Source organism: Pituophis catenifer, unplaced genomic scaffold, assembly GCF_029215685.1.
Source record: "Pituophis catenifer annectens isolate HBS135680 unplaced genomic scaffold, rPitCat1.0.hap2 SCAF_2, whole genome shotgun sequence".
NCBI classification, from domain to species: Eukaryota; Metazoa; Chordata; class Lepidosauria; order Squamata; family Colubridae; genus Pituophis; species Pituophis catenifer.
In genome coordinates, this window is record NW_027256882.1 from 82,538,455 (window position 1) to 82,610,543 (window position 72,089).

At 39.9% G+C, this 72,089-nt stretch overlaps 1 protein-coding gene across 2 annotated transcripts; it reads right to left on the reverse strand.

Moving 5' to 3' along the window:
• Window positions 1–29,027: 29,027 nt before the first annotated feature.
• DUSP7 (dual specificity phosphatase 7) lies at window positions 29,028–39,799 on the reverse strand. 2 transcript variants are annotated; one of them, XM_070937053.1, is made up of 3 exons: window positions 38,985–39,799; window positions 34,139–34,567; window positions 29,028–31,618 (listed from the first exon to the last, which is right to left on the reverse strand). In XM_070937053.1, exons 1-3 carry the CDS (start codon window positions 39,199–39,201, stop codon window positions 31,311–31,313), a joined length of 954 nt encoding a protein of 317 aa, XP_070793154.1. In that variant the 5' UTR covers window positions 39,202–39,799; the 3' UTR covers window positions 29,028–31,310. The 2 variants fall into 2 exon arrangements, with proteins under 2 accessions (XP_070793154.1, XP_070793153.1); XM_070937052.1 differs by having other exon boundaries at window positions 38,787–39,799.
• Between the last annotated feature and the right edge of the window lie 32,290 nt (window positions 39,800–72,089).

A 72,089-nucleotide genomic window follows, 5' to 3' on the forward strand; every position in this document is an offset into this window, starting at 1 on the left:
TGTTAAGTGATTCTGGCTTTCCCATTGACTTTGCTTGTCAGAAGGTCACAAAAGGCGATCACATGATCTTGGGACACAGCAATGGTCATAAATATGAATCAGGTGCCAAACATCTGCATTTTGATCACATGATCATAGGGATGCTGAAAAGGTCATAACTGTGAAAAACAGAAATCAATTTTTCAGTGCCGTTGTAACTTTGAACGGTCACTAAATGAACTGTTGTAAGTCAAGGACTACCTGTATTAAGAATACAGTGACTGATTGAGAATACACCCCTCCTTTTAGTATTAAGTGGTTAAACAGGAAGTACGTTTTATAGCTCACCTCTGGAATGTCATGGATTTCTTGATTGGTAATGGAAGAGTCTTTAGGAAACGTTTCATTACTCTTACAAGTATACTCGGTGTGTATGAAATATAGAGAGAGCAAGAGTGAGTCAACAGATGACAGCAGCTGAGCAGGAAGACAAGGCTTCTAGGTCCCAAGGGTGTGTCCAGTCACCCGACTGGTTAGATCACATATTACCTAAAACCCTGGGAGGAAGTTAGTTCCCATGAAGACAAGGGTCTAAGGATAGTGGTGAATGCCAGGTAGGATGTGGGCAAGGATTACTCAGTCTCATGATGAGAAACCATCATAATTTGGTTTTCGCTATCCTCACTCATGCCTCAGCTTTCACTGCTGATGAAAGTTAGATAATAGCGCTCATCAGTTTTAATGAGCATGTGTCTCCACTGACCTGGGAACAAAACAGATCTCTCTCCCACAGAGAAAGTATTCAGGCTCTCACAGCCCTTTTACAACTCCTAAGCAGACCTGATCCTTTCCTGGTGTGAAATGGATAGATCAACATGAGACCTGCTAGCTCAGCTTATTGCAAGGGAGAAAGGAGATGATACTGTGTGCCTATCTAGCTATCTAGCTACCCACGTATCTATTACTTTCCTACTTATCTACCTATTTACCTTCTCTTTCTCTCCCCTTCTGAATTGCTAAGGAACATGTGGATAATTGCAGAAATTTGATAAGCTACCACTAAGAGTTGGGAGACATTGGAAATCCTGAGGAAAACCTGGAAACCTGCTCCTCTGCCAATTGCCAAGAATCTCCACCAAAAGTTTTGGAACATTGGAGGGGGGAGGGGGGGCAGGGGGTGAAAATGTGCAACTCAATTGATAGGAGTTAATCTATACAGTGACCACATGTAGAAGCTGTTGTAACTGATAGAGAGGAATAGCCAAAGTTGCTGATTATATGTTGCCTTAAATATTAAGTTGCTGACAAAAGGAAGAGTAATAATAGACAAAAAAAATTTTCAAGCTGTAGATTGTATCTATCTCTAAGTTTTCAATGTATCCATGGACATGCACACACATGTACATGCCTTGGACACTCCTGAAGGAAATAGCAAACATTCAGCTACCAAGTTTTCCTACACATAAGCCAACACATAAGATGCATAAATAGAGGGATAGAATCAAGATCAAGTGAAGTGAAGAGCCTTGGTAGTACAGGGGTTTAAGGCACCCTGTTATTAAGCTGGTTATTAAGACCAGCTGCTTGCAATTACTGCAGGGTTCGAATCTCGCCAAGGCTCAAGGTTGACTCAGCCTTCCATCCTTTCTAAGGTAGGTAAATTGAGGACCCAGATTGTGGGGGCAATAAGCTGACTTTGTATAAAATATACAAAAGGATGAAGGCTATTGCTGAGCACATTGTAAGCCGCCCTGAGTCTTCGGAGAAGGGCGGCATATAAATCAAATTTAAAAAAAAAGTGTTAATACCATTTTATAATGCCTTGGTAAGGCCACACTTTGAATACTGCATTCAGTTTTGGTCGTCACGATGTAAAAAAGATTGTTGAGACTCTAGAAAGAGTGCAGAGAAGAGCAACAGAGATAATTAGGAGACTGGAGGCTAAAACATATGAAGAACGGTTGCAGGAACTGGGTATGTCTAGTTTAATGAAAAGGAGGACTAGGGGTGACATGATAGCAGTGTTCCAATATCTCAAGGGCTAGAAGAGAAGAACAAAGAAGAGGGAGTCAAACTATTCCCCAAAGCACCTGAGGGTAGGACAAGAAGCAATGGGTGGAAACTAATCAAGGAGAGAAGCAACTTAGAACTAAGGAGAAATTTCCTGACCGCTAGAACAATTAATCAGTAGAACAACTTGCTTCCAGAAGTTGTGAATGCTCCAACACTGGAAGTTTTTAAGAAGAGGTTGGATAACCATTTGTCTGAAGTGGTGTAGGGTTTCCTGCCGGATTGGACTAGAAGACCTCCAAGGTCCCTTCCAACTCTGTTATTCTATTCTATTCTATATAAAGAGTTTGAAAATAGGATCCAATCTGGGTTGGTCACCGAGACCAGAGGTTTTGTCTTCCAAGCTTTTGGACTTGTGCTGGAGCTCATCTTCAGGGAATGTTTCTCTAGCAGAGTGTGTTGGAAAACAGATTTGTGAATTTTATTGTTGTATATATTGAATGTAGCAAGTAGTCTATAAGCACAGAAATGGGAAGATATTTCAGTCCCTACAGTAGAAGAACGGATGGAAAAAAGTTGTGGAGAATCAGTCGTGATAGCAGAAATGGCAAAATTGATTGCTTTAATTAGAGATAAGAACGTATCAAGCTTTGTTTCTACTTCTGGAGAAGCTACTTCTGGACTTTGTGCTTGAAAGTGAACATTTGGATTTTGCTAATAAGCTAATTTGTTATTATAGAAATGGCTAGTAGTATTTGTTAAATTAGTAAAGTAAAAAATTCAGACTGTAGTTTTATTTTGTACTTTGCTCCGCTGAAAAATGTTGGAAGTTGATACTTTTTTTCTTTCCCTTTGTACCTACTCCTCTTCTTTTCCCCTTTTCCTATTTCTCTAGTCTTTATCTTCAGTTGCATTTTATGATAACTTTAATTTTAAAAAATTAAAAAGTTTTCCTACATATATTATTTGTTCATTGAAAAAGATTCAGCGCTGTATTTTAAATTTTGTTATGAAAGCAGGGGAAAGCATTCATAACACATTAAGCTATTTCTCTGAAAACCCAGAACTATCATTGACACAGAAGCAAAAATGAAAAGCAAATGCCTCATTAATAGTTTGGGATGAGTTATTGATGGCATCAGCAATCTGTCCTTCAGCAGTTGCCAGACAATTGAGAAATTTAATCAAAGAAAATGTATCAATTGGGGAAAAAAGATGTTGGGCTATTGAGTGGAAATTTCAGACAGACCTTACCAGTTGTGTTGCCTTCTAAAAGTCAGTCTGCATTAAATCATTGTTTTAACTTTTTGGATCAGGATCAAAGTACACAAATTAATAAAGATGGGAGTGCAGATTTGAAAAAGAATGAGTTCCACTTTGTCTACTTTTTTCTGGCTGCATTTCAGTGCCCTGCTCTGTTCCTTCCTCATCAGAAGACACAGATTTTTATGATATGGCTCAAGAATTTTGATTTTTCCAGGGTGCTTGAAGCTACAAGGGAAGCCAAAACTTGCACAGGCAAGGGAATGCTTCATGAAAAAAAAAGCACCTCCTAATAATGGTTAAAAGATAAAGAAAAATCTACATTAAGCAGCACATTATAATAGTGACCACAGAATGTTTGTAAAAGAAATAAAATGGAAGAAAGTGGGAACAGTGGTATTTGCCTGGTTCATACATTAGGATTTTTGAACCGTGGTTTTAATTTTATTTTATTATTTTTTTTATTTGTATTTCGTCAAGCATGTATTTTATATGGTGGTTGTTAAGCCATCCATAGGCTCACATAATTATGGGCAACTTCATACATCATCCTAAACCAAAGCAATAAACATTATTATTATATTATTGTTTTATAACCCTGCTAATCTTAGCAATTTATGAAAAATCATATAAAATATTAAAATAACAACCTACAATATTAACAAAACACCAGCCATTAAAGCCCTGTTGGGTGCAGGGAAGGTATCTAAAGGTATCTTAAAGCCTTCCTGAAGTCTTACAAAATGGTCTGATCCCTCAGTTTTCCTTATTGGATTTTGAGACTTTGGGTAGCTTGCAATTAAAATAACATTTGTTCCCAGACTAAAACAGCATTCCCAGTATTCAGATTAAAGACACAACAGGGATCCACAGACAGCCTAAACCCAGATCAGAGAACAGAGCCAGATCTTAAGGGACTTCCTGATCTTGGAAAGGGGAAGCCAGAAGTACTTCTGAAGGCAACTAAGAAGTACTTCTGTAGGCAACTAAGACAATTTTACGGCCTGTAGCCTTCATCTGGATGGCTCAGGAATTCTGAGAGTTGAAGTCCACAAGTCATACAGTTGTCATAGTTGTACACCTCTGCTCTGGAGGGAGGTTTGTTCCAGAGGGACTTCAACAGAAAAGGCATGGTTCTTCAGTCTTACAAGATAACAGCATTTAATTGAGGAGACCTGCAGCTCACCTATTCTGCCTAAATTAACTGGACAGACAGGTAGATCTGGAGACAGATACTCCTGCAGCTAAATCAGACTCTATACCATGGAGGCCTTTGTAGGTAATGACCAGCACCCTGAATTGAACTCAGTAGGCAACTGGTAAACAATGCAACTCGCTTATACCAGGAATGACACATGGGCATAATGCGAAAGTACCTGTTGCTCTTCACATTGCTGCATTTTGAACCTATCATAGTTTCTGGATGGTAGATCCATGAAGAGCACATTGCAATAGTTTAATCATGGGTATCTAAGGCATCTAAAAGGGTTCCTGGATGAGGAAAGGGCACATCTTGGCCCACAGGATGAAAGTGTACAAAAGCCCTCCTAGGCAGAACTGCCATCAGCTCTTCTAGCAGTAGCTGAGAATTCAGAACCCAACTGGGGCACTGATGTCAAATGGAGAAGTGCAAGCCTATCCAGATTAAACATAAAACATCTCAGGAGGAATTCATTTCTTTCTGCAATGTGTGCATTCTAAACTAGGAACATCAGACATTACACTCTGAATGGCAGCTATTTTGATTCTAGAAAGGAAGGACCTGAGCAAGCTTCTAACACAAGGGTTCATGAATTTTTTACTCTCACATCTCCCTTTACTGTAATTTTAAAAATCCAAACACTAAAATGAACCCAAATAAACCACGAAAACAATATAATGAAATTTTGGGAAGGGTGGATTTATTTAACAATGCACTGTACAACTAAAAGGTTCTTCACACCTTCCCTGGACTCTGTCAGCACCTTCCCAAGGGAAGTACCGCTCACAGCTTGGGAAACCCTGCTCTAGCAGTTTTTTTAAAATGTTGCCATAAAAGGTGGCAATTGAACTGCATGCATGTTATTTTCCATCTTCTAAATATCAGTATATGCAAGCATAATATTTTAAGAGAAGCAATTTAGAACTAAGGAGAAATTTCCTGACAGTTAGAACAATTAATCAGTGGAACAACTTGCCTCCAGAAGTTGTGAATGCTCCAACAATGGAAATTTTTAAGAAGATGTTGGATAACCATTTGTCTGAAGTGGTGTAGGGTTTCCTGCCTAAGTAGGGGGTTGGACTAGAAGACCTCCAAGGTCCCTTCCAATTCTTCTATTCTATTCTATTCTATTCTATTCTATTCTATTCTATTCTAGCCAGTGGTGAAATCTGAACCGGTTTGCTGGCCGTGTATGCGCACTGCGCACCAAGCACATGCTGTGCATGCATCCGCAGTGTGCATCAGACGTGCAGAGTGTGTTTAAAAAGCTACTGGTCGAACCAGTAGTTTAAAAAAGCTACGATCCAGTGATCAGCTGATCCCCCACCCCCCGCTGTTCTACTTACCTTCCCAAGCTTCCTTTTGGTGCATGCTCCACCCGAACCGAGCGAACCAGTAGCATTTCACCTCTGATTCAGGCTTAAATTCTTGCTCTAATTTCTCATTCTTTGCAAAGGCTCACAACATTTAGTAGTCTAGTGAGTTTTCTGTGATTTTCAATTTTTATTTAATTAATTTAAGGGATACTTGGTGCTCTCTGAGCTTGGTTGGGTTTTTTTTGTAGATGTTTTATTACCAAACCAGATAACATCAACAGTGTAAGAACAGAGTGTGGTTTATTCTCATTTTATATGCTAGTGGCTTGCCCTGTCTGTGTTGGTGAGTGTGGTCTTGGTGCTTCCTTCATTGCACTGTTGTTTACTGTTAGCTTGTTTGTCTGAGTTAGTAGTTTCTTGATTGGAATATTGTTTACTTTTTAATTATTGGTCTAGTATTAATCTTGGTGTTAATCTCCACTCATCTGGGTGTTGATTGCTGATAAGGAGGTATTTTGATCTTTTTGTTTCCCTTTTGGTATTTGATTATTGCTTTTGAATGATATGTAGATGATGTTTATCTCTATGTGCCTGATGATGGCTGATTTGTCTGAGTGCCAGCTTCCAGGAATACTGTAGCATTTTTCGACTTGGTTTGGTCTAGGATTTTCCCAGTTTCCCAGTTGAAACTATGGTTGAGTCTGCTTGTGTGTTGGACACAGCCAAGCTCAGAGGCACCAAAAACCCCACAGTTCAACCCTGAACTATAAATAATGTCTTCTATATTTAATTAATTGTTGATACCTGCTCCTGATGGTATCAACAATTAATTAATTAATTATATTTAATTTCTCATGAATTGAGATTGAATTGAATAGCATTGGCTTCAGATTAACAGTTTTGGTTGCAAAGTTCTAAAAAAATCCAGTTCTTCTCATACTCAATAAAACAGTTTCAGAGATAGGAGAACATCCCAGTAAGTTTTACTGGAAGATATTTGATGAAGAACTGCCTGCTTGGCCTCTTACATCTCAGTTCATGTTTCTCCCCAGTTTTGGGGGGAACCCTCAAATGCAGGTTTACAGGCATGCATGTCTGTCACCAGGCAACATTTTTAGAATTTACTTGAAAAATAAGCTTTACTTACAAGGCTTTTCTGATACCATAAGTAGTTGAAGGCTATTTTGGTTTCATGTGCCTTTTTTTTTAATTCCCTTTCCCTGCGGACAACTCTGGGAGATGAAGTGGGAATACTTTATCAGAGGAAAGGTATGTTATTTGTGAGAGTTATTTTCATTTTGTTGATCTGGGCTGTGGCTTCTTTTGTGGGGTTTGCTAGTTTACTCAATAACTGTAAGTACTGTATTGATAATCCCCATTTTTTTAAAAAAAAATATTTTGCGTTTTATCAGGTTTGAAACATTTGGTCAGGAAGTGTTGCATTGTATATGTCAAAGCCTATCATATCATCTTGACCATTTAATTATATATGGTTCTTTCTGGGTTTTTTAGGCTAAAATTCATCCTTTTGTTTCTAAATCAGTTTTGTGTTTGGGTGTCTGTTTTGTGTTAATGATGTCACTAAAGATTATGCAGATTTCAAACCTGCTCCTTCTCCCTTCCCCACTCAATGTAAAGCCAAAAAGGAAGGGGCTTCAGGATGGGAGCTGAGCCTTTGGCAGTATAGAAACCACGTGGGTGTTTATTTTCCATCCTGCTCAGAACACATCCAGATGGGTCATAATTCTTTGCCACCCACGTCCTTCTACAGTTTTATCACAGATACAGCCTTAATCTGCAGAGAGCACGAAATTCTAATTGTTATAAAACAGAGACCAGTTATAAAACACAGAGCATAGAGTAGGTTATGAAATATCACTGGCTATTAAATATCACCTTCTAAATATAGAACTGTTCAATATAGAAGACCGCCAAATGTCAAGTGCCATTAGATGTCACAGAGGAGAAGATATTGGATATTTGCTAAGTAAACAGTCTAAAGAGCATGGTTCTCTTCTACTTCGCTATATCCTTTCCAGAGGAGACTTGGGCAATTCACTCAGTATGAAAAAGGAAGAGATACTCTCTCCTCACTTATTAGTTTAGTCATCAGAAAAGGGTTCATTGAATAACACCCATTCTTTCAATCTCTTTCTTTTTTCTTAATTACATCACTAACTTGGGGCAAAACTGCCTCCCCCCTATTCTTGCTTCCTTTCCTCACATATATCAAATAAAAGTATCACAGGGGTCTGTGAGAAAAAAAATCAAAACAACCACTTGTGTGTGTTTGTGACTGTGGTGATAATTATGGGAATCCGAATGGGCCAACATGCTAAGAATCAGACATTTTCATCCTTCTCCTTTCTCCATTAAATCATCTCTCTCTCTCTCTGCTAATGCTAACAAACACATGAATCTTCTGCTCCATGGTAAATGGGCTTGGGAGAACAGGTAAATGGTGATAGGAAAAACTGAGCTTCCCCCCCCCACCCCAGTGATTCTGAATTTGACATATAAAAGGATGGCTCTTTGAGACATTTGGATAATAATCTGAACTGAGCAGGTTTGAGGAAGAAGCATAATTTTCTGTCTCTAGGAAGGACACAAGAGAACACACTATTGGATTAGATAAGGGATAATAATGACAACATCTGGATGGAAAAATAAGCCTGGGTTAAATAAGATATTCCGTTGACTCAGCATCTATAGTAGAAGACTTCTTAGGATGCAGTTCATTATTTTGGATTCTCCCCTTTTATGTTGGAGGCACCATTTAAGGTGCTTCTGGATAGAAAATATTAGCTGGTGACATCACCATTTCCCAGGAGATGCCTGTGGGGGCTTCTTCCATGTCCCCATCAAGGAGCTGGAGTGAATGATGGGTGCTCATCCAGTGGTGAAATCCAAAATTTTACTACCAGTTCTGTGAGGGTGGCTTGGTGGGTGTGGTGTGGCTTGGTAAGCATGGCTTGGTGGGTGTGGCAGGGGAAGGATACTGTAAAATCCCATTCTTGCCCCATTTCTGGGGGAAGGATATTCCAAAATCTCCATTCCCACCCCACTCTGGGGCCAGCCAGAGGTGTTATTTGATGGTTCTCCGAAGTGCTCAAAATTTCCTCTACCAGTTCTCCAGAACCTGTCAGAACCTGCTGGATTTCACCCCTGAGCTCATCCTGCCATGCAGCAGCACTTGGATCTCAAATGCGGGCTTGCTAACCTCCAACCCAGTGTCCTAACCACATAAGACACCGTGCTTCAATTTCATATTCAAATCCTCAGATTATATCATATCAAGCCTGAACTGGATGGAAATTTTCTTTTCCCATGTGTTGCTACATGAACACTGCTCTTTGAAGCTTGGCTGCCATACAAAAAATGTGATCAATTCTCTTTTTACTTTGGGAGTTTAGCAACATGGACCTATTGTAATTTTCCTCATTTTTCAAACGCATTCCACTGTGTCAAACTCAGTCCAAGAAAAGGCAATGATTTTTCTTAGAAATATTCCAAATGTGACAAATTGTCACTTGTTTAACAATTTGACTCAGCTTTTTGGATGAAAAGAAGAACAGTTGCTTCATCTGCCTTTAATAACAGCTCCCACTCCACACCCTTTCAATGGCTGCATACTTCCATTAACAACCATAACAAAAAGTTCTTGGTACATAAATAATTGCAGAATTTTCATCCTGAACTGATTTATCAGTGCATGTTTAGGCACAGGCAAGCCCACACTGAAGTCAGCACAAGTTAGGAAAGACAAATGCCTCCTACGCAAACTAGAGATGGAGAGGAAGCAGCAAGAAGTTGGAGACAGATAAAGGAACCTGTTGGAACAGGACCACATAGTCTCAGTAGATGGAACTCAACCAGGAAGCCAGTGGTGATACACAGGGAATGAGTAAAGATTTATTGTTTGTTAAGATTAAAACTTTTCTTTGCCAAAGCAGAGAAGTGAACATTCATTAAAGATTTTTGAGATTTTTTTCAACTAAACACACCATTACTACCATTTGTACCTGTAGTAAGATCCTAATTGGGTTAAGATAATATCCAAAGAGCACATCATGGCTTAAATCCCCAGTTTAAATCTCGTTACTAGTCCAGAATGCTATTTTCTACCTGCAAAATGCCCATATTCCTAACAGTGAGCAACTCTGAGATAATATCTGTGAAATAGCCTGAAATTTCAGAAAGTACTAAACTTTAATTATCATATTCACATGAAGGAAGATGCATGGGAGTGGGTGATTGAATGGATAGATTGGCCTTTTGCATATTTTTATTGGAACAACTATTAAACTAAAAATGTTTCTTTCCTTGTAGAAAAAAAATGGCACTGTCCATGAAGTCCATTACACCATCAAGAATCATAGCTATACAATCCCAGAATTGGCATTTTCTGAATAAATGGCTATTTCATCTTGCTTAGGTAGGTTGAATCTGAACCTGTACCTCCCCACCCCTGACAGCCTCCATACACTGGTCCAGAGTACTCCTCTTGAGAAAGGGACAGACCATTGCCATTTTCAGTGGCATGTCCTGTTTCTGCAAAGAGGTATCAACTATGGTCACTGCCAAGGAACCATCTCACTCTCCCCTCCTTGGCCACTTTAATCAGATAGGGCTCAAATCCACAAATGGAAGAGCTAAGGTCACAAGAAAGTTTATCCATTTTCTAACCTTGTATCTTACCATGGTTCCTTGAACTAGCTATGCTCAAATAGCAATAGCACCTAGACTTATATACTGTTTCATAGTGCTTTACAGCCCTCTCTAAGCGGTTTCCAGAGTTGGCATCTTGCCCCCAACAATCTGGGTTCTCATTTTACCAACCTTGGAAGGATGGAAGGCTGAGTCAACCTTGAGCCAGTGAAGATCGAACTGCCAAACTGATGGCAGCCGGCAGTCAGCAGAAGTAGCCTGCAGTACTGCATTCTAACCACTGCACAACCGTGGCGCTTAAATAGTTTTACTTACAAGACAAACATTAAGGCTTTAAAAATGAGTATGACAGTGCTGACCTTAATACAATTTCAGTACTATTGAAATGACAACAACAATGTACAGGTAGTAACCATAATTGGGAGCAGCAACTCTGTCACTGAGCGCTGCACTTGAGATTACATAATCTCAATGGATTTAACAACATCACTTCCCATTCAGTTATTAAGCAAGTCACCGGTCGTTAAAGGAGACATCATGTGATTATGAGTTGCAATTTTACTTCCACATTCTCCATTAACTCTGCTTGTTGGAACCAGATTATGATGCATGCAGGTGACGATCATGTCACAAATGTAAGGATTGGTTGCAAAGCCTTTTTAAAACATTGTTGTAATTTTGAATGGTCACCAAATAAAGCAATGAGTAAGTGAGGACTGCCTGTACTTCTTTTATAGAGTTGCGGCTGAAAATTTGCAAGGCAAAATGAATCTTAATAAAATCCATGAATATTTTTTCCTTTTGATCAATAAACATATTTTATATTTTATTTTATAGACAAAGATTCTTCGTAGATCAGGGATGTCAAACTCAATTTAACTGAGGGCCACATCAGGGTTGTGTTTGACCTCGGGGCGGGGGGCAGGGTGAGTGTGGTCAGGGTGGGCATGGCCAGCATGACATCACTCATGTTGGGGGGCACTCTGGTGACCCAAACGCTCTGTCAGCAAAAATGGGCTCCCGAGCTCCATTTTTGGCTGCGACAGCCTCCTGCAAACCTCTGCCAGCAAAAATGGAGTTCAAGGGGGCCACATGCAGCCCTCATGAGCTCCGTTTTCACTGGCAGAGGCATCGAGGACCAGTCCTTCGCTATTTCCAGCGTGTCCCTGCAGACCCAATCTAAGCACTCCATGGGCTGGATCCAGCTTTCGGGCCTTGAATTTGACACCCCTGTCCTAGATGAACACTTTTTAAACTGAACAGGTGCTTAGCTTTATAAATCCCAATCCAACACCCCATAAAATGAATTTATAACAATATGAAGTAAAGATCCAAAACAAAGAGCAGTTTTTTATCACAGGATATTCTAATTTTTTTATCATACGATATTCTAATTCTTTGATCTAATCCTATGCATTTGAATTTACTGGAAAATTCCTTCAAGAAGGTTTTTGTGACCTGTAATACAGTACTTTTGAAGGACTTCAGGCCATCCATTCCAGGTGTCAGGCACCAAGCCAAATTTTTCAGGAAGCTAGTAGCCTCACCTAATCAGATTATCATTCCAAAAGTGAAAAACCTAGACAGGCAGGAACTAGTCCAACACTTCTATTAAGTGAAGCTGCTCTATAAAATATTTCCCCCAAACCTGTCCCATGGATGCATTGTGAATGCAGGCCAGGGAGAGATGTGTCAAACCAAAACAAAGACTGTGAAGTCTGACTGAATTGAACATTGGAATTTATGGTTTCCTTTTCGGATGTCATAAACCTAGTATGCATTAACCTATTATCTGGGGTAAGAGGTATTAGCAGACCAAGGAAAAGCTCATTTAAAGTACGCCTATTGCATATTTTACTAAAAACTTCATTCGAACATTAAATGGTGAATTTTTTACTTTGGATTTTTTTTTTAAAAAAATGTATTTTTCCAAGTAATTTGTTCCATGTGTAATTTTACCACCAAATATTCCATTACTATTCCACTAAAACTATTCCATTAAAAAAACTACCAATTTCGCATAGAGAATTGTGCAACCTAGAACTAAAGAGAAAATTTCTGCCAGTGAGAGCAATTAATCAGTGGAGTAGTTTGGTTTCAGAAGTTATAGGTGCTCCATCATTGGAAGTTTTTAAGAAGAGATTGGACAGCCATTTGTCCAGAACGGCAACCGCCTCTTCGATGGGGTGCCAAACTTGCGCTTTGCGCAAGCGTGTTGCGAATCTGCCCAGCTGAGGTGCGGCAATCTGCTCTGCCGCACCTCTCAGCTGGGCGAAAAAAGAAGAAATATAAGGTCGGAATAATGCGGGGGCAGGCAGGAGGGCCCAGCTCCCGAAGAAAGAGAACCGGTTCGGTGACGTAATAGCGTCACCGCTACCAGCTCGGCCGAACCGGGCCGAACCGGGAGCAACCCACCACTAGAAATAATGACATATTCCTGATAATGATAAAGCCCAGTGTGTGTGTGTGTGTGTGTGTGTGTGTGTGTGAGAGAGAGAGAGAGAGAGGGGGGGGGGGAGGGAGGGAGGGAGGGAGAGGGAGAGAGATTTCCTAATGAAGGTACACACTCATATTTGGTATCTTTGTGCTCTGCTCTGGAAGCCATTAAAATAACTGTGATATGACCAGTCATTCAGAAACGGGGCCACCCTTTAAACTGCGAAGGACCGGCCCGCAGTGCTTCTGCCAGCAAAAACAGCCTCCTGCAACCCTCTGCCAGTGAAAATGGAGCTCAGGAGCCTGTTTTCACTGGCAGAACACTCGGACCACCACAGGCGCCCCTGACAGAAGTGACATTGAGCTGGCCACGCTCACCCTGGCCACACCCACCCCGACCCCCTGAGGTCAAACACAACCCTGATGCAGCCATCAATGAAATGGAGTTTGACACGCCTGATCTAGATTCAGTTTCATTGGAGTCCTTGAACTTGAGACCGTCTCAGCAGCCTTGTGTGGAGAGAAAACCACAGGAAGTAAGAGCTTTTAGTTTTTGCTGGATTTTTCAAGCGCTTCAAATATCATTGCGCACAGAATCCTTCTTTATAGACTATTCTAGTTGGCTTTGGAAGTGGTTTCTGTTGCTACTTTGATAAGGTGACCAGACGTCCCGCTTTTGGCGGGACAGTCCCGCTTTTGAGCAATTTGTCCCGCGTCCCGCGGCGTTTCAAAAAAGTCCCGATTTTTCTTGAGCCCCAGCTGATGGCTAAAAGAAAAAAAAACTGTTTAAACTCTTGCCCGGGGCTTCAAAGGGCCGCCCTACAGGCAATCAGTGTAAAGCAGTTTTTTTTTTCCCCTAGCTAAGCTTCAGAAACGAAAACGAAAACGAAACCAGGGTCTTTGGTGCAGCGTGACAAAATGTGGCAGAGAGAGATTTATTTTTATTTTTCCTCCCCAAAAAAGGTAGGTGAAAAACTGCAAACAATGGGAAATTTAGGAGGAGAGTTCAAGATTTTAAAACACAAAGGAAAAAAAGCTGTATTTAACTAGGGAATTGTAATAATTGAGATACTATTAATTGTATATTGTGTTGAAAGCAGAAATGGTTAAGTTGTGGTTCGGAGGAATATATGGGAGAAATTATTTGGTTTATTATTATTGGTAAATATAATTAATTGATTTGTAAGAAATTGGATTGCATGGAAATAATTGGAATATTCATGTTCATATTGATTAATATACAAAAAAGATAGTTTTATAACTAATTGATTTATATTAAAATGTTGAATTTGTATTAAACAACTGTATTACATAATTACATAATTAAACAATGTGAGGATGGATATAAAAATAGATGACAATGGGAAGGGGTATAATATAGAATAGAAGGGAAAATTTGAATTTGATTAAGATTAGAGATGAGGATGAAGGGTAATATTGGTTTTTTTAAAAAATAGATGAGGAATAAATATGGCAAAAAGGAAATATAGAAATTGTAAATTTAATTGAAATGACTAAACGCTGTTTAAATTTGTGAACCAGCCAAATATTCTGTTCAAAGAAAATACATTGTATGTTTGTATGTGTGTTTCTAATTATTGCTATTTATTCATATTTGTTCTCTTTTATTCTTTAAAGTTTAACAATTCATTCTTTATCTTAATATCTTTATATTTGCTTGGGGTTGGCTTTCTTCCCTTTCATCTTTTTTATTGTACAGCAATCTTTCTCCTCAAACCTACCACCTCTCTCTTTTCTTTCCTTCTTACTTTCTCTTCCCCCCACCCTCTTTTTCTCCTCCCTACTTCCTCTTTCTTTCTCCTTCTCCTCCTCTCTTCCTCCCTCTCTTACCCTCACTCCTACTCTAATTTCCATTCCTTCATCCCTCTCTATTGCTGTAATCCTTTAATGCATATGGACTACTCAGAGGGCTGAAAAAGTTATTTTTGACTGGTCCTCACACTTTTGACCAGTCCTCGAACTTACGACTGTCCTCACATTTTACATTTTTGCCCTATCTTGTCACCTTGTTGAAGAGAAGCAGTTGTGAAATGAGTGACGTGGTTGTTAAGAATGCTGCACGGGCATAAATGTGAGGATGGTCATAAGTGTGAGGACCAGTCAAAAGTGCGAGGACCTGTCAGAAATGACTTTTTTCAGCCCTCTGGTTAGTCCTTTTGTGCATATGGACTACTCAGAGGGCTGAAAAAGTTATTTTTGACTGGTCCTCACACTTTTGACCAGTCCTCGAACTTACGACTATCCTCACATTTTACATTTTTGCCCTATCTTGTCACCATGTTGAAGAGAAGCAGTTGTGAAATGAGTCACATGGTTGTTAAGAATACTGCACGGGCATAAATGTGAGGATGGTCATAAGTGTGAGGACCAGTCAAAAGTGCGAGGACCTGTCAGAAATGACTTTTTTCAGCCCTCTGGTTAGTCCTTTTGTGCATATGGACTACTCAGAGGGCTGAAAAAGTTATTTTTGACTGGTCCTCACACTTTTGACCAGTCCTCGAACTTACGACTGTCCTCACATTTTACATTTTTGCCCTATCTTGTCACCTTGTTGAAGAGAAGCAGTTGTGAAATGAGTGACATGGTTGTTAAGAATGCTGCACGGGCATAAATGTGAGGATGGTCATAAGTGTGAGGACCAGTCAAAAGTGCGAGGACCTGTCAGAAATGACTTTTTTCAGCCCTCTGGTTAGTCCTTTTGTGCATATGGACTACTCAGAGGGCTAAAAAAGTTATTTTTGACTGGTCCTCACACTTTTGACCAGTCCTCGAACTTACGACTGTCCTCACATTTTACATTTTTGCCCTATCTTGTCACCTTGTTGAAGAGAAGCAGTTGTGAAATGAGTGACATGGTTGTTAAGAATGCTGCACGGGCATAAATGTGAGGATGGTCATAAGTGTGAGGACCAGTCAAAAGTGTGAGGACCTGTCAGAAATGACTTTTCAGCCCTCTGAGTAGTCCCTATACACATAGCCATGGCCACCCGGTCACATGACCAGGTAGCCACGCCCACCCAGTCACATGGCCTCCAAGCCACGCCCACACAATAAGCCACGCCCACAATGGTGTCCTTCTTACCAATGTTAAAATCTGTTCACCTTACCCTATAGACATAGCCATGGCCACCCGGTCACATGACCAGCTAGCCACGCCCACCCGGTCACATGACCAGCTAGCCACGCCCACAAAATAAGCCACGCCCACAATGTCCCTCTTTACCAATGTTAAAATCTGGTCACCTTATACTTTGATGGACATTTCTAGGAGGTTGTGCTGAGAGGTTACAGCTTAACTCTTTAGCAGTCAAGATTCCTCAGCCATTTATTCTTTCTCCTGTCCTTTGATGTCTATATAAAGCAGGAATGTGCAACGTTGGGTGGTGTGCCTGTGAATCGTGCCAAGGCAAACATGAAATTTCATTACATTTCATTAATGGCTATGCTTAATTAGCATTAAACGCATTAAATAGAGTTAACAGGATTACTATTCAGTCAAGCGTTTAATAATGTTCCTTTTATGTCCTATTAAAGGTTGCAACATTTGGAGGGCCTCTAGGGGCCACACTCAACACTTCTGGGCCTGCATTCATCCCCGGGGCCTTGTGTTTTGTATCTCCTCTATAAAATTACTAACAAACACAATCTGGAAATTAGGTAGGAGATGTCACTTAATCAGACACAGGTGAGGCTGTGACTATTCTGAATCTCTAATTTGCCCAAACATCTTCCAGCATCTACAATGTACTCTTGATTTTATCTCTAATTTACAGCCTGGGCCAAACCTCACTGAGATGTACTTGTCTCTCTCATCCTCGTGTTTGGGCCTTGCTGTGTGCCACCTGCACCATGATGCCCCAAACATGGCATCACCCTTTTTCTTCCCCTCTGCTGATTCCTGCTGCACAGTGGTGGGTTTCAATTTTTTTTTACTACTGGTTCTGTGGGCGTGGCTTGGTGGGCATGGCATGGCTTGGTGGGCGTGACTTGGTGGGCATGATAGGAAAAGGATATTGCAAAATCTCCATTCCCACCCCACTCTAGGGGAAGGTTACTGCAAAATCCCCATTTCCTCCCGATCAGCTGGGACTTGGGAGGCAGAGAATAGATGGGGGCAGGACCAGTCAGAATTTTTACTACCGGTTCTCCGAACTACTCAAAATTTCCGCTACCAGTTCTCCAGAACTGGTCAGAACCTGCTGAAACTCACCTCTGCTGCTGCAGAACAAATGATTATGTGCGGATGAAGGCTGGAAAAAGCACTAAGCAACCGAGCTGGTCCTAGAACTTCAAATGCTCACATTTTTAGGCTTGGTTGAACTTCTTTTTCCAGATTTTCATAATTGTAACAATGGGGGTGTATTTCATCAAAGAAGTAGTATCATTCAATTTTCTGTTCCAGATAAGCAAATTATGCTAGGAAAGGTTAATCTTCGAGTCTTTGATCTTGCAAGATCAAAGATGGACTCTTTTCTACCACAATTTTTCATTTTTAGGAAGGGACAGTTCTGTTTTAAAAGTTCTTTTAAAAGTTGGTCTGTCTCAGTTTTATATATAACACACAAATGTAGTATGGATTTTAATTGATTGGAAATAATTGATTGATTAGTTAAGCTCCTAAGTGAAAAAGTGTTCAGAGTTATTACTATCTAGTAATGTAACTTTAATCTCAGGCTACCTACAAATTCTTAAGCATGTTCTTTGCTTTCTTTAACAATACTGACATGCCAATTTGCTCCTTTCAATTATCCCTCCTACTATTTTAATTTTCATATGCTTTCTCTTATGACAACTCTTTATTTAGTTTACAAATGGGGGAAATGTAAAGGAAATGATTTCAAGACATAGTATTCAGGACACAGTTCATCAGCTATTTCATTTAGTAAGTCAATGCAAATGTATATTCATTTTGTGGGGGGTGGGGAATGGGCCAGGGGCCCACTACTAGCTGTTTTCTTTTTCTTTTCTTTTTTTTAAAGAAACTTTTTATTTTTAATACTAGCTTTATGAGAATTTAGTCACATGAAATACAGCTGCAGATTCTCCTGCATGTTATACCATTAGCAGATTTGATTCCATAATCTTTGCAGATTGGATTAACAAACCATCCTGCAGTTAACTCTTTCCAGGGTTATCAGTTAATTCTGGTGACGTGTGGAAATACAACTAACCTGGATCCTCAGACATGCAAATATAGTTTCCAGAGTTTGTTTTGGCCATAGGGAAGATCTTTCTTCTTCAGAAAATTTGGAAACACAAAGAACTTTTTTCTTAGTTCTCCCCAAACTATTCCTGCTCATTGTTTCTGGTTTTGATTTCTATTCCATAAAGATCATATAAATTGAGCTCCTTTCTAAAGAGAAATTGCTAAACCCAGAATCACAGATGACCTACCAAAAGTAATAAATTTTAGATCAGGTAGTATGTCAAATCAACCTCTAAAATATTACTAGCTTTAGCCCTGGCTGGTCTTTTTAACATTGGGACTCATTGAGTTGCCTGTCTTTCTTTCCAACCCTATTTTACAAAGGTGATCTATCACTAACTGCATACATTTGAACATTTTGCTTAGACTTTTGCAATGGATTTTTTTTTTTAAAAAAAAATCTCCTTTATGATATATTGTTCTCAATGGAAATAAGTAGTATCCTAGAAAACTGCCCAACTTTTCATTGAAACCACTCTTTAGCAATTATGGTCATAGCCTAATAGCCAGAGTACCCGGAAAATTGTTTGGTACAGTCAATGTTATCTCCACAAGAATGCTAACCCTTCAGGGGTGCAATAAATAACTGAGTAATAACAATGCAAAAGAGAGAAGGAGGAAGCAAAGCAGAACAGTGGCTGCCACTGTCTGATGAGATTTCCTGTGACAGGCCCCTTTCCCACACAGTCATTGCAAGCTATGCTGCTTGACAAGACTACCTCCATCTCAACCATAGTGGAGTTGTTAGCTACAGTTGTTGAGATTACAATCAAATGTTCAAAAAAAATGAAGGATCCATAGTCATCCTCACGTAGCCAGATATCCTCCTCATGAGTTGCTATCTACCAGGAGTTATCTTGACAATTATCAACAGTCCGATGGGAGAGAGACAAAGAGTAGCATGCAGTTGTGAAAAATGAATGACACTGATGAAAGAACAAACCAAGATATCATAAGCCTAAGTGGCACCACTGAGATGAATGTTGAGGAAGGAATCAGAGAAAAAAGAAATAATTTAGGCCACTGGATATAGACAGCCTCAATTAAAAAATCCACAATAGATAACCCTCCAGTCTCTGCTTTAATATGCTGAACCATTTTTAAGTTATGCCCTGGAAACCATAATTGAGGTGGAGTCTGATGAACACAGAGTAAAGTGAAACTGTTACATTCCACAATTTGGAAAGTAGTATTCTATTGAACCAGCATAAAATTAAATTTGCTCTCTTAAATTCAGCCATAGATTTATTTATTTATTTATTTATTTATTGGTTTGATTTATATGCCGCCCTTCTCCGGAGACTCAGGGCAGCTTACAATGAGTTAAGCAATAGCCACTGATCACTGATTACTTACAGTCAATTTGTAACCAGCAACTATAGCTCAATATCATTTTTCACCAAAATTATTGCCAGGTATTCCTCATTCTATGTATTTGTTTACTGTTTCCTAGATGTTTTATTTTGAGTGCCTGTGTTAAGTTTTATGCAGTTATTTTCAGTCAATATCTCTAACCAGAAGTTCTTTATTGTTTTAAGTCCCAAAAATCATTCTGCCAAAAAACTGGGTCCCACTATGACAGAAATAAATTTCACTTTCCCCAAGAAGGATTTTCCAAGAAGGAACTATGTTTACATGCGTTCTGTTATTATTACATATTTGTAAGTTTTAATTAAATTTTCAGTGACTTACTCAGTATTTCTCCTCGACTCTTGAATATTATCTGCATCCCACCTGTGACACCGCCTGATTTTCGTCTCCCCCCCCCCCTTTTAGCTAGCAGTGTTAGTTACTCCACTTTGTGTTACACAAAAGTTTGAGAAGCGTTCTCTCTCCCTTCTCATACCAATCATTAATAAAAATGTTTAAGGCTATAAGTTTCTGGATTCACTCCTGTGTCACTCTGCTTCTAGTTTTATGAGGAAGCATTGGTTAATATATCCTGAATGTACTTTTCAAGCCAGCTAAGTATACATTTAATTGTCATGCCATGCCACAGGGCATGACAATTAAATACAGGTATAGTAGTTAGTTAATCAGAATATCAGGAGATATATTCAATGCTTTGCTGAAATCAAGATATATTATGCTTAAAGTACACCTACAATCTATTAAATAACTAAACAACGAGAGAGGGAAGGACAGAAGGCAAGACTTAATCAAAGTGCTTATAAGCTGATTGATTTATGATCTCCTTTAGAATCTTCCCAGGTGTCAATGCCGGATTGGCAGGTTTGGCTGGCCTTGCCCAATTAATGAAATAGGAATCATGACCAGACGAGCTAATTCCACTACATTGTAAGGCTACACTGACAGAATCTTGCAAGTTTTAAAGTACAATTCTACTCCCACCCCATAGCACTAGCACTTAGACTTACATACCACTCCATAGTGCTTTACAGCACTCTCTGGGTGGTTTACAATGTCAGCATATTGTCCCCAACAATTGGCTCCTCATTTTACCAACCTTGGAAGGATGGAAGGCCAAGTCAACCTTGAGCCCCATCAGAATCGAACTCTAAGCTGTGAACAAAATTTGCCTGCAATACTGCATTTTAACCCCTCCGTCACCAGGGCTCCCCATGTCCTTTACAGCCCAAGAAACCAGGGAAAGTCACTTCTGAACCTCTTGCCCCATTCAGTATTCAGCTGCAGGCTATGCTGTCTGTTATCTGACCATTTGCTCGGCAGTGTCTCTTCACCTAGTCTCCCAAGGCCTTTCCCACATGCCATTACAGGTTTTCAATTTCCTAGAGCCTTTCTTTTTCCTTTTTTGAAGATAAGGTCATTGATTTCTTTCAGTAATCTGGAACTTTAGAAAGTTCTTTCAGCACTCTAAGGACAACGCATCTGGCTCTGGAGATTTAAGTTTATTCAAAGTTAACAGATATTTCCTGGCCATGTTTCTGCCAGTATCTAGCCTCAGTACCATGCTTTCATGTTGCTTTTCACTGTTGCCTGGTAGAATATATATCCTGCTCTCAAAAATGAATTGGGCCTGAGTGGGCCCACTTGTTCTTTGTTATCTATTAGCAATTAAATTGAACAGTTGGTACACTGTTTTTTGTCATTCTTTTATTTTGCACACATCTGAAGAAGCCTTGTTAGTCTCTGTATCCACATGTACAGGTTAATAATAATAATTGCCGATCACTGCCACATCCCTACCTCTTTCTTCCCCTCAAAGGATTCAATTTTCACAATTAAACATGGGCTGTTTCTAGGAACATGTGGACAGAAAAGGGAAGAGTGGGAAAATGTTGCTATCCCTTGCTATCAAGGGAGAAGGTGAGGAAATCCAAGAACTAAAACAGGGATTCCCAGTAATGGGAAGTCCCTGGCCCATACATCCAGAGAAAACACTGCAAAACAGGTTTTACTGCATTTTATCTGGAACAGGAGCTGAGCAAACTGTTGATCAGCTCAACTCTCTAAGTTACACAAGAGCCTTTGTGGAGGAGAAGGCATGGTGGTCTCTAAAGAAGCAGTCTCCACATGTGGAATGAGTCTTCTCCGTTGGGTCTAGCAGGTCACATCAAGTCAACAGTGAAAGAAGCTCTTGAGAACTACTGGGAAGGAATATGTTTGACAAAGTTTGTCTCCCCCACAGATATTGGAGAAAATTCACTCTCATTATTTCTTATCTCTTTAGCAGACCTACTACAGTTTTCATTCTGGAATATATCATTCCAGGGGTGAAATGCTCCCGGTTCAGACCGGATCGCCCAATCCGGTAGCAATGGCGGTGGGTGGTTTGGAGAACCGGTGGCAAAAATCCCTGCCTCCCCTCATGCCCAGCTGAGCCGCATGATCATCAGAAGCTTTTTTTTTTTTTTACTTTTAAAAGCATTTTTTCTACAACCTCTTCAGCTGAAGACGTTGTAGAAAAAATGCTTTTAAAAGTAAAAAAAAAAAGCCTCTGATGATCACAGCTGAGCAGCGCGATCGTCAGAGCTTTTTTTTTTTACTTTTAAAAGCAACGCTTTTAAAAGTAAAAAAAAAAAGATTGCGTGCCACAGCTGATCACCCCCCTCCCCCCCGCACGCTGTTCTACTTACTGCATGCCTCCTTTTGGCGTGCACTGCACGCACGCACCTCGCATTTGGTACATGGTGCGCACTGCGCATACGCAGCCAGCAAACCAGTAGTAAACCAGTTCAGATTTCACCACTGTATCATTCATGTACTTTCTATGTTTGAGTGGGCATAGTAGAAACCATCAGGAATACTATTTATTCCTCCTATTTTAAGCCAAGTATTCATTCATCTGGATTCTTGACTAGATGGATACACACAGTGCAGCATTTCCTCTCTTTCTGCTGGTTTTGAACAATTTGTTTCTTTTGATTACTTTAAACCAGTATAGCCAATATAGCCATTTTGGTCTAAAGGTTAAGGCATCAGGCTAGAAAGCGGAAGATCATGAGTTTAAGTTCCGCCTTAGCAATCAAAGCCAGCTGGATGACTTTGGGCCAGTCACTCTCTCTCAGCACAATTCTCCTCACACCTTAGTTCTTGAGTTCCTGCCCTAGCTCAAAATCCATTATAATTTATTTCTTTAAGAATCAGCAGGAAATGGTAATTTTCAGTTGATATGGTAAATAATAGAGACTGTTTTGTCATCTGCCAGACTATGCTGCTGGCATACCGCAACTTCACAAAGTCATTGGTCTGATTGGCACATATTTATTTGTATGTTTGTACTCATGTAAAAAAAAAAAGAATCTACTACCATGAGTCTTCTCTTTGTCTTAGTGTAGGGTACACCTGCAATCAATCTGCTCTTCAGAAATCTCTTATTCAGTAAGAGATTAACCTTTGGAAAGCATCCAGAACAAATAAAAGTAAAAGGCAGAGGGTTATTTACAAAACAGAACATCCATACTAACTCCAGTAAAAGAAAAAGCTGAGTACGAAATGAATGAAGAGTGGTTTTCTGAATTAACATTATGTTTGACTTAAGCAGATGTTAGAATGACAAACAAAGATAAACCCAGCTAGCACTTGAATGGGAGACTATAAACCAGAAATTCTCAAGGCTATAGTCCAGATTGGGAGGTTACAAGAACTTCCCATAAGAGGGCAAGGACAAACTATGTTTATACTATTGCCAAGAAAATTGATGTCACCAGGAGTTGAGGTTGATTTTGGTCTAATGGTTAAAGCACCAAATTAGAAACCAAGAGACTGTGAGTTCTAGTCCCACTTTAGACATGAAAGCTGGCTGGGTGACATTGAGCCAGTCATTCTCTCTCAGCCCATCCCACCTCACAGGGTTGTTTTGAGGAAAAATAGAAGGAGAAAAGGTATTAGGTATGTTTGCCGATATTATAAAAGTATTAAAGGTAGGATATAAATAAATAAAATTTTAAAAAGACTTGATTGATTAGATGCCATGGTAATTAATTATAATACATTTTCTGTTTCACTTTATGGCAATCAGACCACTTTGGGTTGATATTCTATTGTCTCTTATTCTAAGATAGACTAGGTCATATGAACCATTTCAGGAGGTCAACAAAGTAATGCCATTATCTGGCAGCTTTTTCAGAAAGTCTGCTTTTCAGATTTTCTTTTTTTTTTTTTTCTGTAGACATTGTTTAATGGATGCATACAAGGAGAAATTTGACAGCAGCTAGGTTTTCTTCCCCAACCCAGATGTAATGATGTGAGCTTCATTTATTGAATTTCTCTCTGTAATGCAATTCTAGTTCTCCAGCAATAAGAAAGTAACATTTAACCAACAGCATAGAAGTTCTATGACTTTTAAATATGGCAATACATAAATGAATTGGACTACATATTTCAATGTCCTCCTCATGTCTTTTTTTTTTCCCCGTCATGGGAGCTAATGCATCCCCTCGCAGGAGGGAGATGTGCCAGATCAACTTCAGATAACTGCAGGGAATAGGAAGTACATGTCAGTCAATCTCACATCCTATCAACTTCCTCATTTGGGATAGAAAAATGTAAAAGCACAACTTGTTAGGCATCTTCACAATTGCACATATTTGCCTTTATGGTATTTTCAAGCCTTGAAACCCATAATTTGGGGGTCAGGAGAAGAATCCAAAAAGTAACTGAGAGGCTATGACTGCATATCCAGAGCTTCACGTGCAACACTTTACAACAAGTATGTGCCAGTCTTTTATAAATATAAAGTGTTGATTAGCAGAACTATTTACATGCTCTCAAGTCTTCAGGGCTACAAATGAGTGTGTGTGTGTGAGTGAGTGAGGTGAAGGAAATAAAGTGTGCTGCCTTAGAAAAACCAAGGACTGAAAAGTAATGCTTGTGTTAAAAAAAACATATTTTCCACTTTTTCTTTTTTTCAGTTAAAAACTTAGAAGACAGATCCAAAGTCAATTTTTGCTATTCTATGTTTCACTGTTACGTAGCAAATGTATCTTGTCATTATAGGTCATACATCAAATGCTATTAAATAATGAGGGTCACTATGCAATGCTACATGTCAAAATGTTGAAAAATATGGCAACCAGGAGGGGAGGCAGAGGAGGGGAACTGTGGACCTCAGCTCAACTCTTAGCATTCCTAGTCAATGACCATGTTGCCTAGGGTTGCTGAGAACTGAGATCCAACCATAGCTAAGGACCAAACATTCTGTATTGCCGCATGTGTCCACACATTAGCATCTGCTATTGGCCAGATACTACCAAATATTATATATACCATAAATATATACCAAACAGAATTTCATTTTTAATGTGGGCCAATGTGCTCACAGTAAAAAAAAAAATGACAATAAAAGTTATCTTATCTTATTGCCTGGTACTTGAGGTCAACTGACGGATCATGTTAAATATAGACCATTGTCATGTATTGGTTGGCAGATATTGACTGTTGCATGTCAGACTCTATCAAATGTTGATTAATACCGTATATTAGTTGATAGACACTGACACTGCCAAGATTGACTGCTACTGAAAAATAGATGCTGAAAGCCACAAACAGCCATTCATCCACAAAACAGTCACTGCTCAGAACTTGTCACTGAGAAAGTTAGACTGTCAATTCATTGTAATTCACTACAGAGACAATACTTCCTGAGATGTTGAAAATCTGATAGAGAATTTTCATCAAGGTGCTAAGACCATTTTTCAGCAAACATGAGGATCTTTATGTTTGTTTCTTCAAAGGTGACCACATGTTCCAATGTTCTTTTGAGTCTGTCTTGCTTATCCAGTTCTCATTCTCCCAGAATTTGACAAGAAAAATATAGGAAAGAAGATAAAATGAACAGGCTGGGCTACATCATGTTGGACAACCTGAGGACAACTTCATCTCCTGCTTCCGAATTCAAAGACATGCTAACTTAATAATGTAGTTATTTCTACCATCACCACCGCACAAGAACACACACAAGGAACAGGCCTTGTATTAATCTTGGTGGAAATGAAAAAAATTGCAGTGTCCAGGAACCCCTTATTTGTCTTTGCCTGCTCCAGACTTCCTAATGTGATCTAAGGTTTTGGATTGGAAAGAATTGTTCACAGTGAGAATTGTATCTCAGTATAGCTACAATATCATAGTGCCTTTCCATGTGTGTTAACACAGACAGAATTGTTGGAATTCTACATTACTCTAAGACATAATGTGGTCTGTCTGGTTTGGGTTTAATATGTTGGGTGAGTCCAGCATCATGGTTTGTAAACTGTGTAATTTAAGGTATAAAATAGGTGCGTATTCAAGCAATTATTGTTTCTCTAATAAAAAAAAGTTGGCACACTGAATAAACCAGGCTTTTATAAACATATCCCATTTAGAGATCTTTTCTTACTTTTTTTTTTTTAAAGAAACTCTCACACTGAGATTTTCTCCATGGAAAGGTACCTAACCCAACCATGGTACAAACATGCCCTAGCAGCAATTGTTTTTGTGCTGAGCCCCATGATGTTTCCTTTATGTTCTCTACAACCCATAAGTAAGACAATCATAAGTTAGCTTATAACAGACAGGTTTCTCCTTTGATTCTCTTGTTAATATTATTTGAAGGAAATCTTCCAGCAGTCCTTGTGAATGTACTGTAAATATTTAACAACATGACTAAGATGGCATGCTATCCTGTATTATATCACCAAGGGCCCTCGTTTCAACCCTTAGCTACAAATTTTCTTTCCACAGTCTCTTATATCCATCAACAAGGAGAGGGAAAGCTCTCTATTTAACTGAAATGTTAAAGATATGGAATGGGAACCCACCACATGCCAAAATGGAAATGTCATTCAAACTCAATAAGTACCATTTCTAGACCTTGTGGTCATTGTGGAACACTTTTCAAATCTCTTTCACAGGAATGCCATTTCTGTCCCACACAGTATTAAGTTTAGTCATGTGGTTTAACTATCCAGTCAGCAGACGATTAAAAATAGTTACAGTGCTATTCCAGAATTCACAATCAGGTTACTCTGGGAGGGGGGGGGAACCTCTTTACTTTACACAACTGAGGCTATTATTATCCTGAATCCTTTCCAAGGATGTTTTATGGGGCAACCAAAAGATCAACACTAGATAAAGGAAGACCACAGTCTTACTACAGTCTCTCTGAAACATGTATTAGTACTTATATGTGTTCTTGAGAAGCTTAAGGTTTCTTTGATGAAGACCATAGTAGGCCAAGTTCTCACATGGCCAGCTTCAAACATTGAAGTAAAGGTCCATCTCAATATAAGATAGAAGACAAATGTTAACTATTATGATTTATGGTTGAGCACATTGTAAAATTCAGCCAATTATAGCACACTTAATAATAAACTTTAATTAAACGATGAATCAGCAAGATTAACAAATGCAGATTCTGGATGTTATACCGCCACATTTTTCCTTCTGTATTTTTATTAATTTTGATAAATTATTTGTTTATACCATTGATATCCCCCTTTTCATCAACAGATTTGAGCAGCAAAAGTACCAAAATACTATACTATGAAACTATAAATCCTTCCATTCTGCACTATTCAGTCAGAACTGAAGAAGCTTCTTGGATGAGAAGTAAAACCTCTTCAAGGAAAAACAAAGAAAGTCCAATTTCCTTTCGAAAAAACATCTTTGGAACTGCTATGAAACTACATACCATATTTGTAGTTTCATAGTAATATATTCTCTCAAAATTCCCAAATTTAATCTTAAAATTGATTAGGTTTACTAAACATTTTGCAACTGAATCTTTGGCAAGCATGCTTCCTTTCTTCCTAGTTCTACCATGCCAATTAAACCCTGCTATTTTCTATCCTCTGTATCAATTTTCTGCTCCTTCCTAACAGATTGGTTTCCTTTCCTTAAATGTAACCCTGAAGGTGGCTATTGTGATGACAACTGATTTTTGGATTGCTGCTTGTAAACCTAACTAAGGAAACAGCCATTGACAAAGCCAGATCTGTGGTGCCAGACATCTGGTGAGGCAATTTTTATTTACTCAACTGCGTTTGTATTCTACTCTTTCATTAATAAGTCTCCTGAAAGAGTTTACAAAGACAATCCCTGCCCTCCAACTTAACAAATTATGATGTGACACAAAAGAGATGGGTAGAGAGGAGGTGGATGGAAATAGGATTAGCTAGTTTTAGGCACATTTCAGAGAGTGGAAAGTTGGCAGATTTTTATCAGCTCGGTTGAAGCCCTGAGCATCAGCAATGAGCCAAAATTCTTCTCACCAGCTGGGCAAACAGTGAGCTTCTTCAGTGCTTGTGTAAAGCACACTTAAGCAAACAAGCAGTGACTGTTAAGCATACTCTCGGGTCACCTAACTCCAGACAAAAATATTGGCTCTCTCATCCATTAGCCCACAAGCAATCAAAGCCTTCAGTTACACAGTCTGGACACTTCGGGTTAAGACCTCCATTTTGTTGATGGCTAATGTGGGCCAATTTGCTATTGTCATTGGATGGGGCCCTACTACTACATTAAATATCAGTTTAAGATGGAGGGGGACAGTTTAGAAAGATACCATAACATAGTAAATGTTTTTCCTTTTGCTATTTCATAAGAATTTTGAGGAAAAGAAATGATCACAGAACCTTCCGCAATTTAGCAAACAATCTTCAATGGTTTCTTAGCTGAGGGAAAGAGAGGGTGGAAGTACGGGTAACAAAAGGAATGGTTCCCAGTCTCATCTTCAGAAATGAGTATCAAAACCTACTAAGCATGTTTAATATTCAAAACCTGAATATACACATGGTCTGACAGGTAGAAATTGAAGAGGTACAATTTTTCACAGCCTATAAATAACCACGACTACTATCCAAGGCAGCTTTTAAACTATAATTTCCAGTTGAAATTGCTAGGCAAAGGTGCAGTTGCCTTGTATTTGCAGAATTTCTGACAGGTATGGACCTGCTTATACCAGACTGGTAAACACAAACTTCTTCTCTGGTCACCTAATTTCCAGTGACATTCAAACTAAATTTGAAAGTGAAAAGTGAAGTGCCAGACTCATTTCCACCTGTGATCACTCTACAACTGAGTGAGCGCTGTACAACTGAGCTCTCCAAGGAACGAAGCTTGATTAGCCAAGATAGCTTTGTAAAGATTCAGTTGACTTCAGTACTGAATGTTTCAGACTAAATTTCAGTTTATTTACGAGAAGTTCATCGATATCCATCAGGAACGTTCTTGTAAGATTGCAATCAAGGGAAACCAGAACCACACTTGTCTTGCCTATGAAAAGAGTTTGGCCAATAAGGATGTTCAGGATGTTCTTTAAGCTTTGGTTAGCATCAGGGCCTCTCTCTCCAGTTCTTACCACAGACCTTCAAAATTAAGCTGTGTGTGTAACCAAATACTGTATAAACACTGACAAGCAAATAGAAATTGGGTTGGAGTTATGTGTTAAAGGCAAACAGAATAATGTTTCTTTAAAGAAACAGGAAGCCAAACTGTCTTGGAAAACACTTTAGACACAGAAACACTGTTTTTTAAAGAAAAAATAGTATTTATTTGCAATATAAACAAAGTCCCAATATTGGGTTCAGGATATATAGGGTCACTCATTTTTTCCTTCATTAAACACAGAAAGCAAAAGCTGTCCCTCGCTAACAAATTCTCGCATATACGAAGAGGATGCATTTTTAAGTAGACCACCATCGCCACAGGAAGCCTTTATAGAAACCAGCTTAAAATACAGATGCACTAAATCCCTGATAAATAAAAGTTCTCCTTGAGGTAAGATGCAGTTAGGAGATTCCTTATCTGCTTGCTCATCCATGTGTAGTGCTCCACTTTTCCTGCCTAAATGACCCAATAACCCTAACATTGATACATTAAAAAAAAATCATTCCAATATTTTCTTAAAAGCACATACATACACACACACACACACACACATCACAGTTCCATGATGTGATAGCATTAAACATTCTTCCACGTGGAGATTTACTTTTGAAAAAAGGATATATTTTTTTTAAAAAATGAATATTTAAGGGGGGGGAAAGACTCCGTGGCTTTTAAAAGTTTGAGAGTGAAAGTGGAAAGGGAGGTGGGAAAAAGGAGGGACTACACTGCAGCCAATATTTTTCCATGTACATTCTGCCCTCCTCCCGAGAAAAAATTAAGCACCACTTTTCTCTCATCTAGTATAGTACATTAATGAGAAATATAGACAAGTCTTCTTGTTATAGAAGGCACAGCAAAGAAGTTCTCCCAAAAACCTCCAATGGCCTCCATAGTTAACTAGCCTTCCCTCCCTCTTTCACACACACATACACCTTTTTTTCCCTAAATAGTATAATCCCATGGCCTCCCATGGTTCCTATTTAAAGTACCTTCTGGTTGTACCCAAGTTACCTTCCCAAACTGGTTTCCTTGATATGCTGGCACCACAGTTCCCAGAATTGTTAGGTAGCCTTAGACTAAACTAGCCTTGATAGGAAATCTGGGCATTGTCATCTTAACCCATCTGGAAAGTGCCAGGTGAGGGAAGCTGCCTTAGGAAATCTGTGCTCAAGTCTTCTACAACAGCAATATTGTTTGATTCTTTGTTCACCTCCAGGCTGCTCCTTCCATGCAATATATTTATATATGTACACACACACATATATATATGCACTTGTACATATATATGCACCCATTTATATATAAGAATCAAGTGTGCCAGATAAACGCTAACAACATGAACAGCATTTTCATTGCTTTGGAAGCTGGAGTGATTTCAGGCCAGCTGGTGATGTTAACAGTCAAAAAGGTTGCGCACTGCAACCAAGAGCCTCCAAGCGTGCTTTTACCAGCTCTGGGTGGAGGTTATATGAGATATTATCTAAGGTAATATTGAACAGACTGGTGATGGGTACAGAATAGGAAGAGGCAATGGGACTTTAATCAGATAGCACATTGGTGCTTAGTCACCTTGGCAGAGTCAGTGCAGAAAAGGTTATGAGGGTGGACATGGTGCAGAGGGGCATACTTTACCAACTGGCTCTCATAAATCATGAAAACTCCAGCTAGATGCTACTCAGATATAGCAACAGGTCTTTCTTTGTCTTTTCCTCACCCCACCCCCAGTAACATGCTAGAGAACATCTTGAGGCTTTACAGAGTGTGCAAAATGCATTTGGTCAATAGAAACATTTGAATTTTTTCCTCTTTCTCTCTCTTATATCTAAAAAACATAAAATCGAACACAAACAGAATACTGGTTTTGCAACCTGGTCTGTACAAACAGTCAGGAACGTACATACTGAAAAAGAGCTTGAACCCAAGAAAGAGTATAAGATTACCTCTTTTTTTAAAAAAAGTAAACTAGGATGTAAAACAACAGTCTCAGGCCAACACTTATTGGTCAAGTTTGCTAAGTGCACGAGTCTTCTTTACTTTCCACACCAAGCCAACCCACACTGATCCAGTAATACACGTGTCTGTGTGTGTATGTGTGTGGTACATGTGCATGAGTGAAGTGTACTGTATCAGTCTGTAAGCACAACTAGAAAACAGTTATTGCCAGTAACAGCTGCAGTCAGAATGTCAGACCGTCCACATGAAATAATTCCGGTGAATGAGAAGTAACTCTTCCAAACCATTTGGATTCGCATCCGAATACTAATAAACGGTGCACACCTTTTCAATTAAGCAGCAGCTAGGTAGATCTGCTTGGAGAAACCAGTTCTTTCAAAGCTGACTGGAAAAAACTTTTTCCAATAATGAATTTGAAATGCTCAAGAGAAGCTATTCAAGGTTTGAGGTTCCCCCAATGAAATCTCCTTCATGTGGACTCCAATGTGTTCAGCTGAAACAAGTTGTGATTGGTTGGGGTGGTAAAATACAGCTGGTCCCCAGGCGAGCGGTTGTCACATGGGCTGTTGAGTCCCAAAGTTCTTTCAAAGTCCAGAAGCTGTCCCATAAAGTTGAAATTGGGGGAAATATTGGACTTTTTCCTTTTCACAAAATCGTAGGCGTCATTCAGAGACAAATTGAGCTTTTGCATTAAATAGGCCACAGTTACTGTTACAGACCTGCTAATGCCAGCAAGGCAGTGGACTAGAATGCCACACTTCTTGGAACGGGCTTCATCTGCAACAGGAAGGAACATGTGAGATTTCTCAACAACAACAACAAAAAGGGTGTGTGTGTTTAAAGCATGGGTAGAATAGGGAAGTTTAACTTAGATTAAAGCTTATAACAAATGCATTTTTAATTAAGCAGTTTTTCTTCACAATTCAATGTTCCCTTGAGTCTCACATGCTGCCTAGATGCAAAGACAATCAGATTGGTGTAATCAGGACAGTTAAATATTAGTTCGTGCTGTCTTGCCACATAGAGACGTAAGCAAGTGATATAATTGGAGATGATATAGAAACAAGCCAGACATATCTTGAGAAGAATGACAGAAGTTACAATAATAGTTTTGCATCCAAAGTTCCTGGAACCTTTTAAAGGCACAGCTTACTTAATCCTTGTTTCTGTTTAATATTAACCAGCATTTGGCTGGCTGACTTACAACTAGTTAAGTTGACAAATGTTGCCATATGATTAAAAAAAATATAGTAGTATAAAGGAAAGAACTTGAGTGAATAGTTTGTGTTTTCCAAAGAAACCCAACCAGGTTCAAATGAATGTTAAAGATTAACATTTGTTAAAACTCTTTAAAAGAAATACAAACATCGTATTTCATTATATTCAAGTAGACAGTAGGACTTAAAGAAACTAGGCTCCTACTAAAGGGTGAACAGTTTTCACAGGCTAAAAGCAATAGCAGTAACTGAAGAATGTTAATTATGATGTCTACACATAACAAATATTACATCCCAATCCTAAATATAGTTATCTGATATCTTTGCAATAAAGTAAGGATAAGACTGTAACTCCATGTATGTTTCTCTATATTTAGCTTCAGGTAACTGTACCTAACATTATTTTAGCCTATGCAACAGGTTTTCCTGTTGTTTTCCTTTGCATATCTCAGATATCCTCTGAAGGATCCCAGAACAGATGGAGAGCAATTAATAATATATTCTACTGATGGGAGACGATTGATACAATATATTCTTACACACATTCATTGATATCAACATGACTATGAAAGGACACATGTTGAGGGATGGATTTAATGCCTGGAAAAAATTTGTAATTTAGCTAAAGAACAGAATGTGAGAGTTCATAAACTCTATGACACCAAAGAAAATTTAAGGAATGAACTTGTTGGCTTTTCATTTCATATCACGGTCCAAGCTATTAATCAGTGCCAGACCACTCAGCATTGTCTTATAAATGAAAAAGTTTCTCCAAATGTGTGCTAGTGTTCTATTTGAATACATTTTTTTCTATTTTAATCTGTAATCATTTCCTGTTCTAAAAACCAAATTGTGGTTTGCATAGGAGAGGATGTTTTGACTAAGCTAGTATCTAAATACCACATTCCACAAACAGCCCTTTAAGCAAATACAAAGCTTTTGATCAACTGACATAATACAAAAACAAAGACCAGCTTGTATCTCTCTGGAAATCAGTATCTAAGCCTGCACTTTCTATAAAAATATGAATTTAGAATATATGGAACATCAGGAAGAACACAACTTTGATTTATTTACATTTAACAATTCACTCAAGCATATGTTGCTGCTACAGTAAGAGCCTGGGGCTGGCCAGTGGCTACATTATTCGTAGCGTATGTAATGTGGCAGATAAACTGCAGCACAATTGCAATTTTAAAAATGAAATGGGCCAGAAATACTGAAGGAGAAAATTCAATTTTTAAAATAAAAATCTCATATTTTAGCTCTCTACTTCAACATGTTGAAGTCAATAACACCTACAGTAAAATTATTTGGTTCACACAAGAATGCCCTCAGGTGACTTTAACATGTTAATGAACCAATATATGTACCAAGACTAACTTTAATGATCAAATGGTAGATGGGTAGAGGTGTGTTTTGTTTGTGAGAGCCAGAGCCAAGTTTTTTGAGGTTACTTAATGTGAACACCAGAAATGGTTGGCAACATTGCTAGGACACAAGGGTTCCAATGGTATATACTTAGCAGCGTGGAGAGTTTCCAGGACACAGAAATGTGAAGAAGGAAGCTACTCTCGTCTCCTAAGCAACTCTGACACAAAGTCTAATCAGCATATCATGGAACCATGCTGACCATGTAAGCTCCAACATTTAACATGAGTAAGGATTCAAGACATTGGGTTGGAATTGATTTTCGCCTGAAATATATTATTTTGGGAGGGGGGAGGAATCTATTCAGCTCAGTTGTGCAGAGCTGAACCTCTAAAACAGAAACCAGAAGCCTTACCCAATTCATTCCCTGTAATCTATTCCAAATGTTATCATTTCTAATTCAACTGAAGTCAGATGGAGAATAATATTTTGGCTTTAACTGGAATGAAGCCTGCAGCCAAACTCAGTTATATTTAAAGCTTATAAATGCTGGCACATTTACCAGTACCTACTAGATTACACATGCCAAATCTAAACTTAGACAAATGAAATCTATACCAAGCAGATAGTAGTAAGAGCAGAAAACAGCCAGATTATGATAGAACACTACCCAAAAGGGCTGTGACGTCAACAGGAGGCCCACACCTACCAATGAAAGCAATGGCTTCAGGAAAGAACTGGGAGAGATTCTGACTCCAGTGATCCGAGATGGGAATCTGTTTGTATTTGAACTCTCCATCGTGCTCAAACATGTTGGGAAGATTGGGAGTGACGTTCAGAATGTACTTGATGCCGTATTTGCCCAAGACATCCAAGTTGCTGGAATCTTTGGCACAACCCAGATACAAATAGGGAAGAATCTGGACAGGAAAAGCCGGCTGGTTGTTTGGGATTGGGCTCCCATCAGATTCTGTGGCACTGCTGGGTTCCCGGTCAGATTCTCCATCAGAGCAATCAGAGCTTATCCTCAGCCCTCCCAGACCAAGGACAGAGGCAGGAGGAGAGTTGGCCGGAGAAGAACTGTCAAGATTGGTTTCACAATGCTCTGAGTATTCGGTCTGAAATTTATTGAATCCACCTGTGGGAGATGAAGAGAAGATATGCTTTAATGCCATGTTTCTTAAAAGTCGTGAGGTCTTAGAAATTTGCTCTTTAAATATAACCTCCCCAAAACATGATTATGGATTTAAAGAAATTAATTTTATGCTATAAAATACCACTTTCTCTGGGAGGCCCAGAAGATTCCTTGAATATAAAATCAATCTTAAAACTAAAACAGGATTAACAACAACGCATGAATATATACATTTAACAGCAAGAGAGCTGGAGTCACTTTGGGCCCCCCAAAAGAATTACTACTTGCAGAAATAAAAAGCTTAAGACAATTTGAAGTTTAAAATCACCTGGATTTATTTCAGTTAACTGTGTACATAAGGCTGCTACCTGATTTTCTCAACCTCTGCCATAGTAATTCTCAGCTGCCAACTCACCAAAACAGGCCTGGCCTGTTCCTTTATTTTAAACAGCAGCCTAACATGCAGTCCTCTAATCAGAAAGTTTTTACACCATGGAGACAAGTGTTATCTCACCGCCACTGTCTGCAGATCACATTGAGCAGAAGACAGTAAAATGTTAAGAATCCTCAAGGTGATGGTACCAATATAGCAAGAACTGTAACAGCACAGTGCAATTTTACAGACATTTCCTTAAAGCCGTATTACATTTACTGTAACTTATTGCCAAGTTTTAAGTGTCACTAACTTAACTGAATCCTGTTGCCAGAGTCTCTCATTTTGTTTTGTCTCTTGAGCTGAACTCTTCCCAGAACTGTGTCACGGCATTTTAATTAAATATAAAGAGGTATTGGATTAATAGATGGGTTTTATATTTTAAAAGTTGGTACATCACACGTTGCTTCTTCATCCCAACTTGCTAAGGAAGTCTTCGATGCAACCTGCATCATCACATCAATCAGTGGAACAACTTGCCTCCAGAGGCTATGAATGCTCCAACCTGGAAGCTTTTAAGAAGAGATTGGATAAACATTTGTCTGAAGTGGTGTAGGGTTTCCTGCCTAAGCAGGGGGTTGGACTAGAAGACCTCCAAGGTCCCTTCCAACTCTGTTGTTTTATTCTATTCTATCAGACAAAGCCCAATTTGAATGATTGCAACATTAAAAGAATGACAAAATGCCGAATCCATACATTTGACTTCAGCAAGCTATCTTCCTGCACCCACTACCCTTATGTTTATGTCCTGTCTAAGGAAGTATTTGAAGATCTCAAAAATGGGAATGTTATTTTGTAAAACTTGCTTGGCCTTAGGAAAGTTATTGCCTTAACATCAATTCTGTAGCAAATGTAGTTTATTTTTTTAAATTTGTGTACATATGTTTGAGCCCTATATACCAACAAGCAGCATTTAAATGAACATTTGGGGTTTGGATCTTTTCCTTAACAATTAGTTTTTGCACAAGAACATATGGAGAAAAGGAAGCAATTAAAGAAGTATTCAATCATTCAACATGCATTCTTTAAGAAAAAGTGGACAATCAATCTGAGTAAGCACATAGACACACTCTTACTTTTTGATTTAAAAGAAAAAGCAGTAAAATTAAGATTTCCTAAGTTTGGAATTAAAGATTATTCAATTTTTGAGGGGCTCCTGTGTTCTTAGAACTCTATAGGAGGGAGAAATTCAGCAGCTGTAGCTTTTTCAAGACTATTCAGTTATAATAAGATGTTTCACCTGCTAAATTACCTAGTACACATTTACAGAAGTCCTGTTAAATAAGGTGACAAACCTGAGAATAAGAGATTTCCAGTTTACCTATCAAGGATGTTTAAAGACACAGATTAGAAGGAATTGGTTTAGCTTTATATGGACAAGTAATATTTTTTTAAAAAATATCAGGTATACAGAAGGCACTCTGTATCTGAAGGAGAATTTGAGACAGGAATGAAAACTTCATTTGTTAACAAAATTGCAATATGTGAATATTCCTTGCAATCAGATAAATAACTAACAGTATAGTTATGATCACAGTCAAAAAGAGCTACATATATAGAAATGTGCCCAAAGAATGTTTATCTACATTCAGTGTTCTACTTATGTACATGGAACCTGAAATTCTCTCCTGAATATTTAATAGGCATCCAAACAACATTTTACAAATCAGTACCATTATAAAAGACCTAGAAATATTTAAATGGCCTAGCACAGTTGGAATAAAGTCACCAAACAGAGTTCAGCTGTATTCATAAACAGGAAGGGGAGAATCAGGTTCCTTTTTCCCCCTCCTGAAAAAGAAAGACAATATGAAACAGCCATTTTGGAATTTTAATTAGAAACATTTCCCATTCAGGCTCTCTTCTAAATCAGAAGAGGAGACGGAAAGAGAAATTTATTAGCTTAACTCATTTTTTTTCCTGTTAAAAGGCTAGTTTAAAGGAACTGGGATTCTCAAGAGGAAAGATGGTGGTATCAATGCAGGACTTGGGCTAAATAATTTTAAAAACATACCTTACATGTACCAAGAAAGATACTGAAAGAGGAAAATTGGGGCAATGCACAGGAAAGCTTTCACTGAACTGCTTGCACATACATACATACATACATACATACATACATACATACATAGATTTCCTATCCTAGGAACAATTTCTTCCTTCTGCACTATTTAGTACTTCCTTTTCCTTGAGCTGTTTGGAAATCTGTAATTTTAGTTTTACTTACACAGTACAGAGTGAGGGACAATTTTGGCTCAGTATCACTTTCTATTTCTGCCTCAATCCTGCCACCAAGTGATCATGCTGGTATGTGTCCTGGGGAAAGGCAATTATCCTTACCTTGGCACTCACTCAGAGTAACTGTATCACAATGCTTCCAGAGGAGGAGAGTGTTTTAGGAAAGCTGAATGGGGAGTTTAATGAATTAAGGTCTTCATTCAAAATGAACTTCAGGGAGGAATGGGAGGCAGAGCCCAATGCAATGCGGCAAGGCCAGATATGTCATCTAGCTCAAGCAAGTTGCTCAAAGGCAAAGGCTGATCTACCAAGTCGGGGCCTTCAAAGACACAGAGGAGGAAGCAGGGCGCAAGACACAAGAGATTAATCTGCCGAACAAATTTCAATTAAAAAGCAGAATGGCAAACTGCCTGCAGTGAATAATGCCTCCTCTCTCGTCTAGGTTATTACAGGCCACTTCTCTCTCGATCAACTGCATATCGCAAAAAAACAGTGTAGTGGAGCAAATGGGACCATTGCATAAAGTTAGGCTGGCAGTGACACAAGGGGTAGAACAAGCTATTCCTTGCTGTCAGCTCCCTTCCCTCTCCATCTGTGGAGGGAAGAGCCGCTAAAGGGCACCAAGACAGGAGGGGAAAGGAAAAAATGTAGATGGCTGGCAAGGCAAGGCAAGAGCCCTCCAGAACTTCTGAATAATCACTCCTGAAATCCTTGCCCTGTGTTCATTCTGACTCATAGGAACTGTAGTCCAAGATGGGGCCACATAGTTTCCCTCTCCTTTTAAAAACCAAGGTTGCTACAGTAGTTGATAGAGGAAAGGAGCAAGGTAAAGCCTAGAGTAAATAATCACCCCACCCCCCACCTCCCAATTTTGGAATGGAGTGAATGGGCTTTCTTGGACTTTTCCCATTCATAGCTATGGAAGAATCTCACCAGAAATTCTCCTTCTGGAGAGGGAGAGAATGAGGTCTCCCAGGACAGTTTAGCAGAGGGGAAAACATTTTCCAGTTCCTACCGAAGGTGGGGAAGAAGAGAAAAGAACCAAGACCAGAGAGGCCCAGAGGCCAGTACGGTACCTGCGTGTACAGTACTCGGCACATGCAACCATTTTGCAAAACAACAATTAATCAAACGGGCGATGAAAGCAAAAGCAAAATCCTGCTTCGCCGAATCCAAAGGAAGGAAAGACACGCGCTCTTTTCGAAGTCCTTCGCGTGTTTGTTTTTTGTTGTTGTTGTTTTTGCTTTAAATGCCGACGTTCCGTTTCTATCTTTTCTGCGGGAGAAAAACCTCCGGTAAGGGCAGCAAAACAACTAAGATTGGGAAACAGGGAATACGTGATAGGAGGACAGAGGGAAATGGAGAGATAAAAACAAATAGTGAGGTTTGGGGGGGGGGGTTGCGATTAGGCGGGAATTTTTGCTCCGGCTTGTGACTCGCAGCCTCCAGCCCGGCTGATAAAATAAAGAGAGGACGAAGGAAGTAAAAAAGCTCGGCAATCCCTCGTCAGGAGGTCTGAGAGGTCCGAGTGCGACCCCCCTCCTCATTTACCTTTCAGGTAGTACGCCTTGCAGCCGTCGTCGCGGAGTTTTTGTAGCAAAAGGCCGAGGACTGAGGTGGGGGCCCCGCCGTCCTGCTGCCACTCAGCCGTGGATTCGTCGTAGAGCAGGACGGTGTCCGCCTTGCAGCGCTTGACGAAGCGTTCCTTGTCCTCGTTATTGGGGATGATGGAGCGGATGGGCAGATTACCTTTCTTAAGGCGCCGGAGCATCAGGCCCGGGATAGCCAAGTTGATGGCGGTCTCGATATGCGAGGACTCGAAGAGCTCGTGGGGCCGACAGTCGAGCAGCAGCAGCGAGCTACCCCCGCTCGATTCCAGCTCCTCCTGCAGCCACTCCACGCTCTTCCACGGCATCGCTGCAGCCATGGGAGCCCGGGGGTCGCTGCCCCAGATATGATTTTTCATGAGGATCGCACAACAAGGGGACGAGGAGCGAAGGAGCCGAGCGGGGACGAAGGAGAGTCCAAAACCAGTCACTCTCGGAGGGAGAGGGAGGAAGAAGCGTTCCGCCGCCGTCCCCAAACCCACCGAGAAGGAAAGTGAACAAAAAGGGGGGGGGAAGGCGATCCGAAGCGGCGATCGGCTGGAGGGTCGCGTTCCGGCCGTTTCCAAGGGCTCGGCGTTCTGCTGCTTCGCCCGCCGCTAGGCTGCTTCCCTTCCACTTGCCAACCGAGAGATAGAAGCAGGAGGTGCTGGCGAGAGCGAATCCCTCCGGGCTCCTTTGGGAAGAAGATCCTGCGGAGCTACGGATTGCCAGGCGCTGCTGGCAGCTGGCCCTCCTCTGGAAAAGCTGCCGTTCTTTGGTCGGATTTAGGCGGCTGAGCTGCTGCTGCTGCTGCTCCAATATCCGCTACGTGCCCCCTCCCGCTCCATCGTGGATCCAGCCTGACAGTCTCAATTAAAAAGAGGCTTCGCCATCAGAGCGGCGTGTCGTGCTTGAGGAGGCGGGCCCTGCGAGGGAGGGAAAGCGCCAGGGAGCCAGGCTGGCCCCGCTTAAAGGGGAAGCGGCCTCCGGAGTGTTTTGCAACCCAGTTTTGTCAAGCCCCGGTGTTTCCCTCCTCCGCGTCAGGCTATACGACTTGGCGCTCTTGGAAGCAGCCTTTCCTCCTCCTTTTTTTTTTTTTTTTCTCTTCTCCCCCCCCCCCCCCCCAGTGCCTGTTTGGTTCAATGGAGGGATTTAAATAACGAGCCCGCTTGTCCTGCCTCCTTTTTAGGGGGGTGGGGAGAGGCCGCTGCCCGAGTGAAAATTATCGCTCAAGAAACATGCTCAGCCGCCGACAAAGCTTTTTCAAGGATCGTGTTAAAGAGTTCAAGCAGGACAGTTTTCGGGAGATGCACAACTATCGATTAGGATTCATAGTTTAATCATTTTTGGCTGCCAACCTTTTTGTTTTTAATCCTTTTGAAAAGTCATTAAGTTGTCTCGATGAAAAAGGAGACAAAACGAACAAACTTAAGGCTCCCATACTTTACTATTAACTGATCCAAAAGCCCTTCTAGGCCCCTAAGAAAAAAGCTACCCCCTCCCCCCGTTGCTTATCTCCCCCCCAAATGGAGACGTTACTGACAATTTTATCGCTGGGGGAGGAGTTATTGCAAGATTCAAAATATCCAGGCCGCGAAATAAAACTTTTCCATTGCTTTTTCAACCTCGATTTTTTTCCCCCTTCAACTGTACAACAAAAATCCGCACCAGCGCTACGTAGCACCGCGTAGCGGTCGTCCGGAGTTTAGCAGAGCAGATCATCTAACCCCAATCTACAAAGGACTCAGGTTTTTTTTTCTGACACGGACCCACAAAGCAATTACCTTTTAATTTAGGGTGGTGTAAATGACCCAGTCCTGTGGTTAGTTTGGGATTTAGTGGATCGCGCGACTTCAGAAAACTGGATCACATTAGTAAAGCATGGTTATGCAGCCACTGGGTGGCCCGCTTCCCGATAAAGGGCATAGGCATTCCGTGGACCAACTGCAATATTTTTGTGGCTATGGAAAAACAAACAAGGCGGGACCATCCAACTGTACGCCTGCCACATGCAAAATACGACGCACGCAGCGTATGGAAGCAGAGCTGTGCGAACCATAATAAACGGATTCTAGAGTTGATTGGTTCTAAAAGCTTAGATTTGCACGATGAATTCCTGACTGACAGAACGCCTTACAACATGATTTCTTTTTTTAAAAAAAATCTTCTTGGAGTTTGCCATTTTATAAGCCGCTCAAATAGGCGGGGCTGAAATACGACGACCTCATTGGAGAGGGAGGCGGGGCTTTTAGAATCTTGTGTATCAACCCGCCGAACGCGGGAAGAGAGGATGCGTAGAAAGAAATGAATGGGGTGTTAGAGGTGGATGGGATTTGCATGTCTCCAGTTGGCTTGCGGTCAGGCGTTTGTGTACTCTTCTTAAACGTACTGTATTGTGATGGAAATGGAAGCGTTCCTTCTCTTTCCTCCTGATGTTCTCGAACGCCTCCATAACAATTTTTAGATGAGCGACGTAATGTAAGTAGGCAAAAGTGCAGCAAAAGAGTGGAAAAGGCGTGGTATAAAGGCACTTGCAAACTTACTAGAAAGATTTGAGCTAGCTGTCCTGTTTCCGACAGAGAGGTGGAGTCGCAGTTTCTTTGTCCCGGGGTAATCTGATTCTTGCCGCAACTAACTTGTGACTAATTCATTCAGTTTACATTCCATATCTTTGACCGGTTAAAAAGCCAGCCTGGAGGCAGCAAAATCAGACTTGATATGAGGGGTTTATTTCCTGCCTGTTCCCTTAGTTGCTTTTACGGGACAGTGGAAAATTTAAAATCTTGCATAAACGCTAATTTGTTACATTTTGGCTCCTAATAAAAGTGTTGCTCATATTTAGAATTTATATTTATTTCCCAATAGCAAATTTATATATGCGTTTTAAACTGTTGTACATTTGGTACTATGGCAAACTTCAGTACTAATTTGTGCCAACAAAAGTAATGAGAGTTGAGCTACCTCAAAACTCAGTACAATAGAATAGAACAGAACAGAACAGAATAGAATAGAATTCTTTATTGGCCAAGTATGACTGGACACACAAGGAATTTGTCTTTGGTGTATATGCTCTCAGTGTACATATATAGAATAAAATACATTCATCACAGTATATATTTGTATTTTTCCCCTTAGGTATGTGACAAATGGATGAACAGTGTTAACTTTCTTTGTGATCTATGGAAGAGTTGCCCCATATTTTAGAGGTATATTCTATATGTTTATTGCCACTTAAGGCAATAAAGAATACTGATTTTATTTTCTACAAGGAGTTACAATTTGGTAAAAACCTAGAAGGATTGTGCTCCATTCATTGACAGCCGGTTTGGGTGTACATTGTGGTTAAGTCATCAGACTAGAGACCAGGAAACTCAGTTCTAGTCCCTTTTTAGGCACAAAGCCAGCTGTTGACCTTTTCTCAGCTCTAGGAAGGAAGCAATGGCAAACTACTTTTGAAAAACCTTGCCAAGAAAACTGCAGGGACTTGTCCCGGCAGTCTCTGGGAATTGGACAGAATTGAACAGGGGGGGAAATGTATTAAGTGTGTCACATGAAGTAGAGCTTCTTGGTTACATAAAAGGTTGCATCTTACAAATACATCTGCCTAGAAATAAGCTTAATTAAACTCAGACTTCTGGGGAGCTATTCCTGGGTTGACCTACACACTTGAACTGCTTCCCCAAAAGTAGTTAACATAACTAAGATCATACATTAAGCTACATATCTTTTCATAACCATGATCGTTGAATCAACCAGGAATGGGTGGGTTGTCATTAAATAACTCATATTGTGGCTCACTATAGTCAATTATCAAATACCTATGAAACAGATTTGCCATTTTATTTTGAACCCACAAGAAAGAACCTAAGTCGTTTTTTTAGTCTTGAACAGGTACTTCAGCACATGAAAACTAGATTCGTATACTATACAAATGAGCATGGTTTGTTGAAACATGATTTATTGAAGAAACCACAACTGGCAGAGTTTGGTTTCACTCCACTGTGTACAAATTACAAAATCTATGTACATGCAGTTCATTAAAACCCAGGGCCCAAACAAACTGCATTCTAGCTGAGTTCCTCAACACACTAAGCTAAAGTATGTTCTGATACACTGTGGCTAATGCATCATTAAAAACCCAGATGGCAAAATTGGATTATGTTACATGAGCCACCCTGTAAAGTGAATACATAAATTGAGAAAACTCTGGATTACCATGTTGTACAAATATAGCCAGTAGCTCTGTGATGGATGACCCCAGTTTAAAGGTTCCTAATGTGGATTGTTGTTTTAAGACGTCTTGGCTCCTGAGACTTGTAGCTTAAGATGAGTTCACTCCAACACACTAGGCTGATTATATGGGCAAATTCAGCAGGATAGCATGTGGCTTGGTTGCGTGCAAATCCTGTCCCTCTACTCAGTTTGTAATTCAGTTTGTTGTGTGAACATAGGCAGTTCAGTTAATCTAATTAACTATAGTTCAGTTAATCATGGGTTAGAGCATTCTGTAAATACAGCTCTAGAAAGTTGCTGTCTGGGCATTCACTTAAAAATAACATTTACTCAAGAACTGAAGCAGAAACTCATGTACAATGTAAACTATTTTTGTCTTGCTCAGATAACATTCCAAGTTTGCATGTTCCTCGAAATACATAAATATTGCAAAATGTTCAAATGTGATTTATGCAAATAGTACAGGGAGGACAGTATTTAAAGTGCTAAGATAAACATGCACATATATGCGAAATCAACAACGCAAGAAACTTGGATGGTTTTTGTAAAGCATGACTTCATTCCATTAATTTATACATAGGCTTATAAGCACATGGAAAATGTTTAGAAAGTTGGCTAGAATAACAGAGATACTTAGTTCTTATGGGGAAACGTAGCCATCTCAAAGTCTTTATTTACCAATCTGATTTTACAAATGTATATGTCACCCACTTTAACGTGATGCTTGACTCCTTATACAAACAGAAATATTTATAATTCTATAGTTACATACCTGTTTGTAAAACAAATCCTTGTTATCTTGCTGTACTCAGCAGAAGCAATATTTTTTTAAAAAAACCAAGCAAATCAGTACAAATCTGTTTAAATTTGCTAATTGTGGAATTTGACTTTGTGTAAATGTTAAGTTACCTTCTCATATTTTTGCAAAAAAATATTCATTAGCAAAATGTACACGGACATGAATCCATGCCCGTAATTAGCTTAAATGTTTTACATTACCCTTATGAAAGTGCTTTAAAAGGAGTCCAAGCAGAAAAACAAAAATATAAATCCTTCATTTCCCCAGCAAACCACATGTGGCTTGACTGAGTGGCATATTATCATTCACCCAATGTAGCTCTAAAAAGTTATAAATGTTGGTATCTTTCTGCCTGGACTGCGAATAGAATTAGAATTTACAACTAGTTGACCTTTTATGCCTGATAAGGAAAAGCTTTCTAATTCACTTTACAAATACAAATCATTCTGTACCTTCCAAAATTATATTGTAATTGCAGAAGGTTTCTACTGACCTATGTCTCAAGAACTTCATTTTCTGTAACTTTTTGGATAAAAGAAATATTAATAAGTTATATGGACAGTTTAAAAGGATACTGTATATTAAAAATAGGATATGTCCATTGTAAATTGCCATATAACACATGCCGATTATACAATCAATTGCTATTTCTACCAACGAGAGCCAGTTTGATAAAGTGGTTAAGGCACCAGGCTAGAAACTGGGAGATAGTGAGTTGACTCTTTTGACCCTTGCAAGTCATTTTCTATGGTATATGTGTACACACACAATCATACTGTGTGATTGAGTTCAAACATTACGTCAAGTCATGATTTGCTTAACAGTTGTTTTTTTCAATAACATTGGTTGAATCTGCATAGTATGCTAAATGATTGTAGAGGGCAGAGGGAATGGCCTTGAAGGACAGGAGGAAGAGATACTACCAAGGCAACAGTCAGATTAAAAGGGCCTGAGCCCAGGGCAAGAAAGTAACTTGAGTAAGCATCTCAGACTAGCCCCCTCCCTAGTTCATATGAAGATAAAGGGAGGGAGGGGAAAGCACATTCAGACTTGCAAGATGCTATTACTCTAGCTATTACAATAAAAGTAATCCTGATCTTTATGGCATTAGTCTGTTCTACCCAGAAGAACTAACAGTTGTAACCCATGGTTTACAAATGACTAGGATTGCAGAGTAATGTATGCCAAGCCAAAACCAAACCAATCATGTTATGCAGTGGTGAAATCCTCCGTGGATTGCCACTGGTTCACTGCCCGTGCATGCGTGGTACGCGCCAAAAGTACACTGCGTGTGCACGCATGTGCAGTGCGCACCAAAAGCATGCTGTGCGTGCATGCAAAATGCACGCTGCACACACATGCATGCACAGTGTCCACCAAACAAGCTCTTCACGTGGAAAAAGAAGGCTTAACAAGGTTAAGTAGAACAGCGGGGGGGGGGGTGATTTAGATTCGCTAGAAAGCAGGATTTCCTGCTTTCTAGTGAATATAAATCGTGCGGCACAGCTGATTGTCGGAAATACCGGTTCAGGCGAACTGGTAGCTTTTATCACTACTGGTTCACTTGAACCGGTGCGAACTGGTAGCGTTTCACCCTTGATGTTATGGCTTAAGGTGGTCATGTCAGAGTGCTCTCCTGCAATCAGGGGAGCCAGCAAAAAAAGTATTGTATGTGAGCATAAAGGCCACCTTCATCACCGGTCCTTACTCTGCTGTGCTACTTTCTTGTAAATCCCCTAACCTCATTTTGCCCCTTGTCAAACATCACCTGCCAGCAGGAGGAACAACCAGCAATTCCTTCTCCTTACGTGGTATGCGTAGGTGGGTTTGTAGAAAAACGGGTTTAGACACTTGTCAGTTTTCCCACCTACAGGTCACAGGTGTGAAGGTGTTGTATGTCAGTTACTGTTCTGCCCCAGCTTTGGATTCCCGAGGATGTGGACACACACCAACGGTCCTTATCAAATTTTTTAAGTAGCAAGAATAAACCAAAGTCCGGCAAAAGTTGGCAACCAGCCCAAAAAGCAAGATACGATAATTTTTCCAAAAATGGAAAAAGATACGAGCATTTTTCCAAAAATGCTCTGATGATAATTACAAGTTGTTTCTAGCAAGAAACTTACTAACGGTGTGTGACTTAAATAGGCTAAGGAAGTGGCCAATTACCCTGAAGCCTTACTCACGAGGAGCCTCCTCCTCCTGAGTAGCCACTCCTGCCTTTTGGCAGCCCTGCGTGCTCAAGCATTGAGAAGAGGCTCCTCCACTTCACTCTCTCCACTTGAAGGAGCCTCTGAAGGTTCTGAAGGCCCTGGCTGAGTCTCTGCCTCTGGCACTACATCCTCTTCAGCCTCTTGCTGTCCGACGCGAGCACCAGCTGCGCAGGCTGCTGGCGCGACACCACACCAGCCTCCTCATCGTCGGGATCAGCCACGATCCGCACAGGCCACTGGCGGGCCACAACAGTTACCTGTCAGGCAGCAATTGTGAAGAAGATGCTCCTGCTCTTCGGAAAGGCCCTCAATCTTTTGTCTAATTACTACAACAACAACAACAACAACAACAACAACAACAACAACAACAATAATAATAATAATAATAATAATAATAATAATAATTTTATTTCTATACCGCCCTTCTCCCAAAGGACTCAGGGCGGTGTACAGCCTATTAAAAGCACAAAAACAGACATCAATTTAAAATAAAATTATTAAATAATTTCGGCTCAGATTTAAAACCCCAGAATTTAAAACACCCAATTCAACACGGCTGATGTGTCATACATCAGGGGCAGCAGACTGACGAGCTGGGAGTGCTTGAGAAAACAGGCAAGCTTTATTCTCAATTGGTAATGCAAGGGAATGGAAATGATGCAGAAGTGAAATCCATCAGGTTCTGACAGGTTCTGGAAAACGGTAGCGGAAATTTTGAGTAGTTTGGAGAACTAGCAAATACCACCTCTGGCCCCAGAGTGGGGTGGGAATGAAGATTTTGCAATATCCTTCCCCCAGGAGTGGGGAGGGAATGGGAATTTTGCAGTATCCTTCTCCTGGAGTAGGGTGGGAATGGAGATTTTGCAGTATCCTTTCCCTGTCACGCCCACCAAGCCATTCCCACAGAACTGGTAGTAAAAAAATTTGGATTTCACCATTGAAATGATGGCAGCTATTGACAATAGCCAGTAGCACTTACAGAGGCATCGCTGGGGAAGGCATGTCAAAAAAAAAAGAATCAAAGCTACCATCTTGACTTTTCTCACACACACACACAAACAAACACAAGCACACACACCCCTATATTTTACCGCATGTTGTCCAAACACAGCCAGTGGTTTGGCTTCTGACTGGATATGGTGGCATGTTGTAACATTAACATTACCCCTCTCTCTAGGAATGGACTCAGAAGACGGGTAAAAAAGATCCTAAGCAGGTTAAAAATGAAGTACCAGCATAATGAGGGGGAAATATTCTTCTGAAAAGATCCCTTTCTTAAGCCTAAGAGAGCCCCCCCCAAAAAAAGCCAGCCATATGAACATGTATGTTCAGTAGCTATCACCTTTCAAGCTTTGCGGACCAGCGTGGGGGGAGAGATGGTTTTGTGCAAGGGGCAGGCACGCATGCAGCAGCTCCATTTGCACACATGCCTGCCACTCGCACAAATGGAGCTTTGTGCACGCACGTTGACCTGTTGCTTGTGCAAATGCAGCTGTGCATGCTCGTCTGGCACTTCCATAGTCCAGTTCCGAACGTGCCACGGCCCGGTACTTGGCTGCAACCCAGGGCTTGGGGATTCCTGGCTTAGGACTTTGCTGGGTCTCTAAAGGGAGGCTATGCTGCAATTTTTAAAATCATTTCTTCCAGTTTTTTTCCCCTCTAAAGATGCGATTACCATTCTAAACTGCCCTTTAAACCACCTTCCTTTTTCAGCAATTTACCAGTTGTACATTCATTTTTCTTTGCAGATTTTTTTGGAAGCCAATACCTTGGAATGATTGAAGGAAATTAATGACGAATTCATTTGTAGTGTTATACACCAGGGAATGCCTGGTGACATACTTACAAATGCACAGGCTCCCGTTCTTCCATCAAGCCTTCATAAAATTGTTTGATATGTGTATTATGTACATATTCTTCCATTCTTCTACTGGACAAAATAGTGAGACAGCTCCAAGGCGGAATAGTTTCGCAAAACTGGACAAACATGTCCTGACTGGATAGGGTTTGACATTCAATCCAGGTTCTCGTTATGGGAAATTCCTCTACTTTCATTAATGTTATTCATTAATGATGTTGCTGATCTACATCTTCCAGCAGCTCCTTTCAGCATAGCCAGTAGTGAGAGAGAGACTAGGAAATGTAGTTTGGTGACATGTTAATGGTGAAAGTCCCCATTTCTGTACTAATAAGGGTATAATCTCTAATGTTAGCCAATGATGGGAGTTCCCTCAGTCTAGTTTACAAATCAAAAGGATGTTTAGAGGGCTGGAACCGCAGAGCTCTTCTCTCTGCAAAGAGTTTGATGCAAAGATAAAAGGAAAAAATTGCTCTTTCTTTTCCCTTTGCTAAAAATGGATTTTTGGAATAGTTTTGGAATAATTCATTGAAATCAAGGTATGAAGCTTTGGTAGACAATTATTTCACCTTGCCTGAACTACAGCGCATGCTATAGGTTACCATGGAAATGCTACCAAAAATGGCCCTACTGTGATGAATCAGCCAAATCAGTGCTTAGCTGCAAAGTACTCACAGAGGGCTCTGGGGACTTTCATTTTAGTATCTCCACTTCCTCTTCATGTCATAGTCAAAGAAGGATCATCTTGAGGAGACCTTCTTCCAAGGCTTTTCCGGAACAACTGCAACAGGTTCTCCAGTTATTAAGCTCTGTTTCTGAAATGTAAATTCGGGGGGAGTGGGGCTTTGAATTTTGCAGAATAAAAAAATCACTCGGCCTAATGGAGTTACATCACCAATTATGAGTAGAGACTGGAACCGCAGCATCTTGGTATTCTGGATCGGCTGAAGTACTGCATCTCCATTCTGCACTTAGACAAGACATCTGAACTTTGAAGATGGAGTGTTAGAAACTCAGGAAGTCCAGGGAGCGATGGCTGTTTCTTCTACTCATACCTAATTTCATGAGCTCCCCTCATTTGGATCTCTGAAACCTACAGATCTGTCAGACAGACTTTCATCTCCCCCAAATAATGTCCTGGGTAAAAATTATGGGAACAGAAGTCCAACACCATTAGAAGCCACTGGATTGAGGCATGCTGCTCAGGGACTTTGTTTACAACATTTGTCATAAAACATCTATAGGTCTCAGTCTCAATTTCTTCATTTTTAAAACAGTATCCATTAAAAAATGAACAGGAGAGGGATGGAAAAAGAGAAGAAGACTTATTACCATTTTAGGCTGTACACAGTTTCTTGCATTGATGGCTCCAGCTTATGTGTTTAACAAATATCCTTTAGCTTGCTTCAGTTTAAGCCTTCAGTGATATAGGTTTAATTGAATTAAAGGTGATAAATTGGTTGCCATGTTAAAAGAGATCAACTTTACTCAGTGAAGTTAAACATACACTTGGAAGCTCGCCTCCCTACTGGGACTTTGCAAGCATTTGCTTGGGTTGTATGTAGCCAGCTGTTTCAAAATGGTGTACACTCTTATAATCTTGAGTGGATCTGATCTGTGTTAGTGTATGATGGCCAAAAAAAAAAAAATAGGAATCTGGTAGCACCTTTTCCCACTAACCATTTTTTAAAAAGCTGCAGTTCACAAAAACTCATGCTTACACTTGTTAGTGGGAAAAGATGGTCCTAGACTCCTGGTCTCTAATTGTAAGAATTGCCCATGTGCTGCATCAGTTTCCCCCTGTCTGGTGTCCTCAACTGTTGGGAATGTAGTGGGGTGACAAGCCCTGGGATTCCACAAGAAGGGCCTTGACCCTCCCAGGCCAAGCCCCCATGGGGCTTGAGGGGCAGGCTGTCATGCCAACTGGTGTTCACAGATTCCCACGAGCACAATTCCACAAAGCATATTGCGTGTGGTCAAGTTTTTATTTGTAGTTGGTTTCTCTAAACTCTTCCTAATACACTAAAAATAACTAAAACACATTCCTATTATTTCTGATTTTCCCCACTTAAAGTATTTTTTGGATATACATTACTTCCAATAAAGGAGAACATTTGTAGCTCGGTGTTGAAATGAGGGGTCTGTAGCACTGATGATGTTACCTAGTTTGCAAGAAAACGTCTGCAAGAAAACAAGTAAGCTCAGAGAGCACCAAGGACCCCTCACATTATTTCTCTGTAGGGTGTCCCCAGCCACCCCGAGGAAATTGGCAAATTTGCATTCATGGCCTACAGTTGCCAGAATTCTCAGTTTTTGAGCCATGCTGATTGGGAATTTATTTAATGTATTGATTTTCTGGTCCGAGAAGCTGCTAGAATGGCATGCATAATGCGATAAGCAAGGCAAGAGTTCCTCCTTTATGAATGTCAGTCCCAAAGTTTGGTTTTCCTATCTGTCCTGTTCTCCTCATTCAAGAGTCACGGCCTTTACCTGACCTGCATTGCAATGGGGAACATCAAGTTGTGCAAGTATGTGTGGATGGTGCAAATGATTTACAAATGATTTCAAAAAACGAGGAGAAGGAGAAGAGACATATTCAGAGCTTTTATACAAGCTTTTCAACTCCTGCATTAATTTGTGCTATTTTTATCTATGCTAATGATGTGCTGAGATAATAAGGGTTTGTAGGAAAGTTTAAAATGCACATGTTCTTGTCTAAGCTATTCAGCAGAAAGTTAGCACCGCAGCCTCCACAGTACCTAATCTTGATTCATTTACTTCAACCACCCCCATGAAACTGTTAGCTGGCATTGGCCTAGCAAGTTACCACTCCGTGCTCCAGGAACAAAAGATCTGCAGATAAATGTGGATATTCTGTTCACAGAGTCCTCTCGGTATCTTACCAGCTTTTTCCCTTTTATTATGCCATTTCTCTCTTTTATTGCTCCTGCCATAAGACTTTAGCTAAGATAGCTAACTGGAGAATCCTGAGTGGCTAATGTGCTTAAGAAGAATAAATGTGTTTTCAGAAAGGAAGAAAGAAAAAGGATCAGTAGTCTGAGTGAGTCCCAAGTACAGAAGAAAAGAGTAGGAGCAAAAAACTTTAGGAGGACTGAGAGGTACTAAATGCTGGCTGTGAATGGGGAAAAATGAGATCCTGTGCCAGGAGGAAGAAAAATGGAGTGGTGTATTGTAGAAGGGACCACAACTGGCCAGCTGCTGAACCCTCAATAGAAAAACTCTAAGAAGGCATGCCATAATCAAACACCTACTGTATTATGTAAAGTCATAGCTTGTTCAACCATGGTTTATTAAATAAGGTGCAATTGGCTGGGTTTGAACAATCCACTATGTCAGAATTAAAAATCTCATGTTACAGAACAATGGGATCACAAATGAAAATAATGTTGTTGCAAATCCCACATGATACAAAATAAGATGTATGACCACCAGCAAGACTGACAGACTCAGTTACAGTGGCAATGAGTGCACCATTGGGAGACTTGCAAGAACAGGTTGGGGATAGATCATCGTAGAGAAAATGTATCTCTATGGTTGCTAGGAGTCGAGAATGACTTGATGGCATATAATCAATCATATCAATTTAAGCAAGTCTTTATTCAGTATTACAACATTTCCTCCCTTGCTTTCTATATACCCGTTCCTATTACAATGTGCACATTATTCTTTTCTTGGCTCCTCAGAGGAAACCTTTGCATTTTCCAATGCAGTGGGAGGCAAGGCCTTGTTCTTTTCCTCTTCACAGGAGAGTTTTCAAACTTAGCCTGGATAATAATCTAACCAGGATGTTGCAGACAGTGTGATTTCCTAGGCCACATGACTCACTGCTATAGATCCAAGCACTATTGAGGAGGAGGTATGTCTCCCCCCCCCCCCCCATTGAGGTACATAGCCTGTTACAGCCCTATCTCAAACCACCCAGAGTCAATTTACAGGGAGATGGGCAGAATAATTAATATTTAATTATAATTAACCATTCATACATACATACAGTACATACATACACACACTGGGGATAGTAGGAAAGGGTACGTTGGGTAAGAGTACACCCCTTGAATATAGATGGTAGCAGCTAGAACCAGCAAGCCATTATATCAATGCAGGAAACCGAACTTGATCTCTGGAACAGAAGATTCAAGATGACCATCTATAAAGCAGACAGTCTTATAATGGGCAACAGGCATATATGGAATTTTAAAAACATGTTATGGATGCCCTTATAGAATGGCTGCTGGGGGAGACTTCTACATTCTCAAAAGAGCCACCATGCTGGGCAATATAATGAAGGGCGCAATAGCCATGCTGGCTAGGAATTTTTTGGAGGAGATGGTTAGTTAGGAAAGGGTAGACTATGCTTTTCTAAAATCTAGCCACAAAACTAGAAAAGCAACATATTTGCTTTTCAAGCAAATAGATCAAGGCAGCCAAGAAGAAACGAAACAGCATTAAGCCTCCTTTCAATAGCCATTCAGTTCTTCCTTAGAGCTATCAGTTCCAGACTCCAAGTGTCATCCACTAAATGGTAGCGATGAGATTTCTGTATTTCTTTGCTGCCATCTATTGTCATCTGGATTTTTGCAACCCAGATCTGGTGGTCCTACCTTTTATAATGCAGCCCCCAGTCACGCCATTCAACAGTTTATGTTCCTCTGTCTTAGTACCAATATTTAACACCCCTGTGCAGTTTATAAACCAGGATTTCCTACTTCAAAGGGGCTTGTAGAAACACGCATACTCTTGATCTTAACCAGAAGGCCAAGAAGGAATGGCTATCGGGGTGATCTGGCTGCAACATCTCATTCTAAAACAAAATCAAATGAGCTGCATTGTGGATTTATGTTGTATGAGAATTAAGCTAGTCACGTTAGCTACTTCTGAATTGCTGACAGATTTACAATGTACAGTCAAGCCTCGGTTTAGAGTACTTCCAATCAGATGATTTAAGTCTTTAAAAAGCATAGATTACAAAGATGCAAACGTTTGTATGCTATTTTGTGCGTGCGTAAAGTAATCAAAACCTAAAAGTACAAAAATGGGACATTGAGGAAAAAAATTGTTCCCAGCCTTTTTTATATAAAACTTGGGAAACCCCTAGCCTGCAAATGAATAAATGGCGCACAAAACAAATGCACTGTAAATTGTAGCCAAGTAGAACCCTTCCTGTGCCTTTACAGAAATTAAGCAATCGGGCTAGTACCATTTTTTTTTTGTCCTCATCGAAAGTTTGAAAAGGATAAAGTTACAAATACTGTAAGTTGAATTTACTTAAAAGTTGAATTTATATTTTCCGGGGTGTTCTTCATAATACTCTAGTGTGTCTAGCACGATTCTCAAATTATCCCTAATTTGTCTCCCCGGTAAAAATCCGTTCTGGTCTTTGTATATCCATTTATTTAAAATCTTTTTCATTCTTTCTGCCATTATACCCATGAATAATTTGTAGTCAGTATTTAGGAGCGAAATTGGTCTGTAATTTTGAATTTGTTTTAGGTCGGCACCTTCTTTCGGCACAAGTGTAACATGCGCCTCTTTCCATGACTCTGGGATTTTTTGATCTAACAGTACATCATTAAAAATTTCTACTAATTTCGGTTGGAGTATTTCTTCTAATTTTTTATATATTTCCCCTGGGAATCCGTCAGGTCCTGGAGCTTTATTATTTTTCAATTTGGAGAGGGCTGTTTTTAATTCTTCAATTGTAATCTTTCTGTTGAGCATTTCTTTCTCATCTTCAGTTATTTGTGGGAGCTCTGCTTTTATCAAATATTGTTCTATTTTGTCATCCGGTATCTCCTCTTCTTTGTATAGGGATTCGTAGTATTCTCTCACCCTATCCCGTTTTCCTTCCTCGTTAGACAATAGTTCGCCCTTAGAGTCTTCTAAGGTATGAATTATTCCCCTTTCATTTTCCTTTTTTAATTTATAAGCCAGCCACCTGCCCGATTTGTTAGTATTCTCAAAAAGATATTGTTTCGTTCTTTTCATTCTTTGTGCCAGCTCTTCTTGCTCCATGATATTTACTTTATGCTTCCACATCATCCAATTTTCTTTGGCAGCTTCATCTTCTGGGTTATCTTGGAGTTTTCTTTCTGATTCTCCTATGTGATTTAAATAGTCTTCCAGAATCTTCCTTTCTTCTTTATTTTTATGTGCAGTATATGAAATCGCGACTCCTCTCAGATAGGCCTTCATTGTATCCCATACTATTGCGCGAGATGTGCCTTTGTTTTCATTTTCCTTAAAAAAGAAGTTTATTTCTTCTTTGAATTTTTGTATACAGTCTTTATCGCCCAATAATTTAGCATTTAACCTCCACCTCCGTTGGTATTTCCTCTGAACAGGCTTCCATCTAATTTCTAGTGGATTATGATCTGCCCAATCATTTGGGTTAATTACTGCTGTTCCGATTTCTAACCCCAAATTCCTACTAACCCATGCCATGTCAATTTCAATTTGAAATGATGATTAAATCTATTTATAATAAACAAAAGGCGAGCATCCTGGTGAATGGGGATAGGACCAAAACATTCCAAATTAGTAAGGGAGTAAGGCAAGGTTGTCCCCTATCCCCCTTATTGTTTATTTTGGCCCTAGAAGTTCTTCTCCGGAAAATTAGAACTAATGAGGAAATAAAAGGATTGAAGATCAGGAAGGAGACCTACAAGACGCAAACATTTGCGGATGACGTAGCTCTAATCCTTGAAGACCCCATAGAATCGGGACCTAAAGTATTAGAAGAATTAAGTAAATATGGAGAGGTGGCAGGCTTTATACTAAACAAAACTAAAACCGAAGTATTGATCAAGAACACAACTGAGAGCCAGAAGAACGAGATAGAAGAAGTATTAGGATTACAGGTTGCCAAAAAAATTAAATACCTAGGAATTTGGATTACATCAAGATGTTCGACCCTGAAAGACGATAATTATATTCCCCTAATTAGAAAAATGAAACAAGACCTAGATAGCTGGAAAAAAATAAGACTATCACTTTTGGGCAAGATAGCCACAATTAAGATGAACATCCTCCCCAGAATATTATTCTTATTCCAAAATATACTGATAAATTTAGATAATTTTTTTTTTTTAGAATTAGACCAAATCATCAGAAAATTTATATGGGAGGGAAAAAAAAATGAGATTTTCCATTAAAATTTTAAGGGGCAAAAGAGATATAGGCGGATTTGGACTCCCGGATTGGGAAACATACTACAGGGCAGCTAAGCTAGTTTGGTTAAGAGATTGGATCACCCTGGAAAATGAGAGGATTCTCACTTTAGAAGGCCATGACTTGCAAAAAGGCTGGCACGCCCACATTTGGGACACAGAGAAGAAAAGGAAGACACATTTCCATAGACATAAAATTAGAGACTCATTGATACAAACATGGACTCAGATTAGGCAAAAATATTACAAAAAAATTCCAAATTGGCTCTCAACGATGGAGGCCCTGACCCACCCAAATAGGTGGGAGAGGGAGAAAATGGGCAGATACAAAGATATTTTGGACCAAGGAGGGAGGCTTAAACCAAATGACACCTTACGAGAGCAAGGAATAATTTTAGATTGGTGGACCTACTCACAAGTAAAATCCAGATATCAGAGAGACAAAGAACAATACGGTTTAGAACTTGGACCAAATGGATTGGATAAAGTCCTGATGGGAACAAATAAAAAGATTCTGGCAAAACTATACAATTATTTATTAGGCGAGGGTAAGTTCGAAGATGTCACAAAGAACCAAATAATTGCATGGGAGAAAAATATAGGGCGCGATATAAATTTTGGGGAATAGGAGGAGGCATGGAACAGAAATCTTAAACTTACTAGAGCGGTGGCATATAAGGAAAACCATTACAAAATGTTGCATAGATGGTACCTAGCCCCGGCCAGACTAGCAAAGATATATCCCAATATACATCCCAACTGTTGGAAATGTGGCCATGGTCAAGGCACCTTCTTTCACATGTGGTGGACATGCCCGGAAGCGAAAGGATACTGGAATAAAATTAGGAGGTGGTTACAAGAAATAATTGACGAAGATATTGAACTAACACCAGAGATTTTCCTCCTGGGAATAATAAAGAAGCCATATAGAAAGGAAATGACACATTTAATGATCCACATAATTACAGCCGCTAGATTGGCATACGCACAGTACTGGAAAGAGAAAACTCAACCACCAGAAGAGCTTACAATTAAGAAAATACTCGAGTGCGCAGAGATGACTAAATTAACTTATGAATTAAATGATGAGAAGTCAGTTTACTATATGGTATGGGAAAGGTGGTACAAGTGGTTGCATGACAAAATGAAAGAAAGATCTAAAGGTGTGTTAAATACTGGTTAAAAGTGAGTTGAAATGTCACCAAATACTATTTATGTAAATAGTTAAAACACTGCACATCCGATACTAATTGAAAATGTTATCATACTTATGTATTTTATGTTTTATGTTTCTGTTTGAATGTTTGTTTTTCCTCTTTTCTTTTTTCTATTTTTTCTATTTTTTTTTTGTTTTTTGTTTTGTAAAAAACCTCAATAAAGTTTATTTAAAAAAAAAAAAAGTTGAATTTATATTACTTACTTAAATTAGTTGTTCCACCTTTGCAGTAGAACAGCCTATTTTATGGAGATGGGGAGGAGCATAGCTGATCTCAAAGGAAGTTTGGCTGAAAGGAAACAAGGAGACTCCAAGTCTGTTCTGTGTGGTCTTAAATGGAGATGGACTGTGAATTAAAGGTGGAGGTGCTTGCAAGTGTAATGTAGAGTCAAAGAAAAAAATGGATAGCTTGGAGTCTCATCCCATTAGGCACAAGGATAAGTACATCCAAAGTGATGTACCTATCCTTATCTGTAATGTTGAAGGTATACAGGTAGTCCTTGACTTACAATAGTTCGCTTAGTGACCATTCAAATTACAACAGCACTGGAAAAAGAGTGATTTATGATCGTTTTTCACTCTTACAACGGTTGCAGCATCCTCGTGGTCATGTGATTTACATGCTTGACAACTGAGTCACATGACGGTTGCAGTGTCCCGGGGTCACGTGATCATCATTTGCAACCTTCTGGCAAGCAAAGTCAACGGGGAAACCAGATTTCACTTAATCGTGTTAACTAATTTAACAACTGCAGTGATTTACTTAACAAATGTGGCAAGAAAATTTGTAAAAGGGGACAACTCACACTTAACAAATTTCTCACTTAGCAGCATAAATTTTGGACTCAAGTGTAGTCATAAATTGAGGACTACCTATATACATAAGTGGGTGTCCGTATGTACCTACTTTTATTAGCAGCTGAAGTGACAGGTTTTTTTTTTCAACTTAGCCCACTTTTAAAGAAATCATCCAGGTCTATATCTTCTTTTCACGGCTTATTAAACGGAAACTTAAACGAGATAAACCACTACTTCTAGTTCCTCTTTGAAAACCCCAGGATGCCTATAGCAAAGCTTCTGTTTTCAATTGCCTTCAGTGTGAATGTAGATCAGATGGATCATCTTCACTGAGTTATTTGCAAGGTGAGCCAAAGACGTTTTGGAAAAAACTCCAGCGGATTTCTTACCTTTATTAGTACCCATAATCTTCCACCACGATGGGAGAGATTAGTGGGCTCAGCTTTTGACACTTAGTACAGAAATAAAGTGTTGGACTTGAGACCCTACGGCCTCTGCGGTTTTATTAGATTGTGATATAATCTCATCCTAAACAGCACAAGCGATGGATGTACAGTTTTCACTGTGGCATGGCAACACTTTGCATGCAATCTATTTTCCCATGCAAAGGCCAGGAATTATCTATGCAAGGGCTGTCTGCATGGGAGTCATTGTTCATTTATTAATCACATAGAAGTGAATAGGGATCATATGATCTGGCCCCAGGCCATTTCCAACGATGCACTCCTCCCATTCCTTAACTCAAGGGGGGGAAACTGAATGATCTCTCTGCTCAAAATTAGTTTGGTCCCATCAGCAATTTCCTGCCAAATGTATAGCTCTGAGTTTCCCATTGTCTGCCTGTTTATATTTCTAGGCAGAATTTGAACAGACATCTGTAGGTAGTTTAAGTGTTCCTGCAACATGTGTTGTTTGCAAGGAAGAAGAGAAGAAGTCTCGAAACTAAATAGGTTTGTGAGCTCTTCTCCCTCTGCAAGCTAGGGGGGAAAATCCATTCTATTCCAGGAATACAAGGGTGTTGTATCAAGACATAATCACACTTAGATGTTCATTTCTTAATTTCCTATCCAGATTCTGCTGTTTGTGCTCCATTTACCAATCTGCTTCTTCCAGTCCAGAGAGCATGTATTCAGAATTGTGTTAGCAACTGAAGGCCAAAGCTGGCAAAGGAGCCAAAAGGAAGTAAAGCCAATAAGCCATTCCAGTTTACTCCCTCCAGCTCTCTATTCCTGGTAGTCCCTAGATCCTGTTGAACCCTTACATGTTCAAAGCACATCAGCTGAAGAGGTAAAATGCTCATTTTGCTTCTATCTCATCTGCAAAAAAAGTCCATAATGTACAGGTAGTCCTCGACTTACAACATTTAGTGACCGTTCAAAATTACAACAGCACTGAAAAAAGTGACTTATGACCGTTTTTCACACTTGGGGGGTGAAGGGGTGAAATCCAGCAGGTTCTGACAGGTTCTGGAGAACCGGTAGCGGAAATTTTGAGTAGTTTGGAGAACCGGCAAATACCACCTCTGGCTGGCCCCAGAGTGGGGTGAGAATCGAGATTTTGCAATATCCTTCCCCCAGGAGTGAGGAGGGAATTGGGATTTTGCAGTGTCCTTCCCCTGGAGTGGGGTGGGAATGGGGAGTTTGCAGTATCCTTCCCCTGCCACGCCCACCAAGCCACACCACACCCACCAAGCCACGCCCACAGAACCGGTAGTAAAAAAATTTGGATTTCATCACTGACTTACGGCCTTTGCAGCATCCCCATGGTCACGTGTTCAAAATTCAGATGCTTGGCAACGGATTCATATTTATGAGAATTGAGTGTCCCAGGGTCATGCGATCTCCTTTTGAGAGCTGACAAGTCAAGTCATTGGAGAAACCACTTAACAACTGTGGCAAAAAAGGTCCTGAAATGGGAAAAATTCACTTAACAAATTTTTCACTTAATGTCTAAGGAGACTCTCAGTCATCCATGTCATGGTTGTCCCAAAGGTGCTTTTTCAAGAGGCAACTGGACTTTCTGGTTTTTCCTTAAGGAGAAATTTCCTGACATTTAGAACAATTAATCAGTGGAACAACTTGCCTCCAGAAGTTGTGAATGCTCCAACACTGGAGGTTTTTAAGAAGATATTGGATAACCATTTGTCTGAAGTGATGTAGGGTTTCCTGCCTAGGCAGGGGGTTGGACTAGAAGACCTCCAAGGTCCCTTCCAACTCTGTTATTCTATTCCATTCTACCTTTCACTTCTCACCCAGGAAGCTTCTTCAGCTCTGACTGAATGGTGGCATCTAGTCAGAGCTGAAGAAGCTTCTCGAATGAGAAGCGAGACATCTTCAAAGAAAAACCAGAAAGTTCAGTTGCCTCTTGAAAAAATATCTTTGGGACAAATTTTTCACTTAACAACAGAAATTTTGGGCTCAATTGTGGTCGTAAGTCACGGGGTGCCTGCATTGGAGATTTAATAATACAAATATTTGTATTTTTTCTGGGATTCCTGATGAAGAAAAGTGTTTGAAATGCATTTGGGCAGCATACTTCTTTTTAACTAAGTCTACTTGTTTGACTCTTTGAGATCCGAGGCCTCTCACTTTCTGCCCCAGCTAGCCTCTGCCTTTCCCCCTCTCTAATGCATGTTTAAGGAGTGGAGTTTGATTTAACACTTCAGCTATGCTGGATTTCATAACGTTCAACATTGTAAAGGGAATGACTCATGTCTTCTTGAAGTGCATTGTGCTTAATGATTAACTTCTGCCAAATTAAATGCTGATGCTTGGGATGGTTATTGGTATTAATTAGCACAAGACTGAAGCTTTCTACATTTTTTGCTGAGCCACTTTCTAATTTCCTCCTTTCACACAAAAATACCCTTACATCGGCTCAAATAGCCTCTGTTAGGTAATTTTTTTTTGTAATCCTCATGTCAATTCACATCCTTAGTGAGATGTTATATTACATATGACATTAACTCATAGTTTCTCTAACTCTGGTTTACTGAACAACGTAGCCCATGTTTAGTGACCACAATTGGAAGTGACAATTCTGTCATTAAGCAAAGCTCGTAAAGGAAACATCATGATTTATTATCTTACTTCAGCTTTCCTTTCCTTTACAGACCTATGAAGGTCATAAATACAAAAGATTGGCCACAAAGTTACATCGTCAAAGTGATATCAATCACCATTGTAACTGTGGACAGTTGCTATATGAGGCAGTTGCCTAATGAGACTTACCTATAAACTACAACGTGTGGAATTACATAGTACCTGTTAAGCAGATGTGGTGTAATAGCTGAAGCGTAGAGTAGGATCAGGTAGTCCCACTTTCATATGCACGTTAATCCATGGATGCTCATGGGGTGACTTTGGGCCAGTCCCTCTCTCTTAGCCCAACCTACTGTACCTCATAGGATTGTTGTTGAAAGAGGGAATATTGTGCATGCCACCTTGAGCTCCTAGCGAAAAAGAAGATATAAAGCTAATAAAAAAAATAAAATCAACATTTTCTTTAAAAATACAACGGCTAGACTCCTATTGCAACATCAAACACCCACATTTTGACTTGGCATGAAGCAGTCCTAACTGAAAGACTTGTATCAGGCCATGACTTAAGAATATGAGTGAGAAGGTGAGAATAGGAAGGAAAGTGCATTTTAAAGTTTAAATACGAATTAAATTCACTATAAAGATAATATGAAGATGGGCATCGACAACCACTGAGTGTTGTTCAAATCAGCCCTGTTTAAAAAAACATAAGTCGGTTAGATAAGTATGTTCTTCAAAGGCTGGTGCTTCGGGGAATGTGGTAAAAGAGCAATTTTCATCTAGACAGACCCCATTTAAGTTCAGTTTTGAAATAATAAAGATCAAGGAAGTTATACAAATTGTATCATTTAAACTTTTTTTTTTGCTCTTTGCTTTTTGATATAGATACTGTAGTGCCAAAGACGAAGATGAGTCAATCCTGCCCTGTATCAAATCACAGACAATGCCTGAGAGAACTCTGAAAACATCTATGAATCCCTCATTCAAGATTTTATTCCTGCAATTTATCTTTCCACATTGAATCCAGGCCACTTCAGCTACAGTATGACTTTTAAGGACACAAGGAAAAGGAAACCTCTATCCCGAACAGCTGTGGAATGGCCAAAAGCTTGCAAATTTGACACTTGGACTAGCATCTGGAACTCACGTTTGCCTTTGAATACCTTGGCAGGCATCAGAAAAGGATCTGCAGAACCACAGATAGACAAGAATGAACCTCAATACATATCAAGATGCCAGAAGGAAGCCATTTGAAGAATAATATTACCAGGGAATGATATTACAGTACATTAGGACTGTTTCAGAAGATGTATTAGGTGAAGGTGCAGTTTCATCTACTTTCAAGAAGGTTGGAGTGAAACTTATTGTTAAACCAAATGAAATATGTACCACTACCATGTTTTCCCAAAAATAAGACCCTGTCTTATATTTTTTTGAACCCTGAAATAAGCGCTTGGCCTTATTGCCATGTGCTCAAAAGCCTGATTGGGCTTATTATCAGGGGATGTCTTATTTTGGGGGAAACAGGGTAGTATACCAAACATTGGCTACTATTAAATTCCTATCAATTCCTGAGGAATATATTGAAATACGTGGTCTCCTCAAAATCATAGCCATAGAGCTAGAAAAGGTATCTTAGATCATTGTGTCCAAGCTCTTTTCAATGCAAGAATCCAAATTAAATTATCCTAGCACCTTATTGTCTAAGTTCACTATTTCTCAACCTTGACAACTTTAAGATACATGGACTTCAACTTCTAGAATTCCCTAGCCAGCATGGAAGTCCACATATCTAACTGGAGAACTCTGTGAGTTGAAGTCCATACATCTTAAAGTTGTCAGAACTGAAAAACACTGGTCTAGTGTCTGCTTGGATAAAGTGAAAGTGGACTCATCATGTTCCCCTGTTACTGGTTCCATTATTGAACCATTCTTTCTGGTTTCCATCCAAAGGGAATCTCTAAATTATTTATGGACAGATAAACTCATGGTAGTTCTGTTAAATGAATCAAACATTTTATCACAATAGCATCTTTGTTAAATATGCCTTGCAGGAAAGCTCAAATTAAAAGGAAAAGGACAACAATAATAGGTACCTTTCCAGTTAATATTTAAGAGCTACTGATAGCATAGTGTACGTATCACATTATTTTTCCCATAGTAGATTTTACTATCAAAATTCACATCGATATTAAAATTGAACCTAACAATTATTTTCCCTATAATTAGTCTGATTACTTTCTCAAATCTGCCTCAAAAATCAGTTCTAAATGAAACTAAAATATAAAAAGTTTCTAAGACTCTTTTATAGGAATGAAAGCATTTTGTTGCTGGTACATTGGCCAACTCTTTACCCACTGACTCAGTTCCATACGTTCACGCTTCTGTCCAAGCATGAATAGAGACTAATGATGAATGCTTTTCCCCTTGCAAAAGATCACACTTCCTCCAGCACCTCAGCTTGTGTTACAGCACATCATGTTGAGCAATGCATTTCATTACCACACTTCCCTAAATTCACTAACTGCGGTGCATTTTTCTTTGCTCAGCCAGTGTGGGCTTATCTCCAACAGAACATTCACATACTGCTCCCTTAATTACCCGCCAGGCTCTGGTTTCTCAGGTTTTTGCTTTATGTCAAGTAGGAAGGACAGCTGTTCCTTCCTCTTCCAGCTTCCTCTTGATTTCTATAGTCCAAAGCATTGAGAGGGCACCAGAGGGCTTGCAACCAATACAGAGACGGTGGGCAGGCCCATCTCTTCAGATCGCAATAGCAAGGACTACAGCCCATCTCCAGGTTACAAAATCACAAATAATGATTGTTGATGTTTCAAAATAGCCAAAGCGATATTACATGAAGAGGACAAGACATGATTATTTTGTTTTACTAAATACAATTACTGTAATCAGCAGGACTCAGACAAGGTGCTCCTCAAACAAGGGAGATGGGAAGAGCAGTCTGTACTTACTGGAGTAGATCATTAAGCATTTGCTGGAAATGGAGGACACTAAATTTGTTTTCTTCTATTATTTACTTCCTATTTCTTACCCACTAAATCTTTGCCCTTTTGCAGTTTCTCTGACTTTGCTGAGGGCTAAGAAGCATTTTTAAAAAAACAACTCATACCTCTCTCTCCAGGTGGCCTTTCCCTTTGCAATTTGTAGGATTTCATGTTACAGCTTCCACTCTGCCTAACTATCCTTTTCTGCCTCCCATTTTCATACAGATGAGTCCATCCCATAAATAAACTTTAAAATCCAGAGACGGGGAAGAGAAATGAAATTCATCCCTACATACGTGCTATAATTTGAAGACAAAGTCTCTCCTTTTGTAAATAAACGATTGCACATCTCTTTCTGAATTTTTAGGAGTTCCTTAGATTTCTTAGAGCCACTTCTATATTGCATAGCATTTTCATAGCAATAGCCTAAACCGGTGATGGCGAACCTTTTTGGCACTGAGTTCCGAAAAGGGAGCGTGTGCGCATGCGCTTCGCTTGCTCATCTGGGCCACGACCCGGAAGAGGAGATGGCTGGGGCGCATGCGCGCACCCAAAAATGAACTTCCGGTTTCTGGCGCACATGTGGATTCCGGCCAGCTAGTCTTCCGGGTTTCTGATGCACATGCATTTTTTTTTTTTAATTTGATTTATATGCCGCCCTTCTCCGAAGACTCAGGGCGGCTTACAATGTGCTCAGCAATAGCCTTCATCCTTTTGTATATTTATACAAAGTCAGCTTATTGCCCCCACAAACTGGGTCCTCATTTCACTTACCTTAGAAAGGATGGAAGGCTGAGTCAACCTTGAGCCTTGGCAAGATTCGAACCCTGCAGTAATTTCAGGCAGCTGGTCTTAATAACCAGCTTTAATAACAGGGTGCCTTAAACCACTGTACTACCAATTTGCATGACAATCAGCTGGCCAGTACGCATGCTCATGCAGGAAAACCGAAGACCAGTTCTTCCAGATTCCAGCACTGCCACATGCAAAAAGGCCAGCTGAATGTCACGCGTGCATGTGCACCAGAAACCCGGAAGACGAACGGGGGACGCTGCGCATGCTAAGCAACATGGCTCCACGTGCCACTTTGGGCACGCATGTCATAGGTTCGCCATCACAGGCCAAAACAGTCCTCACCCGTGACTCCATCCAATTCCTTGTGTATAAACATAATATGTGGATGAACAGAACAATGCACATGAATTATTGGCTTTTTTTCCTCCATTATTTGCATCTATTGGGCCTAGTAAATAAGAGTGTGGGAGTTGGAGGAGAGCTGTGTTAGTCTGTGAGAATCAAAGGTTAGAAAAACCATGCATCCGATGGAAGTGGTGAAATCTAAAATTTGTTACTACCGGTTCTGTGGGCGTGGCTTGGGGGGGGTTATGTGACTGGGTGGGCATGGCTACCAAGTCACATTACCTGGCTATGCCGAACAGGCAACTCAGCTTAGATCGTCAGAGGCATTTAAAAGAAAAAAAGGGTTTTTTTCTTTTAAAAGCCTTTGATGATCTCAGCTGAGCCGCACAATCATCAGAGGCTTTTTTTTTTTTTACTTTTAAAAGCATTTTTTGGCCGAAGAGGTTGTAGAAAAAATGCTTTTAAAAGTTAAAAAAAAAAAGCCTCTGATGATTGTGTGACTCAGCTGGGCATGGGGGGGGAGGGATTTTTGCTACCGGTTCTCTGAACCCACCCACCTCCATTGCTACCGGATCGGGCGATCCAGTCCGAACCGGGAGCATTTCACCCCTGATCCGATGAAGTGAACTGCAGCTCACGGAAAGTTCTGCCTTTTAATAAAAGTTGTTAAGTTAGACAAGATGCTACCAGAGTTTTGAAGAGTGTGCATGGAAATCTAAAACACCAAAATAGCTCTTAGGGTTATATTTTTAATCAGCTTTGCTGCCTCGAATGAGAAGCATTATTGTATATGATTCTTTCAAACAATCAACCGTCCTTTGGATGGGGACCCTATTGCCCTTTCCCGAAAAGGCTGTGGGTGGACAGTGTGTTTATTAACTCTTCCTTGAGAAATTCCAGGAGTTGTAATCGTAACACATCTAGAGGACACCAAGTTGTAAACAGCTGGAGAACACCATGATCTCTCTCAAGTAGAATTTACAAAGGGAGAGATATTCTCCATTTAATTCCTTGTGGTATGAATTCACTGGATATAAATAGGCTGTTTCATTAGGGACAGAGTAATCAGTACTAGTTGTGCTTGCTTGTTCTTACCTTTCGGTGGTACAGTGCTCAAGGCCATCCTGTCCCTCATGCTGGATTTAAGAACCGTAATTGCATAATCCAAGTGTATGTGCTCCGTCTTTCCTTGTGGCAAATCAAGATTATTAAGAAAGAGTGACTCATATCCAGAGTAGCCACATTTGCTTAATACTAAATTCAAAAGAAGCTGAATCATTTCTACAGCAAGTTATAAATTTAGTTCAGTCTGATCATCATACTTCGACTATATTAATAATTTCTGTTTTTTGCTAATACCTTTTCCTGTTCAAATGTCATCTGGAACTTACAGATTGAGCAAGGAGATTGTATCCTTTCTATGTCACATATTATAGTTTTTTTAAAAAAAAAAATCTGTTTTTTTTTTTACATAGCTTTACAATTTTATATTATTACAGTTGTGCTTTTAGTCAAGAATATGATCCAGGCTATTCTTGTTTGGAATGAATTTATATCCCATCACTATATAAATCAGTTCTGAAAATGGACAAATGCCCTTTGAAATATTTCTCGTACCTCCTCAGTGAGATAGTCAGAAATACAAAGTCACAGTAAAATGGCCAGATGAGAAGATCCATCTTTCATATATGAAAAAGTCTGTGCATGTGTGAAGAACTTTAAAAGTTTCACAAGAACAAAGCAGGTGATGCTGTTGATTGTAAAGCAAAAGGAGGATTCTTTGATCGCCACACCAGAAGCTCCAGGTGCAGATAAAAGATAGGTAAAAGTGGGGATTTCCTTCCATCAGCCTTTTATGACAAAGAAAGACTTATAGAGTTCCAGACGCAGCTGCTCCTGAAATCAGTTGTCATTCAAGAATTGCCAGTACCTGCAAAACCATGAATTCTATCTGTCCTACATGCTCCAGCAGATGCCAAGATGTTTTTTTGAATCTCCCCTCCGCCTTCAACTCTGCTGAGTCACAGATCTTTTGCCAGAGGTAAAGGAAAACCAGTGTTGGGCAAGCTTTTTTCTTTCCAAATGGGAAAAAAGTCCAAGTGCTCTTTTGAGTGCTGCCTAACCCTGACCTGAGCTAGCATTCTGTCTTCCTACAATCCCTATCAGATGGCTGATCCAAGGATTGGCTTTACAATGCAGGTAGGGCTCGCTTTTCAGCCACAATTTCACCCAAATTTTCTGTCGCTAAGGGAGAAAGTACTCAAGTGAGTTTTCTCCCTTTCGTGCCACAGTTCTTAAGTGAAGCATTTAAGTTAAGTTAATAACATGGCGGTTAAGTAAATCTGATTCCTCCATTGATTTTGTCTGTCTGAAGGTCGCAAAAGGCAGTCACATGACCCCGGGACATTGCAACTATCACAAATATGAACCAGTTGCCAAGCATCCGAATTTTTATCATGTGACCATGGGGATGCTGCAACGTTCATAAGCTTTTCAGTGCTGTTATAACGTCAAGTTATAACCAGCCTGTTTCCCCCAAAATAAGACATCCCCTGATAATAAGCCCAATCGGGCTTTTGAGCACATACAATAAGGCCAAGTGCTTATTTCAGGGTTCAAAAAAATATAAGACAGGGTCTTATTTTGGGGGAAACGCGGTAAACAAATGGTTGTAAGTTGAGGACTACCTGAAAACTTTAGTGCAGGGGTCTACAATCTTAAACACTCAAAGAGCCATTTGGACCTGTTTCCCACAGAAAAGAAAACACCGGGAGCCACAAAACCTGGGTGGGTGTGGCCAACTCGATGTCACTCACTTCCACCAGTCACATGACACACACACACACACACCACACTTACCCAGTCGGTCTTTAAGACAGAGAACCGGTTATTAAAAAACACCGGGAACCACAAAACCCTTTTGACATCTTTCTCTCCCTTCCTCCCCCCCTCTCCCCCCCTCTCTCTGTATCTCACTATGTCTCTCTCTTACCCCCTTTCTCTGTATCTCTCTGTCTCTGCCCTGGCCGCTTCTCCATCCACCGCAGTCGCCCTAACCTTCTCAGGCCAGGCAAGGAGTGACTGGGAAGGGAGGGCGAGGGGCAGGGCCAGTGAGTGGTGTGATCATCTGACAGGGAGCCATAGCAGACAGCCCAGAGCCGCATGTGGCTCTGGAGCTGCAGGTTGCTGACACCCGCTTTAGTGTAAGGGTGTCCAACTTTGGCAATTTTAAGATTTGTGGACTTTAAATCCCAGAATTCCCCAGCCAGTAATGCTGGCTAGGGATTTCTGAGAGTTGAAATTCACAAGTCTTAAAATTGCCAAGATTGGCCACCACTGCTTTAGTGTTTGGGCAAATAGTGGGGAAGTTTACTCAGAACTTGTAAATCAGTGTTGTGTAATCTTCATCCTGATGATATCAGTACACAAAACATTAACTCCCAGTGAACTAAGATTTGAGGGAGAGAGACTCCAATCCTTTGGTGATATTCAGGTTTACTTAAATCTCCTCTGCAGAAGGAATATTTGATTTTTTTTTTTTTAATGGAAGTTAGAATTCCGCTTCTGGAGTTCAGTGAATGCCATCAGAGAGCAAGTGACACGTGACCAAGCTTTTTTTAGGCCTTCAATTATAAAATAAATAAATGTGGAGAAAAAAGAGAGCATTTATTTTCATTGCAGCTGTGCTCCCCAGGACAGAAGGATTCTGTGATAAGACAATAATGCTTTATCTGCTGCTGTTAACTTTCAGTTACTTGAAACTACCAGTTCTTCTGTCTGAGTCATCTTATATCCCACACAATGAGACAAAGCTTTCGCAGTAGTAGTTAAATTTTACACAGCATCTAAGCTGAAATGAATTAAAATGGGGAAAATGACTTTTACACCTTAAGGAATGTTACCTGGTTATTTAAAGCTTGCTTTGGCATGGTTCACATCACAGACTTTGAGATGATGTGATTTGTTTGATTTTACTATTTTGTTTTGCTTGCATGTTGAGTGATCAGAATAATGATGATTTGTAAACCACGGTTTATGGATTAGGGTGTTTTTAAAGCAGTCAATTGCTTAACACAATGCGTTAAGCAATTGTGTTTAATGTTAAATGTGCGATTGCACATTTCCTGGAAGTTGCTGTAGATTAGCACAAATTATTAGTCTAGTAGCACAGAGGCAGGCAATATAGCACTCTATGGGAACAAAAGATGGACATTGAAGAAGCAGGATACAGAGTATTGATGCTTTTGGATTTTGTTTGAGAAGACTCCTGAGAGTACTGTGGACACCAAGGAAACAAAAAATGGATCATTGAACAAATCAACCCAAAGTTCTCACTCAAGGCATAAATGACTAGACTGAAATTAATCTACTTCAGATGCATTATGTGAAGAGCCAGTTCCCTAGAAAATGTGGGAAAGGTGGAAAGAAAGAAAAGAGGACAGCCAACCACAAGATAGATGGACTCAGTTACCGTGGCAATGAATGCACCATTGGGACACTTGAAAAAATGAGGTTAGGGACAAGATTGTCACTGAGAAAACCTCTTTTAAGACCCAATAACAACTTGATGGTGCATAATCAATCTAAGTCTGATCACCTTAATGTTCTGGACTTATGAGGTGACATGTAAAAGAAATTGGTGTATTTTGTTGTGAATCTAGCTTACTTGCCAAACCAAGATTGTCAGGATTCAGATAAACTATATACTGCATGAATGAGACATGGCTTTTGATCACGTACAGAGATTGCACTAATCTTTCCCTCTGCTGGACACAGAGAAGGTTTGATCCTTTTATAACAGAAGACAGAATTATGGAGATGTCTATAGAAGCAAGGAACAGAGTGCCATCTCCCCAACAGCCTCCAATTAATGTGCAGAAGTAGTCCTAAGGAGTTGAGTATGCTTTAAGACTTAGGAGATCCTCACTAGAAGTTAAGAGGTTACAGCAGAAGCTTCCAAACCAGTACCTTAAGGAAGAAGTGAAGGTATGTTGTGCTTCTTCATTATGATGTGATGAGAAGCAATCAAATGTTCAAATTTTTTTATAGGAAGTCTAAATCCAATCAAAATTCTATCCTGAGCATGTGTTTCCAAGAAGACAGGAACTTCTCACTGCAGATGAGCCTTTAAAATCAGCTTCAAATAATATGGAGGCCTCCTTTGCCTTTCATTTTTCTGAACAGTCCAAGACGATTGAAGGTCAAGAAGGAACAGAAATGACTAGCAATCCATAGGCACTCAGCTCCTCCCCCTTGATCATTTTTAATCCCTGTATTTTCCCAGTGTTCTACACCCATGAACATGTGTGATCAAGCTATTTAAAAAGAGGCTCTTTCCCTCATGAGCAAAATGACAACATCTCTGTATTCATAACAAAGTACGAACACATGCTTTTGAAACATGAATAGGCAGCACAGATTATAGTAAAGACAGCAAAGAAGAGAAGCTGGCAGTCCAAATGTACACAGTCATCTGAGCACATAACAATGACGTAACTGTCACATATACTAGGAATTGTATCAGGAAGTTGAGCTCTCATAACACTATTGAAAGCAAGCCAGTGTGCTGGACTGAACAACAGGCATCCTTTTTCTTAGAGGGCATTCTTAGGTGCACTAATCATACACATTTATCTGTCTAAAAAGGAAATAATAAGTAAAAAGGGGTATTTTTTTCTCACTTTTCTCCATTACCAGCAGTCATTGGGGATGCTGCAAAAGAGAGAGAAAATAAATAACAAAGAGAAGTGACTGGAAGACTTACTACACTCAAAGCAGAAATTAATTTATATAAGGAATAACAAGAGTTCAGCTGAGGGAACTTGTTTTCGGTACTAGATTTTCACCCTGTAAAATGCCAAGTGGAATATTAATCTGAATGAGTTACCTTTCACAATAGCGGTTTTCTTTGCTCCTGATTCTACAAGCACGTCATGACATGCTATATAAAAAAGATGTGGGTACTTGATAAATTCACTCTGATCTAGGAGAACAACACACATATTTGGTCATCTTCATCCGGTCATCATATTTGTAGGGGACGGAGATATATTTTCAGTAATTAATCAGTGTCAAGTAGGATTTAAAACGTTCTGATCTTCACACGTATATTGTTCTCTTGTTATTAAGTACCATTATGAAGTTTTTATTTAATAAAGCAAAAATGTCTTAAAAGTGGCAGGAAAAAATTAGCAGCCATCTGCTAAAAGGCTTGGTGGATATGGAGTAGTTGCTGTGCCTCTTTCTCAATAATATTGTAAACGGTTTCCAAGTTTCTCAAGCTAGTAGCCATGGCAATTGTGTAACTATATTTATAAATAATGTGGGTGCAGACATTTTTACAGTAGATTCCCAAAAGTGGAACTGAAAAATTGCTTGTCGTGTCCCCTCTCACATTCCCATAACTACTCTCTGAATGTATATGGAGAAGTGACTACATATTGTGGGTTGATTGCCCATATTCCTTTTACAATTCATGGTAAGATTAGTTGGTAATTTTTCTCCAGACAAATAAAAATATGTGTACTTCTTTGTACTCCTTTATTATCATAACCTTTGCCCTTAGTAAGGTTAGGCAGGAAGACAATATAATGCAGCCAGACAGCTTACAGGAAGAACAAGATATTTGAAAAATCACTCACTAACTGACATAACTGAAGTCAAGCAAAAAGAAAGAAAAATATCCCTTAAGATCTGTAGGGTGACACCACACCCACAAATGCTGCTAAGTCACATGGCAGCTTCTCTTTATTTTGAAATTCATCAAATGGATAAGAGAAGAAATGTTCATCATTTTTCTCTCTTCTCATAATTTTTCCCTTTCCTCACACATCTACCTATTTTGAAAAGATTTATTATTATTATTTATTAGTTTGATTTATATGCCGCCCTTCTCCGGATACTCAGGGCGGCTTACAATGCTTTTAAGCAATAGCCTTCATACTTTTGTATATACCTGCTTAGTAGGGCTTTTGGCCCCTCCTAAGCAGTGTTCTTTTTTATACAAAGTTAGCTTATTGCCCCCACAAACCGGGTCCTCATTTTACCTACCTCGGAAGGATGGAAGGCTGAGTCAACCTTGAACCTGGTGAGAATTGAACTCGCAGTAATTGCAGGCAGCTGGCAGCTAAGTGCTACTTTAACAGCAGTTTAGTCCACTGCACCACCAGGCTCCTAAGATCACATCTCTTGAGTCAAAGTCAGTTACTAATGACTCCATGGATGTGCCAAAACAATTTTCTTGGCAACAGTATGAAAATTATTTATCACAACCTTTTTTCAAGGCAAATTCAACTTCTCCATCTGGGTCATGGGTGGGGAACTATGGCCTGTTTATGACCTGTGGATTTGGTCCACAGGTCATAGTTTCCCACCCCTAGTCTAGGTGCTGCCACTTCATGTAAATGTTCTCTAATGTACTCTAGAACAGGGGTGACAAACTCAATTTTATTGAGGGTCACATCAGGATTGTGTTTGACCTGGGGGGATGGCTGGGGGGGGGCATGGCCAGCTTGACATCACTCATGCCTATGGTGGCTTGAGCACTCTGCCAGTGAAAACGGGCTTCCGAGCTCTGTTTTTGGCTGCAATGGCCTCCTGCAGCCCACTGCCAGTGAAAGAGGAGCTCACAAGGGCTGCACGCAGCCCTCCCAAGCTCCATTCTTGCTGGCAAAGGCACCGTGGGCTGGTCCTTCGCTGTTTCTAGAGTGGCTCTGCACGCCAGATCTAAGCACTCCATGAGCGTGATCCGGCCCCCGGGGCCTTGAGTTTGACACCCCTGCTCT

Excerpts from the sequence above, each read along its gene's own strand:
- DUSP7 (XM_070937052.1), bottom strand. The coding sequence starts at position 39,201 with ATGAAAAATCATATCTGGGGCAGCGACCCCCGGGCTCCCATGGCTGCA. Across the intron at positions 34,568-38,786 it reads CAAGGCGTACTACCTGAAAG|GTGGATTCAATAAATTTCAG; the intron begins GTAAATGAGGAG and ends CATCTCCCACAG. Across the intron at positions 31,619-34,138 it reads TGAAGCCATTGCTTTCATTG|ATGAAGCCCGTTCCAAGAAG; the intron begins GTAGGTGTGGGC and ends TTCCTGTTGCAG.